The 72,089-nt window shown below is 34.0% G+C and overlaps 5 protein-coding genes and 1 long non-coding RNA gene across 7 annotated transcripts in view; 4 read left to right on the top strand and 2 right to left on the bottom strand.

Moving 5' to 3' along the window:
* Positions 1-2,635, top strand: part of LOC148205033 (uncharacterized) — a 3,562-nt gene extending 927 nt beyond the window's left edge. Inside the window, exons 1-4 of the mRNA XM_088099498.1 lie at positions 1-492; positions 907-1,263; positions 2,326-2,472; positions 2,597-2,635. The exon at positions 1-492 is cut by the window's left edge and continues 927 nt beyond it. Coding sequence (XP_087955624.1) covers positions 1-492; positions 907-1,263; positions 2,326-2,472; positions 2,597-2,635 — 1,035 coding nt within the window. The remainder of the gene's footprint in view (positions 493-906; positions 1,264-2,325; positions 2,473-2,596) is intronic.
* A 15,208-nt stretch (positions 2,636-17,843) lies between these two features.
* Positions 17,844-23,276, top strand: LOC124847270 (filament-like plant protein). The gene is made up of 5 exons (XM_047324724.2): positions 17,844-18,108; positions 18,704-18,908; positions 19,789-20,128; positions 20,541-22,324; positions 22,655-23,276. The coding sequence occupies exons 2-5, from the start codon at positions 18,795-18,797 to the stop codon at positions 23,048-23,050; spliced, it is 2,634 nt and encodes an 877-aa protein (XP_047180680.1). The 5' UTR covers positions 17,844-18,108; positions 18,704-18,794; the 3' UTR covers positions 23,051-23,276.
* A 7,392-nt stretch (positions 23,277-30,668) lies between these two features.
* LOC124847271 (uncharacterized protein At4g08330, chloroplastic-like) lies at positions 30,669-33,353 on the top strand. The gene is made up of 2 exons (XM_047324725.2): positions 30,669-31,142; positions 32,745-33,353. Exons 1-2 carry the CDS (start codon positions 31,054-31,056, stop codon positions 33,139-33,141), a joined length of 486 nt encoding a protein of 161 aa, XP_047180681.1. The 5' UTR covers positions 30,669-31,053; the 3' UTR covers positions 33,142-33,353.
* Positions 33,354-37,981: 4,628 nt separating this feature from the next.
* Positions 37,982-48,386, bottom strand: LOC148205032 (uncharacterized). The gene is made up of 2 exons (XR_015784984.1): positions 48,217-48,386; positions 37,982-38,346 (listed from the first exon to the last, which is right to left on the bottom strand). It is a non-coding gene; the product is annotated as an uncharacterized LOC148205032 (long non-coding RNA).
* Positions 48,387-49,680: 1,294 nt separating this feature from the next.
* LOC148205031 (uncharacterized) lies at positions 49,681-51,624 on the top strand. The gene is made up of 2 exons (XM_088109717.1): positions 49,681-49,836; positions 50,426-51,624. Exons 1-2 carry the CDS (start codon positions 49,752-49,754, stop codon positions 51,496-51,498), a joined length of 1,158 nt encoding a protein of 385 aa, XP_087965843.1. The 5' UTR covers positions 49,681-49,751; the 3' UTR covers positions 51,499-51,624.
* Positions 51,625-52,499: 875 nt separating this feature from the next.
* Positions 52,500-60,162, bottom strand: LOC124847268 (protein RBL-like). 2 transcript variants are annotated; one of them, XM_047324720.2, is made up of 6 exons: positions 60,095-60,162; positions 59,901-59,999; positions 57,126-58,213; positions 56,786-57,044; positions 55,975-56,152; positions 52,500-54,627 (listed from the first exon to the last, which is right to left on the bottom strand). In XM_047324720.2, exons 1-5 carry the CDS (start codon positions 60,114-60,116, stop codon positions 55,977-55,979), a joined length of 1,644 nt encoding a protein of 547 aa, XP_047180676.1. In that variant the 5' UTR covers positions 60,117-60,162; the 3' UTR covers positions 52,500-54,627; positions 55,975-55,976. The 2 variants fall into 2 exon arrangements, with proteins under 2 accessions (XP_047180676.1, XP_047180678.1); XM_047324722.2 differs by lacking the exon at positions 52,500-54,627 and adding an exon at positions 54,930-55,439.
* Between the last annotated feature and the right edge of the window lie 11,927 nt (positions 60,163-72,089).

Here is a 72,089-nt window from a genome sequence, read left to right as displayed (position 1 = left end):
CTGGTGATAGTATCAGGAGAAGAGGATCTTCTTGTGAGTGGACCATCATCCACGCGCTACATCGAGGCGGCTGAAGAAGCTCTCGAGACAGCCTTCCAATCGTTGGAAATTGTGGGAAATGCTTGTGTGGAACCGTTTCCAGTAAATCCTCGCCTATCATGTGCTTCTATTATGATGGCTAAGATTATGATAAAAGAGGGCTATATATATGGGGAAGGTTTGGGCAAATATCGGCAGGGGCAAGCATTCCCTCTAGAAATCGTTGAAAATAAGAACAGATATGGCTTGGGGTACAAACCTACCAAGGAAGACAGGAAAAGGGTGATTGAAGAAAGAAAAGAGCGCAGTCTGGCCCGTGCAGAAAGACGAGGGCCCAGAGAGAGCAAAATTCACATTGTTGACATCAAGGAAAGTTTCCGCAGTGCTGGATGGATCAACACTGACCAGATAGCAGCGGTGGAGGATGAAGAAAGGTCTCAAAGTTTGATCTTTGTGTGGGCTTGCTCCCCTGATACTCAACTCAACAATTGGGAAATACTGGATTTACCTGTGATGCTTAATGTGAACAAAATGTAATAGTTTTAATTAAGCTTATAGTTTCGATTGGGGCTTTAGAACTGAGGTTTTGCGGATTGATTCTTTTTTACTTTTCACTCAGCGTGATAATAAAGTTGCATTTCATCATCATTTGGCATTGTTCTTTGTTTATCTTATTTATTTATACTTTTTCATAAATTTAAATGATGCAGATGTGACAATGATTGTTTTGAAAATAACGATATCAATGTTCCTAATTTTGAGCACCCTATCAATAATACGGAAGATGATTTCGAAGATGATGTGGAACCCTCTCCAGAATTGTTGAGATTAGTGGAACAAGAATCTAAGGAGATAAAACCCCATCAGGAGGAGATTGAAATACTCAACTTGGGAGAGAAGGATGAGATAAAGGAGGTGAAAATCGGTACTAGTATGAAAACGGAAGTGAGGGAAAGTTTGCGTGTCTTGTTGAAGGAGTTTAAAGATGTGTTCGCGTGGTCTTACAATGACATGCCGGGTCTGGATACCGATATTGTGCAGCATAAGCTCCCACTCAAACCAGAATGCCCTCCAGTCAAGCAAAAACTAAGAAGAATGAAGACGGAAATGTCACTAAAAATTAAGGAAGAGGTCCAAAAGCAATTTGACGCAGGATTTTTGGCTGTGGCAAGATACCCACAATGGGTAGCGAATGTGGTACCAGTGCCTAAGAAGGATGGGAAAGTTCGGATGTGTGTTGACTATCGTGATTTGAATCGTGCAAGTCCGAAGGATAATTTCCCGTTACCACACATTGATACTCTGGTTGATAATACGGCCAAATTTTCGTTATTTTCATTCATGGATGGATTCTCGGGATATAATCAAATTAAAATGGCACCGGAAGATATGGAGAAGACGACCTTTATCACGTTGTGGGGAACATTCTGTTATAAGGTGATGTCTTTCGGACTCAAGAATGCTGGGGCAACATACCAAAGGGCAATGGTGACACTTTTTCATGATATGATGCATAAGGAAATTGAAGTTTATGTGGATGACATGATTGCAAAGTCTGAATCAGAAGAGGAGCATATTTTCAATCTAAGGAAATTATTTGAGAGGCTGAGAAAGTACAAACTCAGATTAAATCCTGCCAAATGCACGTTTGGAGTAAATTCTGGAAAATTGTTGGGCTTCATTGTCAGTCAAAGAGGGATAGAAGTTGATCCGGACAAAGTAAGAGCGATAACGGAAATGCCTGCGCCCAGAACAGAAAAGGAGGTTCGAGGTTTTTTGGGAAGATTGAACTACATTGCTAGGTTCATCTCCCAATTAACTGCTACTTGTGAACCAATGTTCAAGCTACTACGGAAAAATTAGGCCGTAGTCCGGAATGAAGATTGTCAAGTTGCTTTTGAAAAGGTCAAACAATACCTGCAAGACCCTCTTGTATTGCGTCCACCTATGCCAGGAAGACCGCTCATTTTGTATTTGACCGTATTGGATAATTCAATGGGTTGTGTATTGGGTCAGCATGATGAAGACGGGAAAAGAGAGCATGCTATATATTACTTGAGCAAAAGATTCACAGATTGCGAACAACGATATTCGTCGTTAGAGCGAACTTGTTGTGCACTGGCGTGGGCTACTCATCGTCTAAGGCAATACATGTTGAGCCACTCTACTTGGTTGATATCCAAGATGGATCCTATCAAGTATATTTTCGAAAAGCCTGCTCTCACTGGAAGGATAGCTCGATGGCAGATGCTATTGTCAGAGTACGACATTGTATATGTTACTCAGAAATCTATCAAGGGTAGCGCTTTAGCGGAATATTCAGCCCATCAACCCATTAGTGATTATCAGCCAATGCAACCTGAATTTCCTGATGAAGATATCATGGTTTTATTTGCTGAGAACAAAGAGGACAAAGATGAAAAAGCCTGGACGGTATTATTCGATGGGGCCTCGAATGTAATGGGGCATGGAATAGGGGCAGTGCTTATCTCTCCTAAGAATCAATACATTCCAATGACGGCAAGGTTGTGTTTTAATTGCACGAATAATATCGCAGAATATGAAGCCTGTGCCATGGGAATTCGAGCAGCTATAGAGTCTAAAGCAAAAATTCTGGATGTATATGGAGATTCAGCTTTGGTCATCCATCAATTGAAGGGAGAATGGGAGACTAGGGATACTAAATTAATTCCATACCAAGCTTATATCAGGGGATTAATTGAGTATTTCGATTCCATCACGTTTAATCATATACCGAGAGAAGATAATCAATTAGCAGACGCATTGGCTACCTTGTCATCGATGTTTGAAGTTGATCAAGATGCAGAATTGCCAATGATTGAAATGAAGAGTCATGCAAAGCCAGCGTATTGTCATTTCATCGAAGAGGAGGTAGATGGTAAACCTTGGTACTTTGATATCAAGCATTATCTTAGGACCCGAGAATATCCAGAGAAGGCATCAGAAAACGACAAAAGGGCGTTAAGGAGGTTGGTTGGCAGTTTCATTTTGAGTGGGGATATTCTATATAAGAGGAATCATGACATGGTTCTCCTTAGATGCGTAGATGCAAAAGAAGCCGAGCTGATACTAAAAGAAGTACACGAGGGTACATTTGGCACGCACATGAATGGGCACTCAATGGCCAGGAAGATACTGAGAGCGGGGTATTTTTGGTTGACTATGGATAATGATTACTGTACACATGTGAGAAAGTGTGAGAAATGCCAGGTATACGCAAGTAATATCAATGTTCCACCCACGACCTTGAACGTGTTGTCTGCACCATGGCCCTTTTCGATGTGGGGAATAGATGTCATCGGAGCTATAGAGCCAAGGGCGTCAAATGGACACCGTTTCATATTAGTCGCAATCGACTACTTCACCAAGTGGGTTGAGGCCGCTTCTTATGCTAATGTGACTAGAAAGGTGGTGACCAAGTTCATAAAAAGGGAGTTGATTTGCAGATACGGACTCCCTAACAGGATCATCACTGATAATGCCACTAACTTGAACAACCAGATGATGACAGAGTTATGTGTGGAGTTCAAAATTCATCATCTTAATTCTTCTCCTTATCGTCCAAAGATGAATGGGGCAGTAGAGGCTGCTAACAAAAATATCAAGAAGATTGTGCAGAAGATGGTGGTCACATATAAGGATTGGCATGAAATGCTTCCTTTTGCTTTACATGGTTATCGCACTTCGGTACGAACATCGACTGGGGCAACACCTTTCTCGCTTGTATATGGAATGGAGGCAGTACTTCCGTTTGAAGTGGAAATTCCGTCCTTACGAGTTTTAATGGAAACCCAATTAGAAGAGGCGGAGTGGGTTCAAGCTCGTTTCGACCAGCTCAATCTCATCGATGAAAAGAGACTAACAGTAGTATGCCATGGACAATTGTATCAAAGAAGAATGAAGAAGGCATTTGACAAAAAGGTACAGCCAAGAGAATTTCATGAAGGTGAGCTGGTGTTGAAGAAGATCCTACCTATACAAAAAGATCATAGAGGCAAATGGACTCCAAATTATGAAGGGCCATTTGTAGTGAAGAAAGCATTTTCTGGTGGGGCACTAATTCTCACAAGAATGGACGGAGAGGAGTTACCATTGCCAGTTAATTCTGATGCAGTAAAAAAGTTTTACGCATGATGATTCCGTGATAGTGGTTGCTATTAAGGGGATGTTGATATTATCGTTAAAGATTATTGTACTCTGTGTTTTTTTTTAATAAATGAAGTTCGCGTAGTTCATTCATATTTTGGTTGTTTGCATTCCATCTGAAATATTGCATGTCACGCTGAGCTGTTAAGTGGTCAAAGGAAAATGAAAATGAAAATAAATAAGCGCTTGTTGATAAAAGCATCACAGGTATATCAGGTTGGTGAGCTCGGTCCTGGAGGATGTCGAAAAAGGAAAACGAAAAAAAAGAAGGTCACATGTTGAGTTTGTTGTTAATAAAGTTGTCAAGGACATAGTATTTTCGAAAAAGGAGTTTTGAAAAAATATCCTTGGTGAGCCTTTTCCTGATTCAAGGTTTTGGGTGTAACCGGTGTTCTTTTCTTAATAAAGCATTTGCATTCACATTACTTGAACCCTAACTTTTTCGTTTCCCACAAGACGAAGGATTTCGCCATATGCCTAATATTGGGGCAGTTTTCATCATGTTACATACCACCGATAATCCATTGATTAGGGAAAAAAAAAAGAAAGAAAAGAAATATTTAAAAAAAAAAGAAACAAAAAAAAAAGGAAAAATGAAGTTGATGTGTCAAGCACTACATAGTTTAGTTTCAGGGTTAAATTCAAGAGAAAGTCAGACAAACAAGATTCGGAGTGACGTGTGGCCGTTTTTCGTTATCCAATCGTCAAAAAACAATTCATCCAATTGCACCCCTTTTGAGCCAAAATGCATAATTGTTTTCATCACCCTAGACAAGAATCATTAACAGGTCGACGTCAATTTAAAAGGGTACATCATAAGCATCCAAAGATGAGAAAAAATGAATGAAAAGGAAAGTATCATAAAGGATCACAACAGGGGCAACAAAAAGAATGATCCAAAAGGAAAGAAAAAAGAAAAAAAAACAACAATAAAGGATGCCTGAAGTTCAAATCTCTAAAGACAATTGACTGGGCACCTTGCAAATGATTCTTGTTTAAAAACTTTAACCGTCAAACACTTATTTGGGCCTTCATTATCCTTTCTTTCAAAACCTTTTGACCTTTGACCACGGTACAAGCTAATAAAAGTCCACGCTGACTGAAAACTGTTTGTCCTAATCTTTCTCACGAATTTAACTTGGAAACAGAATGATGTGGTGAACGACGCATTCAGTTTTTTTTTAAAAAAAAGGGGGTCTCCCTGTCAATCGAAGATCATCCAATTTGGGGGAAATCCTTCATACACAAATCTTTTCACTTTTCCAAAGCATACTTATTGTGCAAAATTGAGGCAATATGGGAGCCCAACATGTTAATAGCACTTTCCCCCAAATAAGGGACACGCATACGTTAATATTTGCTCACAGAAAATCATTATTCATATGCTTTTCATAAACATACTTCCACATCCTACAGGGTTCAAGTTAATTTGGATTGCAAAAAGCGATAAAAAGAATTTTAACTCAGGGTTACGCTTTCTTCCTGCTCATCAAAGGGTTTTATACATATCAACGTTGTTTTTAAGGAATGCGTTTTGAACGTACATCGTGTTTGATGACAATATTAACAATGGATTCCAAGCATGGAACTTTCAAAAAAAAAAAAAAAAAAAAATTGATGATGATGAGAAGCGAGAGTAAAAGAAAAGAACAAAATGAAAGTCTCATGTGTCTATGCATTCATGCACCATCATGACATAACATCATCTCAGAGGAAGAGAGGAGAATTGTTTGCAAAATCTTCATGTTTAACTCGGCATTTATCAACTTTTCAAAGCTACAAATCATGTTTTAATTTTCTGTTATCGGCCCTCTGCATGGCAATGGTCGGATTTAAATTTCTGTTCTGTGAGTTTGGCCCTCTGCGAGGCAATGGTCAAATCCAGGTTTTAGTTTTCTGTTATCGGCCCTCTGCATGGCAATGGTCGGATTTAAATTTCTGTTCTGTGAGTTTGGCCCTCTGCGAGGTAATGGTCAAATCCAGGTTTTAATTTTCTGTTATCGGCCCTCTGCATGGCAATGGTCGGATTTAAATTTCTGTTCTGTGAGTTTGGCCCTCTGCGAGGCAATGGTCAAATCCAGGTTTTAGTTTTCTGTTATCGGCCCTCTGCATGGCAATGGTCGGATTTAAATTTTTGTTCTGTGAGTTTGGCCCTCTGCGAGGCAATGGTCAAATCCAGGTTTTAGTTTTCTGTTATCGGCCCTCTGCATGGCAATGGTCGGATTTAAATTTCTGTTCTGTGAGTTTGGCCCTCTGCGAGGCAATGGTCAAATCCAGGTTTTAATTTTCTGTTATCGGCCCTCTGCATGGAAATGGTCGAATTTAAATTTATGTTCTGCGAGTTTGGCCCTCTGCGAGGCAATGGTCAAATCCAGGTTTTAGTTTTTGTTACTGATACTTTACTTGACATTGGTCGTTTGGCATCGTGACTTGAATCATTTTGTTCGTTTTCTTTCATGATTGAAACCCGCACAAAATTAGTGTTTTTATCTTTACTTAGCTTTACTTAAATAATACGAAAAGATTAAATTTTCATATTATTTAGTAATATCTAAGTAAAGAGGGGCAGCTGTCAACACTCAATTTTGTCCGGGTTGAAAAAATGTGTTTTTATTGGTTTTTTTTTATTATTATTTTACCCTTTTGTTTTATTCTATTTTTATGTATTTAGATTTTTGCTTTTAATTCAATTTCTATTTTTCTTATCTTCAATTTGTTTTAATAGAGTTAATTAATCAAAATAATTAAATAATTGAAAAATAAAATTAAAATTAAAAAATAAAGTAAAAAAAAATAATACAATACAATAAAAAAAAAATTGAAATAAGAAAATAGAAAAAAAAACGTGGGGAGATGATGTATGGGATGCATGTCTGGAGTGGGGGGGACAAGAGGAGAATTTTTTTCCAAGATTTTTGGAAGAAAAAAGAGGGAGGAGGATTTTGGTGGAGAGGGGACAGAGAAAACAGAGGGAAGGTGGTTATGATTCGGTTTTTGGAGGAAGAGAAAAGAGATTTTGGACACAGCTCCGTGCCTTCATCTTGGATCATCCATTGCTGAGGAGTTTTTTCACCATTTTTGGCATCTGAAAGAGAGACACAGGTCAGCCACTCAAGGGAGAAGAGTACTCATTGGAAGCACGAGATTGACCATAGCGGGTGGATCTTCGAAAGGTAAGTAATGTTGCTTAGAGAGTTGTTTGTTTGCCCTTACATATATCTCTCTTGAAATTGCTATTTGCGTATGGTTTGAATACCTTCCACTGTACATGTTCATTGTTGCATCACCCTCCCCACGTCCACTTCTATGGTCTTATTTTTCTATTTCAAGCAAGCTCAAAACGAGGTAGGTTCCATAAGCTGTGCCCCCAAGCCTCTGTTCATCTCCAATCATCAATACTGAAATTGAAATAAAAAACACAAAACACACAACAGAAAAATCATGTAACAGAAACAATGGAACAGTGTCTTCATCCTCATTGAACCATTCCATTCCCCACTGGAACCGCTCTCCCAACCACATCATCAATTTTCGTTTCCGACACCCTCCACCGAGAACTTCCTCGGTGTGTCACCCCCCCACCTGCAGTCAACCAAATTCAGAAACAGAAACAAAAACAAAACCCATTCTTCTCTTCCCCTTTCATGGAACCCTTCAACGTTTATGTTCATCTCCAATCCCCAGCAAAATTGAATCCTCAAGCACCAAATACCACCTCTCCAAACACACGCATAAAGTCGAGCTTCTAACTGTTTTTTTTCACCATCTCCACGCCTTCGTCTTCTTCCTCACCAAACAACACTCACGCACATAACAACCCATCATACAATCAAGGAAATAAATGACAGAAAGAGGGAGATATCGGAGGGTGGCGCACGCCGGCAACGGTGGTAGGGGAGTCACAGCGGCACAGGCGCGAGTAGGGGCAAACCGCGGAGGCATCGGTGGCGGTTGGCTCTGCTCGTAGTGGTGAGGTTTCGTCGTAGAGCAGCAACGTTTCTTCCCTCTCGCGCGAAGAAGAGGAAGAGAGGCGAGAACCTGAAGTTGTGGCCGGCGGCGACGGGCATCGTTGGCGGCGGCGAGGGCGAGTCCAAACTCGCGCGCGACAAGCGGTGGAAGAGGGAGGGCTTTCACCTCGACCAGGGACGGTTCCGGTGACGAACGCCGTCACGGGCGACACCATGGACCGTGGCTGGCGGCTGCCGGTGGTGTGAAGAGTGAGTGGTGATCGTCGTGTGGCAGAGGTGAATGTCCACGGTTTCTGTTTGTTGAGAGGAGGAGGAAAGGGGACCTCTCGGACGCTGATGGCGAAATGGGGGAATTCAACCAAACCCCTAATGGGATTAGGGTTTCTGGATAGAGAGGCTTTGGGCCCAGCAGGACTGATTCTTCTTCATGTCGACGCGCATTTCTCATTCACACCCCCTCCTGTTTGGGTTGAAGCCCATTCCGTTTCTGCAAACCAAAGGAGCCTCAATTCCGTTCTGCAGACCCTGTTTTCTCACCCGCGCACCCCATACCATCCTCGGGCCAGTGCTGAGCTTGGCCCAAGTAAACAAAAATTCCTTTCTACTTCGCGCAACCCCTGTTCTCACTTCCACACCCCTTTTAGCTTGGGTTTAGGCCCAATTTTTTTTATATAAAAGAAAAATGGTTTGGGCACCCCATTTTCTCATTTAGACACTCCCATCTTTTATTTAAACACCATTATATATATATATATATTTTTTATTTTATTTTATTTCATCATTAAGCTTTCCATATTATCTTTATTTTTACCCTTTATTTCTATTTAGTAACTCCCCTACTTTATATTTTTCTATCATTATCTACTTTTAATTAATTAAAAATGAAATAAAAATATTTTGAAAGGGTTTGAGCACACGTGCGACCGCTCGCGTAGGCCTTGTGCTGAAAATCTTTTCTTTTTCTTATAAAATTATTATAAAAATATTTTAAAGGTTTAAGCGCACGTGTGACCGCTCGCGTCGTCCTTGTGCTAAAAACCTCTTCTTCTTTCTTATAAAAAATTATTACAAAAATATTTAAAGGTTTAAGCGCACGTGTGACCGCTCGCGTCGTCCTTATGCTAAAAACCTTTTTCTTCTTTTCTTAAATAAAATTTCAAAAATACGTTTAAAGGTTGAACACTCGTGTGATCGTTCGCATCGTCCTAGTGTTCAATACTTTTCTCTCTTATTTACGTAATATTAAACGAGGGTATGAGTGCTCGTGCGATCGTCCGCATCAGCCTAGCACTCAATACTCTCAAGTTTTCCTAAATAAGTAAATAATGGTATGTGTGCTCGTGCGATCGTCCGCATCAGCCTAGCACTCAATACCCTTAAGTTTTCCTAAATAAGTAGATAACGGTATGAGTGCTCGTGTGATCGTTCGCATCGGCCTAGTGCTTAATATCGTTATCTCTCTTTTCAAAAATAATTAAAAATATTTAAATATCATTTTAAAGGCATGAGTACTCGTGCGACCGTTCGCGTCGGCCTAGTACTCATTACCTTCTTTTTCTCGAAAATATTAAAAACATGAAAATCTCCAAAAATTACAAACATCTGCTTTTCCAAACAACAAACAATCTTTTAGCTAGAACTACGTAACCCTGATTTCTCATTTTGAATGAGAATACGTAGGAGCAAGGTCAATCCTTGTCGGGCCCAAAAAACTAAAAAATATGTTTTGTTTATTTAGAATTTTATTTTAGGGGATAATTAAACATTTTGAAAAACCATATCATATTCGTGCATTTAGTTAAAGGTACTGCCTTAGGGCAGGCGTTGTGGGGTGCTAACACCTTCCCCACGCGTAACCGACTCCCGAACCCAATCTTTGGTTTTCGTGGACCGTGCTTTATCGTTTTGAGGTTTTTCCATAGTTTTCCATAATAAACTATGGTGGCGACTCCAAATCTCTTTTTAAAACCCGTTTCTTATTTGGATCGTTGTCCCGTCGCGATTCCGGTTGCGACAAGTGGATAAACCAAGGGTCTATGTATGAGATGTTAGTGATAAAATCAATGGTTAAAGATCAAGGATCGATGATCGAGGATTGAAGATCGAGTAATTCGTGGTGATTGAATTGTTATGTTAGAGGATTAGGAATTCCTTTTGTAGAAATATTAATGCCAATATCTCAAGCCAAGAGCAGAGTGAATTGGATTTTGCTTTCAAAAATAGTTCTTTTAAAAAGTTTTGCAAAATCTTTAAGTTTTCTTGAAATCAATATGACAAGTATATGAATCAACAATAAAAGAGAAGAAGAAAAAGATCAACACAAAATATTATATTGGTTCGGCCAAGCCTACATCCAGAGATATCCCCTCTTTATGCATTCTCCTTTCCCACTCAATATTACTTATAGTACAAGATGTGAACACCTCACAATCTCACAAACCCATAAAGCAATCCCAACTTTCTGTACACCTTGAGAGTAATCCCAACTCTCAATGCAGAACACTCAGGTTCTTCTCCTGGCTAATAGCAACAGGAACACAATCCTCTTGATTATAATGTGGACACTAATCCTCAAAGAATACACCAGAAGTGCAGAATTGATCATCAATGTATCAACTCAGCTTTCTTGCAAGAATCTTTATGAATTTCCCAAAAGAATGATATTGATTCTCTAAGAAGTCTTAGGACGCTCCCGCAATCAATACTCAACAAACTAGTTAGTTATGAAAGTGTAAGTTCATATAATTTTATTGAATCAGCGCGCAAGACGTCTATTTATAGGATTTTCTAATTCTAACGCAATTTAATTGATTATGCTTTTAATGTAATATGTTAAGTTTTTCTTTCTGCTTTAACAGTTTTACATCTGTTTCAGATTTAGCAAATTAAATGGTGCATGCAATCGATTATATAAATCACACAAGCCAACAACAAACAAATATTACCGTTATAGGCATTTTTGGCTTTTAATGAAAATGATTTTCACAAGACAATCAATTTAACCGATTAAGAAACTTATGTAATCGGTTAAGTTCCATACTAAAGCAATTTATCAAATCATTTTCCATTCCAAACACATCAATGCCATTAGCAAACACATGTTGGCATAACATCATGTTTTAATCAATTATACAAATAATGTAATCAATTATTTCACAGTTGTTTTGCCCCAGTTAAACATATACTAAAATCTCAAGAAATTTAACATATTATATAAACAATTTAATTGATTATTTCTTCCAGATATACAAAGTGCAATATGTTTTAACTTATGATTCATTTAAACATATATTGAAATTTAAAGAAATTTAACATATTATATAAACAGTTTAATTGATTATTTCTTCCAGATATACAAAGTGCAATATGTTTTAACTTATGATTCATTTCCGTATAATGAATTCATATACCAATCATTTCTAGAACAAACACAGTAAAGATCAAACAATTGTTATGCCATTTGTTGTGCAAGAAACTATAAAACATTTCTTTTGTTCATCATAAAAAACACATGTGAGATGGATTTTGCTAGATATAGCTCCCCCTATCAACAATTTTCCCTTTTTTTTATGATACACAAGAAATGTGTTTTCCAGTTACTCTCCCCCTTTGGACATTAGCAAAAAATGGCAGAATAAGTAACATGGAAATAAAGTGCTAAAAGAGACATCAAATTAAATCCTTACAGACCATTGAAGAATGTGATGCTCCCCTATCATTAAGCAATGTAGCACTTAACCAGAATGAACAGTATAAGATTAATCACAGTGTGAGAATCAAAGCTCACTTAATCATATTGAAAACAATATAACATGCTATAACAATATACAAATAAGATTATTTATACTAAATTTCAAATGAATATAACATGTGATATCATGTACAATTGTTAATACTCAATATGATTTATGCAAATGAGATGAAGCATAGAGTATTATAGTAGTATAAATGTATGATATCAGCTAATTCAGCAGCAAAATATATGAACAAATGTTTAAGAATATCTGTAACAATGATGCATTTTTCATAATGAAGCATATTTAATGACTTTCAAAACATTTTTGATCAATATGCAACAAATGACATGTATGAAATGCTCAACATTTATATAAGAACATTTAAAACATGTTTAGCAATGAAAATCAGCAGTTATAAGCATGTAAACCAATTTTGTACCACTTAATCGATTACATTATGTATGTAACAGATTAAGATAACTGTAGTTAGAAATATTTAACAGATTATAAATTCGTTTAATTTATTAAATTACGCAAGTATGAGCATATTCATATCTTTTGATCATTTAACCTGTGACATGATCAACAAGATAAGAACAATAATTGGGTTTTGTTAAGCCACAATAATTGAAGATGAGGACACAACAATACAAACCAAGAAGGGACAATGGAAGATGAGGCGCCACTCTACCAAACGAAAGGGACGAAGGTGCGTGATGAGGAGTGACAACATGATACAAAGGGGACGACAATGCAATTATGTAGACGACGACACTTTACAAAGGGGAGACGATGACATCATTATGGACATCATTATGTTAGAACAAACTGAATGATGAGAACTATGTTAGAAAACTTGAGAATGGAAGACTAAGAGGAAGATTCAACATGGACTGATTGTGAAACGTGAGAGTGCTAAAAATTAGGGATTTAAATATACTATGACAGGTTTAGAACTAACAGTCATGGTAAATTCTTACTATGGCAAGTATTCTTAAAACTAACATAATAAGTTTTCAACATAGTTACATATGTGTCACCGCACTTCAGTTACTATGACAATTACACCTGTCATAATAAGTTTTTCCTCTTCACTTATTATGTCAAATCCCCTTTTACAAGTCATAATAATTGTTATTTTTATTACGAAAATATCATTTATTCACTTATTATGACAGATGGACTACATTAGTCATAATAAGTCGTCAATGATTCCTTTTTCAACTAGTATCCCCTTAGAATCAAATTTAGATCTATTATATGAGAACAAAATCATTTAAATTTCTTAACAAAGTCATCAAAATTTATAAAAGATAAAAATTTAGATGTTGTAAAATATTTTCATACTCATACAACTCATTATGTACAAATATATATAATAACATAAAAAAAGGCAAAGTTTAATTATCCTATCCATTTATAATCCATTTAACTCAAATTATCATAAATAACCAAATGCTAAAACACACCAAATTTGAACTTACCGCTTGAAGACTTATAGATAAAGTTGTAAAGAAAGGGAACCTACACCATAACACCCTAAATTTCAAGGTGTCACGGTTATTCAAAAACCGATAAAATTCAAAATATTATCATAGCGCGAAAATGTATTTTCAAAAACCCTAACCTTTAAACAACATACTGTATTCAAAACATAATAGTTCCAAGAACATTTGTTCAATAGAAATAACGAAGGAAATAAAACAACTTCAATTACATTGTCTTAAAATTCAAATGCAATAACTTTGAATAAAACCCCAAGTTTGTCCCCCGTCATCTCTCAGATTTATCATGCCTCAACACCATTTGCAACATCATCTGCTCACGTATAACGCAATATACGATCATCCCTGATAATTTCATTCACAAACACACAACATAAACACGTATGAGGTAAGTTATCGATAAAACAATCATATATAATAATAATATATAACATATTGATTATATCAACAATAATCAAACACCTCATACATAGTAGTAATAACAAAGGTGTTGAAAAGGGGAGCTATATCTAGCAAAACCCATCTCACATATGTGTTTGTGCTTGAAATGATTGGTATATGAATTCATTATATGGAAATGAATCATAAGTTGAAACATATTGCACTTTGTATATTTGGAAGAAATAATCGATTAAACTGTTTATATAATATGTTAGATTTCTTCATATTTCAGTATCTGTTTTATCAAGGGCAAAACAATTGTGAAATAATTGATTACATTAGTTGTATAATAGATTAAAACACGATGTTTGCCAACATGTGTTTGCTAAGTGCATTGATGTGTGTCCTTGTTGATTGCCAACTTGCAATAATTCAAAGAAAAATGTCCATGTTACTGAGACAAATAACCTAATTCGTCGAAACTCTTCATTTCAATATACAATAGTGCACCTTTCCAAGTTCTTAACCACAATGAACAATCAGAATCATAACTTATTGAGACGGTTATGACTTCCTTTGTTCACACCCATTACATACAAGATGTGTTATATGCATGTTTTCATAATAGGTTTAATCATTTTGGAGGTCCCTATTTGTGCAGATTCGTCTCAAATAGGTCCTCATATTTTAATTGATCTCAATTAGGTCCCTCTTTTTGTAAAATGACTCAATTAAAACCTTGTCGTTAATTGGATTGGATGGCGTTAAAATTTATGTGTCTTGGCTTGCTTACTGTGCAACTTTTAATGACGTGGTACAATGTGGCTTACTGACTGGACGACGTCAAAAAAGGGCACGACGTCGTTTTCTCTTTCTTCACCTCCAATTCCAATTGAGCCTCTGGCGTGCTACCTTCCCCTCGTTGCCTCCAAACCCCCACAATGCTAGCCCCTTACCCCGATCTCCAACCTGTCCTCAATTTTTCCCGTCACTAATAGGAGAAGTTTAATCACAGCACAAAAGCATACTCTATTTTCGTTTGCATGGGAAACACTTTCTATATTTAACAATGTTTAAGTTTAGTTCGATAAATAAAATTTGAGAGAGGGAGATAAAATAAAGTAGTCTTATACTGGGAAAATTTCTGATTTCTCTCCATGCACACAATATTTAGGTCAATGAGGGAAATAATAATTAAATGAGTCTAATGGGAGAAATAAAAGCCGAAAATGTGGCCCACTACTTCTGGAAAATTTTTGAGTTTGAATGTGATTATGTGAAAGACAATTATAGGAGGATATGGCAAAAGACTTTCTATCCATGACCTATACATCAAATAAGAAGAAGCAGGTTTGTGTGAGATTCAAGGCATATTTGTTTGAACCCAAAAACATAATTTTTGAAATTAGGCAAAACCCAAGAATCAAAACTGAAACTTTTGAGCACCCATTTGCACATACTTCTATCATGGCTTGGACCCAGACACGACAATTGATTGCATTAACATCAGGGTAAATATGTTTGCATATTTAACACCCCCTTTAACTCGTGGCGGCACACCGTTCATCTCAATTTGCATGAACTGCTCGAGTAGGCGGTCGAAGCCTACCCGAGGAGGAACTCCGACATGGTGGGCAGGAGCGGACGGCTAGTGTCATCGTCGTCGATATAAAAGAGCTCAAAGGTGATGGAGCCTTCTTGTTTGATGGCGGAGTCATCGATGGATCCCCGGAGAACGATGACGGGGTTAAAGGGGGAGTGGTTGCCAGCGACGGCGAAATCCCTGTCGGTGGAGCAAAAGATGGTGGTCGGGGAAAGGGCTGAGACGGTGGCGCGACGAGGCATCGACGCGAATCTCTTCGACGAAAATAAATTAATTCCATGTAATGAGCCATCAACGTGCCACATGTTTAATAGTTGCTAGCTCAACATGCCATCAGACACTAAATTTAATGTCGTCCACCGTAATTAACGGCAATGTCAAAATTGACTCAATTTTACAGAAAATGGGACCTAATTGAGATAAAAAAATACGAAGACCTATTTGAGACGAATATAGACAAATATGGACCTTCGAAATGATTAAACCTTCATAATATTTTTTAAATAGGTTACTTCCTTATTTGAATGAGCTATCTTAAATTATATTATGTATTTTGTTGTACGTTACCATAATATGTTTTAATATTATCATTTGACTTTAAGATATGGGTTAAAAAAGTTAACTTTGTTTCTTAAATGTGATGTTCTTATGTTCACAATTTTATTGAAACATTATTTTGATTATTATTTTTCAAAGTTTTATTTAATTTAATCGTAATAATAATGATTAATAATCATTAATAATACTATTTTTCTTGAATTCGTGGATGTAATGCTGATCAAATCTGTGTTTTTTATTATTATGCACTTATAACCATTAATAATAATAATAATAATAATAATAATAATGAAATACATAACTTTTATAATTATTATTAAAAGAAAAATTAATACCATAATAATATTTAATATATAAAAATATTTATAATATATTTTTATACCAAATACATTGTATTTTTTATTTATTACATTTTTTTAAAACTATTTATAAACATTTTTTTAAATTAATTTAAAATAATTTTATATTACAGAACAGATTTTTTTTCTTACATCTATTAAAAAATTTTCTTATAAATTATTCATAAATTTTATTCGATTTTTACCTTCAAATACTTAAAAAAAAACAACACAAACTTTATCTTTAAATTAATAAAATTCATCTAGTCATTCTTTTTCAAATCCTTAATAATAACATAACATAAATGTTTGATAGAACAATACCAACCAAAATATAAAATGTTAAAATTTTATGTTATTTTCATTTCTGTTTCAGGTGTGGAGTCGAGAATCACGGTCAAAATACTCCTTCATTCAACGTCGTCTTAGGTATCTGTTACAAGATTATCTTCGGTCCTTAGTGTTCGAACTCCAAGTTATATGGGTGAGTATCTACCAAAGGTATTCTGACGCTCAAGTCAACTTTGTGGCCGATCGATTATCACAGTAAAGTCTTAAATTCACAATAAATATAATCACCTACCTCTTAACTTTACCTATGTAGTTATAATTTTTGAAATGAGTTTTTAATTAAGATTGACCTAATCACGATCCAAAAGCTGATAAATGTGTTTTACTTATAAATATGGTAAATTTGTAATGTGGGTACCTAATGAATACCTGACCAAACAGTTTGTTGAATCGTTGTTCTGTTTGTAAAAATCGAGATTGGAAATTATACTTAAATAATGTTCTTCTAGAAATGTTGACCATTGAGTTAATGAGAGACAGGTTGATCATACGATACAATTTCAATTTAATTGTTATTTTATCACAACAAATTATTCTCCAAGAAACATTTTTCATTTCTAATAATTTCAGTTAAACTAACATTTCTTTTTAAATTACTAGTATAATTATCATCTCTCACTGTGACTTAGTATGATAAATAAAAAGAAAGTATTGAAAATAGAAGGCACCGTAGTAATTGGAGAATAATATCATTAAATAAAATGGAATTAGTCAGGTTTAGTTATGTTTAAATTTACCATATATAGAGTTTTGTTTATATTTAAGTTCAAAGATAAAATAAAAATACTAGAATGAATTGGAAAAAAGAGTGAGAATAATGGGTGAGTAAAAAAATCCTTGATGTTAGAGTAGTTATTTTTCTTAATATATGAAACAAAAGCCTTAAACATGGATTATGTGAAGAATGTATTGGTAAAGGTGCACGGGCGGGAACAAGAACAACTCAAGTTCAAATCAGTAGTACATTAAAAAGGAAACAAAAAACCTTTTCCATAGAAAGCTGAAAAAGTTGTTTGTAGTCTAACACAAACACACCCCCACTATCACACACCCCCACTCACACTAGTAGTACACACCTTTGAATTTCACAACTCTGACGCATTTACAATCACGTGGCCCTCACGTGGCCCTCAAACTTTAATATTCCAAAATAAACGTAAAAGGTAAGTAATAATAAAACAAGAAGAAGGACCTCCATTCATTACCTGTTACTTCCCCCACAGTGGTAGCTATGTGAAATTGTTAACGCTTACTGTTTCTGACACTCTACAGAGTGTTTGCCTACCCTTTTTCTTTATTGTTCCTAAACTTTCTTATTGGTTTCATTTAACACCTTTGTTCCTTGCTTCTGCACTCTTTAATCCCCACTCTGAACTCCCAGCCATTCTTTTGCCTCCATTTATTGTTTGCTTCCAGCTGTTTCTGCAGTTGGGTTGGTTCACTTGGCCTCTCGGGTCAAAGGTATTTGATCTTTTTTTTTCTTGTTTGAAGTCTTTTTTTTTTTATCTTGTTTGAAGTCTTTTTTTTTTTATATTAATTTTTTTCAGTGACTTTTGGGAGTGTTTGGGGCATTTTTAGTTCAATGGCTGAAATGGGTAGCCTATGTTTCTGGATTTTGATTTTTTTTTTCATCTGGGAATTGGGTTATATCCTTTGTGTCTTTTAACCGGTTTTGTGCTTCCGGTTACTGTTTTATCATCACGGGATAGTAAATGTGCTGCAGAATGTTCTGTAGTTGTTGGATTTTAAATTTCAATAGTGTCGGCGAAAAAAGAGTCTCAAAGATGTTCCTAGAATTGTGTGGGATTTAGCTTATGATATAGGAGCTAAAAGATTTCATCTTTTAGTTTGAGTTTTTGTGTTTATGGGCAACATCGAGGAGAATATTTTGCAAAGTTTTTTCTCATATCAATTTTTTTTTAAAGATTAGTTACTTATCAAAGTGGAAGCTTCTTTTCTTAGTTTCTGCTTTCTGAATGTTGGCCCCACAACGTTGGAGCATGTTTGTTCATGTTGTTTCGTCATCACAAAATTGACAATTTGAACTGGATTTTAGGTGGGTTTTGAACCAGGTTCTGAACATTTGGGTTATTTTGGGAAGATGAATGCGCTGCATTTTTTAAGCTAATATTGGATTGTTAGACCCAATGATGGATAAGAAGAGATGGCTGTGGAAGAGAAAGTCTTCTGAGAAGAGCCCGGGTGAAAATGAAAGTTCAGGATCTGTTTCTTCTCATTCCGAGAGGTATTCAGATGAACAGGTATGATGAACAATCTGGAATAGTACCCAAATGGGGTACCTAATCTGAGACGCTTTTAGCATTTGGTTGTCTCAAAATATTTGGATTCACTTTATCATCTCACATACACTAGTCAGAATATTTGAATTAGAATTTTACTCCCCTTTTTGGTGATGAACTATAAGATTCCTTACTTGTTATTGTATAAAGTTTGTTATTCACTTAGTGTCAAGCTAAGATTGTTTCGCTGGTTGTGCTCTTTCTTCTCTTCTGTTGTTCCGCTCAGACGAATATACATAATAGAATTGTTCTTATAATCACTAAATATAAATATTTACGCTTCATACGCTTCATTTTTAATCTTGTGTTTTTGGAAATTGTGACAAAAGACTGAAAAAGTCATCTTGAGTTGACAGGTTCTTTTAATAAAAGTAGGTTCCTCAACTAATTATTCACCCTAGATTCTTAAGGCAGAATCTACCTGTCCCTCCTTTTGGTTTGTCTCCTATGTGAAAAAATAGTTAGATTTCTGGTTATGTTTAGGCATAATTTATTTGAATAAACGATCTGAATACATAACTCATTGATTATTCAAGTTTTATATAGTATTACAAAATTAAGTTCACATTTTTGCAGCCTGTATTTAGTAGTATCTGTTCCGAAAATGAATCCAATTCGGTCTATGTTTAGTGCATTCGAGAATGTATTTGATAGCTCTTCTGCTAGTCGTTGGTCTAATTCAACCTTGAATATCATATTTTTTGTGCCTTCTCCTGGAAATTGGCTTCTGATCCTGGTAGTTTTAGCATAATGTCCATGTCTGAATGAAGTTTACCATCAATTTTCATCCTTTCTTTTCTGACAAGTCTAGTACTTTTGTATCTTTGAAACTTTAAAATAGGAGGGACTGAAGGAATCTCCTAGTAGAAGCAATAATTCACCTGATGTCACATCAAAAGCTACTGTCTATGCAGAAGCAGTTGACTATAGTTCATTTATCAATGAACAATTGCCGGAAGAAGTCACCCCTAAAATTGTACCAGCTACAGGCATTGCAAGTGATGGTTCATCAGAGAAAGACAAAACTGGAGAAAATGAAAACATAAAAGATGTAAAGGAAGATATTCTAAATGATGGGTTGAGTAACATGTCGGAGAAGCTATCTGCTGCACTAGTGAATGTCAATGCCAAAGAAGACTTGGTTAAGCAGCATGCCAAAGTTGCTGAAGAAGCTATTGCAGGTGCATTCCTCTATTTCTTCCTGTGATTTTTCAGAAAAACACTGTTGATTATACCTTATTTCTTGATTATACATACTGTCTTCAATATGCATTGATCTTGTCCAGCTGTGCTTACAAAACAATACATCATCTGAATGTTGAACTAGACAACCACCCCGTAAGTTCCTCATCATAATGGAGGGGTTAGGACTTAGGTAGGGTTTATAGAAATTGAAAGTTAATTGCACCTGAATCACCTTAACAGTACTTTAGATCAATAGGCTTACATGTGACCTATCAGAACATTTACATGCTGACATTGGCATGACAGTTATCTCCTGGTATGATTCTTTGGTATAGGTATTTTCCATCTTTTTCTCTTTCTATCCCTTTTGGGTTGTCTACTAATTGGACCACATTTTCACTAATTTAGGCTGGGAAAAGGCTGAAAAAGAAGTGGCAGTTTTGAAGAAGCAACTTGACACAGTCATTCTCAGGAATTCAGTTTTGGAAGATCGAGTCACCCATCTAGACGGAGCACTTAAGGAGTGTGTTAGGCAGCTAAGACAGACGAGAGAAGAGCATGAAGAGAGTATTTGTGATGCTGTTGCAAAAAAGACACAAGAATTGGAATCAGCCAAAATTAAACTTCAGAGCAAACTCGCAGAGCTTAAAAAGAAATTAGATGATTCAGAGACCAGGTCTTCAATTGACTTTGATATGTATAGAAAGGTAGAATGTTTGGAGAAAGAGAACATGACTCTCAAGCATGAGATTCTTGTTCAATCAGAAGAGCTGGAAATCAGGACAATTGAGAGGGATCTAAGCACTCAAGCTGCTGAGACAGCTAGCAAGCAGCATTTGGAAAGCATCAAGAAAGTAGCCAAGCTTGAAGCCGAATGCCGGAGATTGAGGAGTGTGGCTTCTAAAGCTTCCTTAGTTAATGATCATAAATCCGTTGTTCAGTCCTCATTCAGTGTTGAATCTCTAACAGATGGTCAATCAGACAGTGCAGAGCGGCATACTGCAGTGGAAATTGAAGCTCACAAGATGAATGGATCAGAACCAATCAAGTTTGAGCCAAGTTGTTCTGACTCGTGGGCATCTGCACTAATTGCTGAGCTTGATCAGTTCAAGAATGAAAAGTGCAGACAAACTCCATCCCGTTCTGTTAAACTTGATCTCATGGACGATTTTCTTGAAATGGAAAGACTTGTTGCATTGCCTGAAACTAAGAAGGAAAGCTTGGTCCAAGAGTCAGTTGTTACCAATCAATCCATAAACAAAGAAAGCTCTCTCAGCGTAGACTTTGAGATCATGAATCAGCACATGGATGAGTTAAAAGAGAAATTAGAGAAGGTGGAAACTGATAAAGCTGAACTAGAGATAGCTTTGATGAAAAGTGAAGAATGTATTGAGGAGTCACAACTTCAGTTGAAGGAAGCAGGAGAGAAATTGGAGGAGTTGCAGAGAGAGCTAGAAAATGCCTACAACTCAAAGCAAAGGGTAGAAGATCATCTACTGGACATAGTGGCTGAGGCTCAGACATTATCTGTGAAGGTTGAATTCTTAGAATCTGAGGTTGATAAGGAGAGGGCCGTCTCCAGTGAGATTGCAATGAAGTTTAGGGACTTGGAGGAAGAGTTAGAAAGAAAATCTGCAGAGGTTGACACATTAGAAGCAGAGCTTGATAAGAAGAAGGTTGTGTCAAATAAAATTTCCATGAAGTGTAAGGACCTGGAGAAAGAGCTAGAAAGTAAATCCGACAAGGTTGACTTGTTAGAAGCAGAGGTTGCTAAGGAAAGGGAGGAGTCAGATAAAATTGCAAAAAGGTTGAAGGACATGGAGGAAGTGCTAGACAGCAAATCTGCAAAGGTTGAAGTATTAGAAGCAGAAGTTGCTAAGGAGAGGGATGTGTCTGATAAAATTGCGAAAAAGTGTAAGGACCTGGAGGAAGTGCTAGAGAGCAAATCTGAAAAGGTTGAGTTATTAGAAGCAGAAGTTGATAAAGAGAGGACTGTGTCAGATAAAATTTCATTGAGGTGTAAGGACCTGGAGGAGAAGCTGGAAAGCAAATCTGCAAAGGTTGATTTGTTAGAAGAAGAGTTTCATAAGGAGAGGACTACTTCAAAAGAAATTGCAATGAAGTGTAGGAAATTGGAGGAAGAATTGCTCAGGTCAACTGCTAGCTCATATGGAGAAAAGAAGATTAAGCAGGTTGGTCATCATTGACATCTATATTAAATGTTTTATCATTCATCTTTTTACAAACTGGGAAGGACAAAATTTAGACAGTTCCACAGGTCTTTTGGTGTGTTTGTCCAATTAGAATTACGTTTCATTTTGGTAATATATGTAAAGAGGCTTCTATTAAATGCCAACAAAGATATTGAAGTAAAACTTGAATTAGAAAAGGAGAAATCACTAAAATATCTTACATAGAAATGTATATAACTTTTGTCTAAGGAATTGGTTATATATATATATATATATATATATATATACTTTTTCCAACTCATGTAATGGATGTGGTCTTGTCTATGCCAGGAGGACCTAGCACTGGCAGCTGGAAAGCTTGCTGAGTGCCAGAAAACCATAGCATCATTGGGAAATCAGTTGAAATCTCTGGCTACACTAGAAGATTTCCTTATTGACACTGCAAGCATTCCTGCAAGTCCATCACTCATTGCTCAGGCTGGTGGGGAGATGTGGAAGTTGCATTCCAATGGCACATTTTCACCCAAAAGAGATTCCATTTCTTCAAGGTTGGCTGATGGTAGCTCTTGTCCTCCCTTGAACAAAAATGAGGAGACCTCACCACTTTCATCATCTTCATCAACATCATCACCAGCTATGCCAAATCATGTCAGTTCTGAGAGGAGTAGAAATGGCTTTGCAAAATTTTTCTCTAGAACCAAGAGTGGAATCCGGCTAGAAATTTAGTGAGGATATAGTAAATTAACCTTGGCAGAAGTCATTCTTTTCACTAGCTTTAAAACAGGCCTATGTTGTCATTCAAACAAAAGATTTGACAACATTCAATTGGCATCTATTGTATCATTTCTTTTACCAATCTTGTGCAGGGTTTATGTCTTCTGACCTTTGATTAAAAAGAATCATTTTTTGCTAAGCCGAGTCATAAGTTAGAATAAAGAGTTCTTGACCGATATTCCCTTCTATCTATAAAATCTAAGTTGAAATGATAAAAACTTAGAATCTTAATTTTTGCATAAATTAAAAGTTATCGTTTTAAAGAAACTAAATATGATAAACTTTCACAACATCATGTCTACATAAAGTAATTTTAGCTTATAAAAAACATTTTAAAGTTTTTTTCCCATATAAATGTTAGTAGATAGGTTAGATTGACCTACACTTCAGTGGCAAGGTCCATTATTTGTTTAACAAAACATTAATGGAGTGAGGGAGATTAGGACTCTCGACATCAGGATGGCGTTGGCTGAGCCAACTATGCCACCACCTACTAATTAAATTTCTCTTGAAAAAAATACATAATATAAATAAAATAACTAGAATGTTCAAATTTAATAAATTCTTAAAATAATCTGTCATTGTAAAGTTAAGATTTTGAAATTTATGATTTTTGACATTGATATTATTTCAACTTCATTCATACGCTTTTAACACAAAAAAAACTCATTATTTTTATTACATCTATGTTTTTTTAAGAAAATTTGACAAAATCATTAATTTCCATTACCAATAAGAATTTATTATTAAAGTAATTTAACTTTTACTATCTCAAACTATAAATATTAACATAATCAAATTTTAAGAATATTGTTGCTAGAAAATTGTTTGTACAATAAATGTTCATCAAAGAATTTTGAATGTTCATCTAATAACTCTCGATGTTCATCATCTGATGATAAGATAGACTTTACTGATTTACATTCTAGCATTGATGCATATCATGTATTGTTATTAAACTCTTCCAAGTTGTTAGAAGCTTTTCAACTTACAAGAAAACAAAATAGAAGAATGTCAAAAGAAAATGAAGATTTGAAAAGTAAATTAACATTGTCTCGTAATAATGTTAAGAATTTGCAACAAAAAAAAAATTACCAATATGGAAAGGCAACTAAATGTTTTGAAAAGAGAAAATGAAAAACTCATTTTGAAAAATAAAAAGTTTGAAGAAAATACAGTCATTGTTGGAGACGCTAGACGTATCGAGCTCCTCAAACACAAAAATCATAACTTTCATAAAGTATTAAACAAAACGTTTAAAGAAAATGAACGTCTAGGACTTCTAGTCAGACGATGTAGACATTCGTCGAACAAACGAGGTTTAGGGTTTAATGACAATGACTCTTATAGTACATTCGAAGTTAAAACTGATCATTGCTCTAAAGCTAAGAAGGACAACTATAACAAAGCTCTAGCATTTGGAAGAAGAAAAATGAATCAAACTAACAAAACATGACCCAATGAAATATGGGTACCTAAAACCAAAATCATCTTTCTTACAAATTTGCTTGATGACAGCAAAGAAACCCCAATCATGGTACCTAAATAGTGGATGCTCGCAACACATGACAAGTCAAAAGTCTATGTTCCAAGACCTCAAGAGAAAAAAGGGAGGAATTGTCACATTTGGTGGAAATCGGCAACGCAAAATAATAGGCATTGAAAAGATAGGTATAAACACTTCCCTCTCTATTGATAATGTTCTTTTAGTAGATGGCCTAAAACATAATCTGTTGAGCATAAGTCAATTATGTGACAGCAGGTATAATGTTACTTTTGATGAAAGCCAATAATCAGGGTCTACTAGTATTTACTACAAATAGACAAAGTAACTTGTACAAAATAGATCTAGATGAATTACATGCTCAAATCGTCTCATGCCTGATGTCAATAAAAGACAATGCAATTTTATGGCATAACAAATGTGCACATGCAAATATGAGATTAATCTCTAAACTACAACGTTATGACCTCGTAAGAGGATTGCCTAAAGTATAATGCAAGGATACACAATCTTTGTTATGCCTGCATGAGAGGTAAATAGGTCAAAAAGTCTTTTAAAAGCAAAAAAGTTGTTTCAAAAAGACCTCTTGAGTTGACTCCCAACACAAGATTCAGCTTCATCAACCACTACATCTCTACTAATTGCAACTTGTCTAGACTCAGGATCATACAATTTATACCCTCCAATAGAATGATATCCAACAAAAATTAGAGGCACCCCTTTATCATCTAATTTTTTTCTCAACTGATCTGATACATGTTTATAACACACGGAATCAAAAATTTTCGGGTAACACTTGGTTTTACCTCAGACCATGCTCCCTCTAGTGTAATACCTTTTAGCCTTTTTGTTGGAGATCTGTTGAGGATATAAGTGGTTGTCAATATTTAAAATGGTTTTATTCTTTTAGCCTCTCCCCATAGAAAATTTAGGAGACCCTTTTTCTTTAGCATACATCTGACCATATTTAAAATGGTTTTATTCTTCCTCTCTATTATACCATTGTATTGTAGGGTATAAGGAGGGGTAATCTCATGATCTATACCCTCTTCTTCACAAAACTTCTTGAATTCCATTGAGGTATAATCTCCTCCTCCATCTGTCCTCAGGATTTTTATCTTTTTCTCACCCTACATTTCCACCATATTATTGAATTTTATGAGAACTTGAAGTACCTTACTTTTCCTTGATAGCAAGTATGTCCAACTTTTCCTGGTCCAATCATCAACAAACAGCAAGAAATACATGTTGCCTCTAGGTCTTTTAGTTTGAAAAGGACCACAAACATCTAAATATACCATACTCAACTTCTCTATTGTCCTTTGAGGCAAGAACTTCTGAAAGTTTCCCCTAGTTTGCTTGCATTGAGCACATTCTTTACACATTGCTTCAAGAATTTCAACCATTGGCAAGCCTTTAACCATCTCTCGTTGACTCAGTTGAGATAAATCTCTAAAGTTTAGATGTCCAAACCTCAAATGTCATAGCCACTCTTTTTTGTTTTCAGAAACAACAAAGCATTGATGTTTGACAACATTCATCATCGCACGAAATGTCCTATTTTGGGACAAATGTGCTTGAATGATAAATCTTTTATTCTGACCAAAAATACTGAGACAATTATCCTCCCTTTTCATCATAAATCCCTTTTGGAGCAGCTGACCTAGACTTAGCAAATTTGTTTCCAGCCCTGGCACATATAACACTTCATCAATCACAACTTCTCTACCATCACTAGCTCTCAAAACAACTCTACCAGATTCCTCTACTGTAAGACTCCTATCATCAGCAAACTTAATCCTCCCTTGCATGGTTTCCTTCATTTTTACAAACCACTCCTTCTTCCTAGTCTTATGTGTTGAGCACCCTAAATCCAAGTACCAAACTTCATCATCTGACTGTTCTTCATTTTTGTTGGCCATTAACATTACAGTCTCTGAATATGAAGTGTCATCTTATGCAAGATGCACTCTTTCTTTTGGTTTGTTCTTTGCTCCATCCTCTTTCCAACATTCTTTTGGAAAATGACCAAATTTCTGACAGTTATAGTACCTTACCTTCTTTTTATCAAACTTCAATTCTTTATCTTCATCAGAGTTGGTGTAAGATTTATTCTTTTTTCCTTTTACAGGATCACTGGATTCTTCACTCTATTGTTCCTGTGATTCCTTGTAATTAATGCTACTTTTGTCACCCTTTTTGAACCCTTTCTTACCTTTGTATTGAGATCGAGCTTGAAGCACTTGTTCTTGACAGTGTCTTCACCCATTAATATGGTATTCATGTGCCTCCAATGAATGTTGGAGTTCTTCAATCTCCAAGATCTCCAAGTCACGTATTTCCTCATAGCCACAACAACATGATCAAATCTTGGAATTAGGGTTCTCCGAATTTTGTCCACCACATACTGATATGTAATGCAATCTTTACATGCCCTCGTAGCATTAACAAGCTCCTATACCTTATCAAAATATGTTGCCATAGTTCCACTTTCATCAATGGTTAATATTTCAAACTGCCTTTTCAACGTTTACAATCTCACCATCTTGTTCTTGTCACCATCCCCATAGGTTTTCACCAATATCTCCCAGATTTCTTTAGCAGTAACAACCTTTGAGATCTTATTAAAGATCTTTGTACTAACACAATGATAAAGCAAAATTCATGCCCTACTGTCAAGTTTCTGATGAATTTTGTGGTTTTGTGGTTTCTTTTATCTTTATTAGTAGTTTTTGAGCTCAATTCAGGCATACATTCACTTATTACATCTACAACATCTTGGAAACTAAATATGACTTCCATCTTGATGCGCCAATCATCAAACAACTTGTCATCAAACACTGGAAGTGGCCCCTGTATTCCTCCAAACCCTGCAATATCTTTCTTGATCAAATCTTGAAGCTTCTTAGATCTCCTCACCTCTAGGATTTTTCACTTTCAAAAAACACTTCTTACTTGGATACACACTCCAGCATACCTTGATCTCACTCACACTCCACAAAAATCTTTTTGTTAAGCTCTTAGTATCATCTAGAGTTTCAAAGAGAAAAAAGAGAGAAGTTGTAGAAGAGAGGGAGAAAGTAGAAGGAAAAAGAATAAGATAAATGTATAATGCTTTTTTGATTTTCATTACTAAAAGTGAATACAATTTTACAATGAAAACCTATAACTGATGTTTTGATTTACAACAACAATTTTATCGTCCTAAGTTAACCTACCAACGAATTGGAACTAAAGAATTTTCTATTAGTATTTTTCGTAACAACTTAATCTACATTAGTCTTATATGTCTGAAAATAATTAGGGTTGATTTATATTTTTTATTTATTTTAGATTTGTGGAATGACGTAACATAAAAATTGTAGGATGAACTATTCTGGTATCTTTTTTTGAACATTTGTTATTAAGTTCACATTGAATTATTGGGTTTTGGTGACTTATTAGGTTTTGGTGACTTATTAATATAGGGCTTTTCGTGAAATCTATTAGGATAAATTTACAAATATTATATTAGGTTCGTAATTTTGATAGGTTAATAATGTGAATCCAACCTAATGTAACTAAAAGTCGATAAATATGATACAAACTTATGCGAACTAACTTGTTGATGTAATATATTAATATTAATATTATAAATAATTAAATTATGGAATTAAAGATATATAATTATAAATAAAATAGGTTGAAAGATAAATAATATCAATATAATTATAATATTTAATTGAAGAATCACTAGTATATGTAGTTTTTTATATTATTATATTTTTATAACTTTTTGTTTGTGATTGGAATTTTACTGTTGCGATACAGAAAACATTATCGTTTAAAAGTAAAGTATTTCTCTTGTAACCGTTCCACATAGTCCTAAAGCCATAATCAATAGGTTAAACTCCTTTAGTAGTTTTTATTAATGTTCGGTTTTTCTAATTAGATTCCTTTATTAATTTTTTTCTCAATAAAGTTTTTAAAAGTGAAAAATTGACTCAATTGGGGTTCTTACCGTTAAATTGAGTTAACGGGTTAAGTTTTTGATGACTTGCAGGTTGATGTGGTTAATTTTTAATACGTGGCATAAGCACAGGTTGTTACGTAAAATATATGATTAAAAAGAAATTCTAAGAATTAAAACACAAATTAGGGTTCATCATCTTCAACCACTTCTTTCATCTCTTCAGTGTTTATGATGTCTCTAGGTTTGCAGGTTGGTGATTTGTGAAAAAAAGGACTCACGGAGATGAAGGATGCACTGATTCTCGCAATTGTCGAGGAAGAAGAAACGAAGGCGCTAGAGCTCTCACGGCATGGTCTCACGACGACGCAAGGAGTTCGCAATTCTCGCAAAGACGCTAACCAGCCTGGAACACTCTCTGGGACAATTTCAATCAACCCCATATCATCAAGGTCCGCTCAGTTACCAATAGACAAAGAGTAAAGTCCATGGCAGAGGAAAACTCTCTCAACCTTAGATCCAAGGTGCTCCTTCAATCAGGAGATAAATTTGAGAGTACTGATATGAAATTGTGGTTCTCATTGTTTATTTATTATTTTTCTCCCCTCTTCTTTTTCTTAATTACCTCTAATTTATTTATTATTTGCTTTCTTCTTGAATATTCATAGAAGTAGTTGAAAAACTAAATTCATTTTAGCTTTTAATTTTCTTGTCTTACATTATTTATTGGAAGGATTATCCAAACAAAATTTTTGATGCCCTTTTAAAAGCACCAATAAACTATAGAATACAAATATGTTGTCTTTACAAATTGAATCTCCTTTTAAAGCTACAAGTTATGTAAAAAGTTATACAGAATGTGACATCTCCTTTTAAATGAATCATAACATAAAATAATTGGATGGTTATTATATTATAGGTCTGGAATTTTCTATTCAAAAGCTAGCAAATAATCAACCCACCACTCATTCCGATATATGACATAATTTACGGATAAAGTTGGTAGAATCAGATAAATAAAATTTACAGAAGAAAAATTATTCATTTTAGGAACACTATACTGGAACATGTGCTTGTATTTCTGCAACAGAAGCAAGTGGTCAATGTTTTCAATAAAAATTGTACATGGTTTCAAAATGTATGCTGATAAAAGACCTCCAAAATCATAATTTTATTGAATAAATTCCATAATAGAATTTTATTAAAACATGTGAACAAACCACTGGCCAGAGAACTAACACCTCCAAACAAAATATCTGCATCATCAAAAAGAATATGTGATTAGACCTAAATTATACTAAAATTGTGAATCAGAAAAATTAGGTATAGCTAGTGAGAGAGGAACCCAACACTTCCAGCACCATACTACTATCCCTCAAATTTTTACTAACATCTAACACCAACTCTTCCAAAAGAGAAGTTCGGAGAACAAAGTCACTAGAGTAGCACGGCTAACCCTACCATCTTCTCCGCCGAAACCCCGTCCTCTTTGTGATTAAAAAATAACTATGTATCGACCAAGTGAAGGAGCTTGAGCTTCGGGCAATTAGACATGTCATCCTCAATGAAACCTATATATCTCAGATCGAAGGTGCACGTCACAAGAAAGGACTCCAAATTAGGACACAATGTGGTGATGGATTCAATTTCATGAAACTTTTGTGCTCGAAGAACACTCTCATTTTCAATTTTTATCAAACACGAAAGCCCTGAACAAATACTCTTTCCAGTAACGATTTCGCATAACGAATAAGACTCTCCTTCAAATTTTTAATCCTAATTTCATTGAACCCTAGTTCATAATCACATTATACATTTCAGAAAACCTAATTTTAAAATGTATAATGTAATGAAATTCCACATAACAACATCTGCTTATGTCACGTGTTAAAAATTAATCACGTCAACCTGTCACGTCATAAAAAACTTAACTTTGTTAATACAATTTAACAGCAAATCCAATTAAATCAATTTTTCACTTTTAAAAACTCTATTAAAAAAAATTAATAAATAGATCTAGTTGAAAGAATCCAACATAAATAGAGATTACACAAAGATTACACAGGGATTACTTAAAGGGATTTAACCTAAACTCTGAAGCACAGTACGAAACGCTAGGCAGGCACACACAACAGATCAAATCCTTTAACTTACCCCACGCGGTTTAAAAAACAAAATCAACTTACACAGTAATAAATAACTAATATTTTAAAAAAATAAATAATAAAAAATTAAAACTTCCAAATCCATTTTCATTCACTCAAGCTTCATCTCCCTCGTCGTCATCATCATCTTCTTCGTCTTTCATTCCCTGACAAAACGGTATCGTATCGATCGCGTTCGGTTGGTTTGGTTAATATCGCGCTCCAAATTCTCCGTACCACGCTGCTCACCGAACGAAACCAAATTTCCAACAATTGGCTTCTCTTTCGCTGGCCCCTCGCCGCCACGGTGGCTCTTCCGCATTCCGCCTCCACCGCCGCCGGGAAACTCTAAGAGGTGATGGATGATTCCGTATTCAAGCGAGACGGTCACTTTAACCGAACTTACTCCTACCAATCTTGCTCCTCACAAAGAGATGTCCGTTATAGGTTCGCTTTCTAACTCGTCGTCATCGCACTTTCCTTAAATTCGTTAATTCTTTTTTTAGGGTAAATTTTCTTTTTGGTGAATCGCAATCGAATTGTTCGGGAAATAGTTCTGCACCGTCGATCGTGATATGTATTTTATTTGTTATTATATTATTTTAATTTGTAAAATTTCATTGTTAATTTTTAGCCCATGTAGTGTGATCATTAAAGTAACTTGATTTTAAGGAACATTTTCATTCTATTAATTTCAAGAGGAGAATTCAGATTGGTGATAGATGATTAAATTGGGTACTCTCAGTCACTTTCACGAGCAGGATTTACATGATCACTGTAGAGAGATTGAGAGTTATCAGTCTTTTTCCTCTTCTCAAGAAAAAAGACATTTCTATTTGTTTTCTTCCATATTAAGCAAAGTTTTAAAAACGGTATGTGATTGCAAGGTTTTGAGGCTTCTGGGAACGCGATTTTGGCTACATTTGGTGCAATTGTCTATTATCTTTTATAATATTAAGGATTGCGACCATACTGAAACTATAATTTTAAATCTGAATTGTTAGATTTTCTGCATCTTCTAAGAAATTCAGCTTGAATAGTAGTGTTCATGACATATTACTCTTGAAAGTGGTTGGAATTAGAGTTGTTTGCTTGTGTCTCTATTATCAAGTTTTGCTATCTTGTGGAGTGTTTTGATAATTGGATATGTTAAGCGTTTAAGATCGTATTTGATTGAAATGATGATCTGCTTTACGTGGGAAAGGAAAGGCTTGCTTACTCTCAATCTCATGAAATATTGATTAGCTTTTGTAAAGTTGTGAGTAATAAATTAACATTGAGCACTTTGAAAAGAAAAGGGTATATTTTGTATGCTTTTTTATATTATATGGATACTACTAACATGTACGTAGCATATGCTTGATTCCTCTTCAAACAAGTTCTTTTATATGGAAAAAATCCTTGTTCTGAGAGTTAAATTTATCATGCTGTGAATTTTTCTAGCTCAAAAAAGATTGGTTTCAGAGCATACAAAAATAATGAAGTTTGAATGATGAAAAATGATTGTAATGTGATTTTTTGTGGAATATATGTTTATAAAGAGTTATAAGAACTTGGATGTTTAAAACATGATTATATTTCCACGTTCGGCTTACTCAAGTTCTGGTAAACACTTAGATTGCCAATCACTGCAATGGAACACCTTAAATAGAAAAGGAGTTGGTTAGCTTCCATTTTGTAAGTTCTAAGTATTTTTAGTCATTTGTTAAATTTCTTTACAATTTTTCCAAGGCTTGATTGATGGGTGTCTTTTGGATTGTTTAGATGGCATGTAAGAGCTGTAGTTTGAGCTTGCAAAAGTTCCAGTCCCGTTTCCTTTAGTTGTAAGCAAATGGTAGTCTTATTAGATGCAAATACGTATATTTTTAACATGATTAGTTGTGATGACAATCTTGTATTCTTCGAAATGTATTCTTAACTTGTTCATTATAATTGTTGAAGTCACATTGAAGACCAAGCTTAATATTGCCGATGATTTACCTGCTATTAATCTGGGTTGTTTATTTTTGTTGTTAAAATTACAATACCTTTTCGTTATATATTTGGCAGCTGTGGTACTTGTGGTTATGAATTGAATCTATCCTCCTCTAACCGAAACACCTCATCCATCGGATCAAAATATGGGAAGTCCATAAAGCGAGGTATTATATCATTCTTCAATATTGATCTTAGCAGATTTACCCAGGTTGATGAAATTCAGTGTGTGCCGCATTTTGATAAGCACTCATGGGGTTTGTTTCGCCGAAGAACCAAGCTTCTTTGTCGCAAGTGTGGCAACCATATTGGAAACGCATACAATGGCTACACTACATCCTTTCCTCTTGTGTCAGACGGAGCAGAATCATCTCCTAGCTCCAAAGTGGACAATCATACAAAATATGACATTCGCATTCGAGCCTTGCAGCCCTCATCTTCTGAAGGAACTGGAACCCCTGTGTTTGCTTGAACTACCTGGTATAAAATAACAGTACTTCCTACTCAATCTAATCCGGTGGAAGGGAGGTTAGAATTTCATTAATTAATACATGCAGATGGTGTGGCAAAGTGTTTGTGCTTTCCCTGATGAAAATGGGACTAATAACCTTATGAAAGAGTGAGTTGTAAGAATTAAATTAAATTAAATTATTCCATGTGTGAGATTTTATGAAGTTCAATAAACTGTCAAAACTTACAAGGTAAAAAATATTATATTTCTGGGGGAAAAACAGAAAGTACGGGGAAAAGTAAATAAAAAATATAATTTTACATCAATTGTTTGGTTAAGCGATGCTTCTTAACATCAGATTTGCCTTTTGTGATATTGATTTAATTGAAAATAAATAATAGTTAGTTATGAATGTTGATAGTACATGCACTCTTTTAGACTGGGGAATACGAATAGAAGTTAAGTGTCGATGTACATTACTTGTAACAAGAGTTACAGATAAACTAGTAGAGTCTTAAAATGTTAGTCTAGCACGGATAAGAACAATCTTATGCGCATGTTTTGTTCGAATGTTTAGCTTTAGTTTTTGCCTTTTGTTTTTGTTCTTTTTGGGAAAAAGAGGTGTCAAGTGGGGTTGTTTTGAAATCTCATACCCCAATATGTCAAGCAATGTTCAATTTTCGTTTGACCAAACGCTTATATTTCTACCTTCTAATACAATTTTAATTAAGAATTCAAATAATCTGACGTTGATATTTAAGAATCACTAATGTCACTATGGTCAGTCCTTTTTAGTGATTATAATGTTTTGTTCTTGATAACGTTTATCATTATCATTTGTGATTCTTAAGCAGCAATGATTTGGCTTTGATATTGTGAGATTAACTAAGGTCCTGGGTTTTCCCTTTTTCAACTTCGTTTGTAAATTAGTCTCCTTTTTGTTTGTTCTTGATAATATGGACTCTTAATCAAATCATTATCTTAAGTATGATCTTACGTATATGTTTTAAATTATCATAAATAAAAAAATAGTAAACTAAAAAAAGCCTAAAACATGCTACTACTTGCACTTGGTTGTCTTTCTCCTAATTATCCCTCACACTCGACCTTGAGCACTACCTAGAATTAACCAAACCTTAGCTAAATTAAATAGCAACCTTATTGTCTTGTGTTCATGAATGGTTTAAGAAAATGATGGTCCCATTAGTTTTCTCATAAAGAGTTTAGGTAAACCGATGGAATTTGTTCTTCGTGTCAAGTTTGCTTAGCAAAAATGAATGTTTCCATGGATAAGTTAAAATTACCATGTGATCAGGATTATATCACACTTTGTTTGCGTGTATGAAAAAAAAAGTAGGAGAGAAATGAAAATTCGACAAGTAAACTTTTTAAGGTTTGCTACTTTGAGAAAAACAACATAGAACTAGAAATTAGTTTAGTAGAAAGAATACGGAAACATTTTATCTTAATATAATAATAAAAAATGTATACCTATGATGCATGTCATTGTTAGCCCTATACCTATGGGATGATCAACGACGGAAATAGGAAAATGATAGTTGGGTCCAAAATTCAATATATATCTATAAAAAAATCCTAATTAATGAACATAGACATCGGAATTATTCAACATTTTTTAAGGATTAAAAATTATAAACCGTAATCACCAACTTTACATGTCACTAGAAATTTTAATGATTCACAATAAAATAGTACATGTGTTAATTATTTAGCTTTAAAAATAAAATATTGTTATTATCTTCTAAAACTAAAAAGAATTAAATAAATTATGTTATTCTCTAAATTATCATTTAGGAAAATAGTATTCAATATTAATCGAACAATAATTTGTTTCTATTTCAATAAATGCTACCAATCATAATCATAAAAGAATGTAATATCTAAAATTTAGAATCTCACAAATAAATATAAAGCAACATTAATAAAATAATTTATTGCAAAATATTTTCATTTATATATTTGAGATATCAATAGTATATGGTAAAAGAAAAAAATATTAGAAAATAAAATTGATTTTACCGGGATCTTGAGTGTAGATTTATAAATAGGTAGCGAAATCCTACAAGTGACTTAAATGTTTTTTGAAAGTCAGAATGAAATTTTTTGTTTCACAAAGCAGAAAAAAGGACATGCAAAGACTCTTCAAGAAGTTAATAAGAAAGTTTAGGATCTATGAATATGAGAATGAGATACTGAGTGAGTATTCCTTGGAGAATATTAATTGTTTTAATAGGATCAACATGACTTGTGGACCTATGTTTCCATTGGAATAATAGTTAACTCAAGTACATAATAACATAGTAGTAGTTAATACTAACAAAATGATACCTCATCATGATTAATAACCATAATATCAAACTATTGAGATTAGTTATGATATGTGAATATTGCCCAATAGAAGTATGTTTGGGTTGTTCCAAAGTTGAAAGACTTAATGGGCCTTGTTGGGCCGTGTTCTTTAGTATGTCTATTGGGCTAGATAGGAACATAAGTCCTCTAGTCTTGGGAGTTTGGTTTGACATACATGATCATGTTTGATCTCTTGGTCAAGCATTGGCCGATTTGTATAGTTTATTGTTGGATTGACCATTCAACCAAGCTTGTTGTGCATTGGTCCTTTGGTCGAGCTTTGCAAGGGAATTGCCCTCTAGGCAACCTTATTTTTGGATTGGCCTTTTAGTTGAGTTTGTATGTGAATTGGCCCTTTGGTAAAGCTTCACAAGTAGATTGGCCCTTTGGTTGAGCTTCTCAGGTGGATTAGTCCTTCGATCAAGCTTTATAAGTGGATTAGTCCTTAATCGATCTCGTTCGAAAGTCGTTGTGTAAGAATAGTCCTTCCGACTTGTGTTGCAAACTTTAGGAAAGCTTTATGCAAAGTAGTCATCTTGGGAAGCTTTGTTAAGTAGTGTCAACTTTAGGTAGCCTTTGCTTAATGCTGCCAACTTTAGGTATTCTCTGCTTAGTGTTGTTGACTTTAGGCAAGCTTTGTTTTGATGTTGTCGGCTTTAGACGAGCTTCGCTTTGATGTTGTCGACTTCAAGCAGGCTCCACTTTGGCATTGCCGACTTTGGGTAGGTTTCACTTTGATGTTAGCGTCTTCGAGCTGGTTTCATTTTGATGTTGTCGTCTTCGGACAGGCTTCACTTTGGCGCTACTGACTTTGGGCAAGTTTCACTTCGATGTTGCTATCTTTGGGAAGGTTTCGCTTTGATATTGTCGACTTCAAGTAGGCTTCGCTTTGGCACTGCTGACTTTGGGCAGGTTTCACTTTCATTTTTCCTTCTTTGAGCTGGTTTCATTTTGATGCTCTCGTCTTTGGGAAAGCTTCATTTTGGAACTGCCTACTTTAGGTAGATTTCACTTCGATGCTACCGTATTCGGACAGACTTCACTTTGATACTGCCGACTTCATTCTTCCTCCTCTTTGTCATCCCTTGAGTCTTCTTCGTGCTATTCTTCAAGCATTTTTTGCACTATTCTTCGAGTTTTATCCTCGTGTTTCTTGTTTTCTCTTTTGAGGCTCTTCGAATGAAGGCGATCAAGGTGAAAATGGCAATCTAGTCGGCTTGTGTACTAAATTTGATCGAGATTTGTGTCTTCTCTTTTTAGGCTATATGAATGAAGGATGTGTAGATATTAACATGGTTGACTTGTGTACTGAATTCAATCGAGAGCTATCAAACAGAGACCTGGAATTGTTACAAAATTCCAATTGTGTTGTTCAAATTTGCTAGCCTTGAGGTTGATATTGCTTGTTTGGGTTGAAGAGAGTGTCAACTTCCTGACTAGCGAGCTGGCGGTGAATGCTGAGAGTTTGGAGAAAGAGGCAGGCCGCCTTCTTTAGTCCCAATTTGGACTTAGAGCAGCAAACAACTCCTCCACTTTGGTATTGGATTGTTCATTTGCTCTTACTTTTGCATTTGGGCATTGTCATGCCGAGTTGTTATTTGTTCTTGTACTCTTATTGAGTTACCTATATACTAGAGGGTCAAGTTGCTCCTATACTTGGTCACTGGAAATCCTGAACTGCTTTTTGTGCTCGGGCATTGCGATGTTGAGTTGTTCCTATAATCGGGCGCTAAATGGCTTTTTTGTGCTCGAACACTAGGATGTCAAGCTACTCCTATACTAGGGCACTAGAATACAAAGCTTCTCTCGTACTCAGGTATTGGGAGGCCAAACATATTTTCTACGTGGTATAATGCTTTCAGTTGTTTGGTTTTGCTCGAATAGCTCGGTGTTTCTTCTATTTTATTTGAGTGACTTAATGCCTAGCCTTGTTTGGAGGGACTTTATATTATTGGACTACAACCAACATCTAGCTTCATCCTATCTTGTTAACAAATTATCCTTTTCTTTATCAATAAGTCTTTCATAAACTTGGATAGGTAGGAATTTGATCCATAATTTTTGTGAATGGAATGTTGATCTTTAGCTTGTAATTTACCAATTAACTTAAATAAAACATAAACTTTGATATCATCACATAGCAATGAAATTTAACAAAACCTTATTTGTTTAGCATAAAGTAATGTTAAAACCAAACCAAAACCCAAAGTTAGAAAGATTTTCACTTATTACAACTTAAAAACATTTTTCCAAATGTTTTCCAAAATCTTCCAAAAGTTCCCCAACATATCTCTTCACCGTCATGTGTCTCCAATAATGTCTATATCAACATCTACTTCCATATAACAATAAGAGTTATACAATCATCGCAATATACACAAACAAGTAAGAGTGAGCTAATTAGAAACAACCCATGATAATACACCAATCATATTAGTTACTTATAGAATTCAAACCAACAATTTCAATCCATAAACCATAACCACAGTCATGAGAATAACCAATTTACATTACCATGATGTAATAACCAATCAGTATGTCTTTTCCATGTAACTTACAGTCACCTTGCCTACTCACCAAAACCTTATAGTCATATTCGTTTCCCTTACTTTCCAAAAGAATTACGAGTAAAAGAATTGTCTACTAACCAAAGCCTTAACGTTAGAGCATTATACTTAGCTCAAGTCAAAGCCTTATGAGTGAAACAAAGCTTCTTCTTTCCCTTGCTTTTCAAAATTTATGAGTAAAAACTTTGTCTGCTCACTAAAGCCTTATGGTCAAAGCATTGTACTCAACTCAAGCCGAAGCCTTATGGGCAAACAAATTTCCCCATTTTTTCCTGTTCACCAAAGCCTTCTGGGCGAAAATGAAACAACTTCAACTTACAGTTACAAGAGAAGACATACACACAACCACATCATCCAATACTCAACATTTAATACATTAAATAATACAACATCCAATATCTGCACCAAATACTGTAAAAACCAGAAAATACTCTGATGCACAAAGCAACACAACAAACGAAAACTGAAAACTACACCAATAATATAGTAATCAACAACAAGAAATTGCACCAATAATAAAATATCTAGAAAATAGAACTGCTACAACTCAAGCAAAGACAAAAATAGTTCGACCAATGATGGAAACAGGTCAGCCAACAACGAGAACAACTCAGCCAACAACGAAAATAGTTCAACCAACAACGAAAACAACTCGATAAAAGACGAAAACAACTCCACCAACAAGCTAACCCAACTCGGTCAAAATTAACATAGCTCAGCAAAAGACTAACAACAAGAAAAAGACTAACATAGTTTGGTTCAAATTAGAACAACTTAATTTTGACTTAAAATAGCTCAATTTCAACTTACAACTCGGTTCAACCTAAAAAAGATTAGTTTAACTTAAAACATCTCGGTCCAAAATCCTAAACAACTCAACCCCAAATATTTTCTTTTAAATAACAATTATGCAGAGTTGCCTACATAATTCACCATTTATCTTGTCCATATTTTAGAATTTTTCCATACCTATGTAAACCCATAAATCAATGACTAAGAGTGGTGAAAATCAACTAGTCAAGGTGACAAGGGTTATTAGTTTACTAGGGATACTAGGAGTAGTGAGAATACTCAATTGTAATCTTGTTGAAGATTATAGTGGAATCCTCTAAGGTGTTAAAGGAGTCTGGACGTAGTTGATGGTGTGAACCAGTATAAAACTGACTGTGTGCTTATTGCTTTGTTCTTTTCAATGCTTCTCTTACAAAATGTGCAGTTTCACTTACTTTTAATATAAATACTTCCTCCATTAAAGAATTAGTTATTGAAAAGGAAGTTTTATTAAAAACGCTGCAATATAAATATTTTAACAACTGAGACGCACTTGAAAAGATTTTACTGTTCCCAAAGTTGAGCAACTAACTATTTGCGTAAAGTCTTTCAATTCTCGACTAAAGTCCTATTACATTGTTTGTGAAAAGTTTTACATTAACACTATTCAACCTCCCCCCCCCCCCCTCCTCTAGTGTTTTCCAGGTAATTTATAATAAAAAACTCTTGTATGATTATTGGAACCATATAACAAACAGTTTTCCAGAGATCATTCAATGTACTTTAATATACGGATGGATGACTGCATTCCAATTGAGAAATATACTTTATATAAGATCTTCACATGGGGAATTGAAAAATTGGCTCACCGCACTTATTGCAAAGGAAATGTAAGGATGTAAGGACGAGTAACTGAAAGATTATTCAATTTTCTAAATAATCTTAAATATTGCTCAATATATGAAATAGCCTTCACCTGATTTAGTATGATTTTAATGTTAGGATCCATAGGTGTATCAACAAATTTTGAATTCATAAACCCATTTTCTCCAAAATATTCAATGCATACTTTCTTTGAGATATAACAATACCATTGTTGGATTGTGTTACCTCAATAACCAAGAAATATTTGAGTTTGCCAATATCTTTGGTTTGAAAATGGTTAAAAAGATGTTTCATCTGGGAGATGTGATGGTGGTCATTGCCTTTAAGAACAATGTCATCAACATGCTCTATCAAATAGATGTATCCAGCACTTGAGTGATGGTAAAAGACTGAATGATCTGCCTTACTTCAAGTCATTCCAAATTGTTGAACAATGTTTCTAAATTTTCTAAACTAGGTCCTAAGAGACTATTTTAGGCCATATAAAGATTTGGGAAGATGACATACTAATCCAGAAGACTCCGCTTGTGATGGAATACTGCCTGACAAACATTCCTCTATGTCCTCTTTTTGTATTTTTATGTTTTATTGTATACGTTTCTTAGCTTGCAAGGATCATTGGTTACTATAAATACACAACTCCACTCTTGTAAGAGACACTTTTTAGATTAATGAGAATTGAGTTTTCAAATACTAGAAACAATTATCTCTTGAGAGTTAAGGCTAGAGAGTCAAAGGACCTCCTCTAGCCTCCTTCCAGCACACCTCCTTCATTTTTCATTTTTTTCCACTAATGTCCATTGTGCTTCTCTCTCCATTAATGTCCATTAATATCACGCGTGGCTGAGGATATGTTGATGTGTGCGCGAATGAGGCTGAAGATGTGGCTGCTGAGGAGTGGTGCAGCGTGGAGGAGAGAGAAGCACAGAGGACACTAATGGAGAACAATGAAAAATGAAGGAGGTATGTTGGAAGGTGGCTAGAGGAGGTCCTTGGACTCTCTAGCCTTGACTCTCAAGCGAGAATTATTTCTGGTTTCAGAAAACTCAATTCTCATTGATCTCAAAAGTGTCTCTTAGAAAAGTGGAGCTAGTTATTTATAGTAACTCATGCTCCTTGCAAGCTAAGAAACATATACAATAAAACGTAAAAATAGAAAAAGAGAACACAGAAGAATGTTTGTTAGGCAGTATTCCATCACCTTGAGAAACAAATCCAAAAGATTCCTACAAATCTTCAATGAAGAAAATATTTTTGACATCCAGTTGATAAAGAGGTTGAAGAACAATTATGGCAATAAATAAATAAACCAAAGTCATTTGTACCACTGGAGAAACAATATCACCCTAATCCAACCCCAATATTTATATGTATCTAATGAGAAACACCCTAGCCATGGTCAAGTGCATAGATGAGGATGAGCTTCATATGTGGAAGGTGGGCCTAAGCCCTATCTTTTGGGCCTATCTTTGTTCTTAGTAGAGTATGTTTATTTGGGGCCTTGTATTATGGGTCAAGTAGTCTAGGATTTTTTTTGGGCCTTGTATTTGGGTCTTGGGGTTGTAGTGTAGGGCTTTTGGCCTATAGAAGATGGGCCTTAAGGAGACGTATGAGTTTAAGGATTTTACTCTAACTTGGTGCGTAAGGTTGCTCCCACAAGGAAAATCTTTCTAAAAGCTTGTGGGGCCCTTAGGAAGAGTGGTCTATAAGTTTCTCTTTCTTCTCTTTTTGTGAGATGCATGCTTTTGCCACTTGGCAAGACATCATTGGCAGATGTATAGCTTTTACGGGTGTAGCCTTCTAATTTACAGCAAGTTAGGTAAATATGGTGAGAGCATCAATCTTACTCTTTAACTTTTTCATTTTTCTCTTATGCTTCTACATCATGAACTCCTCTAACAATTATGGCATCACTTCTTACACTAAGTTGTTGGGAGTTAGAAGCCATCTTCTCAATCAAATGTCCAGCCTCTACAAGAGTCATGTCACCTAGTACACCAGCACTTGCAACATCAATCATGCTCCTCTCCATGTTGTGTAAGCCTTCATAAAAATATTGAAGGGGTAGTTATTTAGAAATCTGATGATGGGACAACTTGCACATAATTTGTTGAATCTCTCCTAGTATTCATAGAAACTCTCCCCAACTAATTGCTTCATTCCTGAGATATCATTTCTTATGGTAATTTTCCTAGAGGCAAGAAAGAAGTTATCTAGAAACATCTTCTTCATATCATCCCAATTCGTTATGGACTTGGGGGCTAAGTCATACAACCAATCTTTGAAATTCAAAATGCTCATAATGCTCAAGGTTAGGACTATTAGGGAATGTAACAGAATACTCGGATTTTAAAGATGGAATTCTACCATGTTTAACTAATTTATGGAATGTCTTATCTATTTCATCATCAAATGGTTGTAAATTGCCTGGACTTCACCTAGTCATGCACCATATGCAACAAAATGTTGTAATTCATGCAGTATCCAAATAAATTGGGATAAAACTACAAGTGCACTTAAAGGAACTCCAAATGACCTTTAACATTTTGGGAAGCACCTTAAAATCATGAAAAACTACCACACAAAATTTGAGTTCTAAATTCAAAGTCTAACTATATGAACATGTAAAGTTTGAAAAAAAAAACAAAATAAAAATATAAAGAAAAAATAAAAAATAGCTTTTTTTTCTTCTTCAAAATATAAAAAACATAGCTAGAAGAGTGGGCTACAAGTGCATATATAATATGTTTAATTTTGATGGTTGTTTGACATTTTACTGAAAATGAATTCTAATTTTTTTTAACTTTCAATCAAAATCAAACTAAGTGCTTTAGGGAATTTTCACACAAAATATGGCATGAAAGAAGTGAGCACACAAAATTTGAAGTAAAAATAACAAGTCTAGCTATAAAAACCAAAAATTCAAATTAATTAGACAAAAATTAACAATATTTATGCAACTAGAACACTCTCACACTACAATACTATGAATTACACTTAAACATCAAACTAACTACACATAAACATACTAACTAACACATTGAATAACCATAGAACAACAAAGAACAATAAATAATAATAATAATAATAATAACAATGCCTTTGTCGAAAATCAATGGTCCCTGATAATGGCACCAAATTTGATTGGTATAGTAGCCAAACAAAAAAACAATTTAAATGCATTACTAGGAAGTGATCCTAGGTTGTCTCTAAATGGCCATTCCTTTCTATTAAAGATTCCAACACATAAAGGTGGGGTTTGAAATATTTTGAAAAAACGTGATTGGAACCGTGATTAAAGAAATGTATCTCTCAATTTGAATGCAATTCACTTATCATAGGTTGTGAAATAATGTTGTATTTATTCTCATCCCACAAAAATTAACCAATTAAGTGAATATCAAAATGATTTTTAACCATTTATCAATTTTCTGTCATGAGTGGTGCTTAGTGTCGAGAATAGTGCTCAGCACGAGCGTATGCATCTTATATGTCCTACACACATTAATTGTGGTTAGTATAAAATTTTGATGCAATGAATTCATGTGCGATAAATGTGGAGGGTTATAGAATTAATCATTATTTTGGTCAAGAAATATAAAGTAAAGCAAGTATGTTAAATTTAAGTGATTACTTTTAAATTTTAATTTTCATGTTATGACATGGAGTTTAAATTATCATGTTTTTATATTAATCCTTTCATAATGCTCGTGCTTGATCATTAAAAAAATTCAACTCACCATAATGAATCAAATGATTTTGTCAAGGTTATTAAAATTCATATTCTTTACTACTCTTATTAAAATTCTTCCGTAATAATTTAGGATAAAAAAAACTAACCTTTTTTAATATTGTTGTGTGAAAATAACTTTGTCGAATTTATGAATGATGATGACATTGACTAGTTTATAGATTTTTTTAGGAATTATAAGGTTAGAGATAACGCTCTATAGATTTGTTTAGGAATTATAAGGTTAGAGATAGAGCTCTTCTCCCTACATCTCACCTATATCATCCTGCACCTCCAACTTTTTTGAAATTTCCATCTTTGCCCCTATCAGAAGCTCATCTTTGAACAGAAGACGATATTCGTTTGTCTTGTACGTGGTATCCATTAAAGGAACTCAACAAGTGCATTGAATCGAGATGTGTTCATAACAGGTCACTTACTACGTTAGAATCGTCCAAACATCTACTCCATTGGATGTATTTAGCTTTATCTAACATCATCATCAAATGTTGCATTTCAGTTCTCGACCCTCTCCAGATCGTTTGTATGTGTACCTCGCGTTATATATTTGCTTTATAGAGGTCACATATATGTTCTTTGAGATTCAAAAGAATATTTAAGGGTTTTACTTGACTCTTAGTCATTCAACAAGAATTGACTGTTCAACAGCATTTAACCTCCCCATGAAAGGATGACCAACCAAAGTCTGTATTAATTCATGGTTGTGATAGTCACACATAACCTTTAACACCCAACCTTGTCCTTTAGGTTTACCCCTCAACCTAAACAGACACTCACATTTTCTTGTGTCAGATACACTAGGTTGAACATCTGACTTATACTTCCTATACTTTTCACTCCTTTCACAGCCTAACAAAATGAATGTCTTTCTTCCCGCTTCACCAGTTGTTATGTCAGATCTTATAATCATGACAACAAATCCAAGGTCGAATGCAATTTATGGAACCTATTCAATTAAATCGTCGCGTGAGGGAAAGATTTGATCAATGGAAAACTTATCTATGTAATTACCTTCGGCCGCTTCATTTACAAAAGAAGAAAATTCAAACATCAAACTCGAATTTACTTGAGAATCAACTCATTCAAATAGATAGTTATTTATCCTTCAATTTTAAATACAATTTACAATAAACATCAACAAATTAAAATTTAACTACTAAAATAACAACATAACATATTAAACTTTATATAATAAATCAAAAAACATATATTATAAACATTACGAAAAATTAAAAATTAAATAAAAAACAACAAAAATTAAGATCAATGATATTATAATTACAAAAATTCAACATATTATCAATTAAATTAAATTCTAAAAATATTATTACATATTACAAATTAAGTAATAATTAACAAATAACAAATAATAAAATATTTCAAAATTTAAATAAAAATTACCAAATATAAACATATTATAAATTAAATCAAAAGTTAAAAAAATTAACACATAAAAAAAATTATATAATAAATATAAAATAACAAAAAAATATTATAAACTAAATACTAAATAAAAAAAAAACCTATTCAAAATTAAATAAAGCTTAAAATTATTAACACGTATAAAACATTAAAAACTTAATCATAAGTAAAAAAATTAATAACAAAAAACTCACTGCTACATAAAAAATAACACCTACAAAATTAACTAATACAACATAAATAACAAAAAATATTAAAAACGAAATAATATAAAAAAAGTAACAACACATATTGATTAATACATAAATATTACAATTTAAATAATGTATATAGTAAGAACCTGAAAAATAGAGTAATAGAGTAGATAAATGAATTAAAATAATGAGACGAGCTTCTTAGTTTTAAAATAATCGTATAATATAGATATAACTTACTAAAGCTGAGTTCATTATCTAAATCACTTCATCTCTCTAAAACCTTCGTTCTCTACTCGTTCTCTGCCTTCTCTCTAGAATTCCTTCTCGCTGAGCTGTTGGATTGACGATCATGAGGTGCCCAGACGTCCACGGCATAGAGCGCTTCATAACTGATCGATCAATTTCTCGATTCTAGCGGGTAAGTTGTTCTTCTCTTTCTCTCTGTTGTTTTCAAACCTGGACTAGGAAATATCTACTGATTGCATGTGTTTTGGGTGTTCTCCTGTCCATTCTCTGTCAAATTTTAGCTCTAAGAGTTGTTCTTGGTTACCAATTGGTGATTTGTAGGGTTTTGTTGAGTTCCCTTGCGGTGCAAGGTACTGTAGAGGTAATCCGGCGAGCTGAGCTGTGAATCTCTGAGGTAAGGGGAGTTAGATTTCTAATTGAATTGATGGTTTGATAGGTGTGTGTATTGATTTCTGCATATAGTTGTTGTTTGAGCTTAAATGTGGTAATTATGTAAGTTGAATCATGTAGGTTTGGAGTGATTAATGTGAATCTGATAAATGTGCTTTGTGAGCTGATTGGGATGAATTACGCATCTGTAATTTGATACATTATAAACTAGTATTTTGTGATAGTAGCTGTTGGATAGAAAGTTAGGGAATTGGAAGTGTTTTAGTGTATTCTAGAGGAAGTGAGATGGTGAAATTGGGAATTAGAGGTCAGTGGCTCTTTTGGTCTGTTTAGGCATTATAGGTAAGTCATTTGTGACTTGTATGAGTCTTCTAAATGGTCAGAAACATGTGCAAAGTGATATATTTTGATTTAGGTCCTTAAGTGGTGAAATTGAGTGTTTTAGAGTAGAAATTGGTTCATAATCTCTTTAGATTGGTGGTAGGCATGTTTAGAATCACTTAGAGAAGTCTAATTAGGTGTATAATACAATGTAGGAGTGTTCGAAGTTGAGGAAAATAGTTAGAATAGGTATTTGGTGTTTGAGTTGCATAAATCTGCAGAATTACGTTCTGCAGATTGTGCAGACTCGTTGTGTGAGTAGTTTCGCATAGCGAGTCGCTATGATAAGGTGCTCTCTGCCAAGGGCATTCGCACAGCGAGTTGGTGCGCTGTGCGGATGACGTGAGAGGTTGCTCTCTGTTTGTTTATTCGAATAGCGAATTTGGGCGTTGTGCGAATGGTTGGAGTGGGTTGCTCTCTGTCTAGTGATTCGCATGAGGAATCAAGGCGCTATGCGCCTGGTAGTGTTCTGGGGTTAATTCTAATTTTATTCGAATGGCGAAAAGGATAACATAGCGAGTGGTTTAGGAAGGTTGGTCTCTGTTTGGGGTTCTCGCATAGCGACCTGGGTTCGCTATGCGAGAGGTTGAGGTCTGGTACCTCTGCGAGTTAATTTGCATAGCGAGACAAATCGTTATGCGAGTGACTCCTGGTCTCGCCTTGCGAATTGGATGCGCAGAGCGAATGATGGTAAGCAAATTTCTCTCTTTTGCTATTATATAGGATGAAATTTTATTAAATGTTGATATATCTTGTGAAGTGTGTTTAAGGTGTATGGCAGTATATAAATATGTATGATTATGATTGAAATTTCAAGTAAAAGTATGTGATTCAAGGGGATGAATGTAAGATCAGTATAGAATCTCTTGGTGAGATTCCAGTTTGTTTAGAATAATTGCAGGGAGCTTAATCTTGGGAGTTTTCCTGAAACTCCAATGGTCTTTCATTCTCAAGTAGAGCGGATTGAACCATGTGGTGAGGAGTAGCAGGAGGTCTTAGTCTTGAGGGCTTCCAGTATGCCTCAAGACCCGGAATAGACTAACCTCGTGAGGGTGGCAGGGTGAAACCCTTTGGCAATGGCTTTGCAAAGCAGTAGAGACCACCACGAGTGCATAATCCGCCATAGCTCGGCAATTATTCTAAGTCCGGATGAGTCAAGTTTAGAATTTAACATGTTAGGATGTGTGACTAGTATAATGTGTTTGATTGAGCTTTACATGTCTTATGTTATTATTATTATATGATCTTTGTTTACCTAGCTCACCCTTACGCTTGTGTTTGTATGTTGTACGTGTGATGTTTTCCTTTTGCAATGATCATCCATTTGGATGTGAGAAGAGCTGGATGAGATTCCTCTGGAGCAGGCACTGGAGGGCGATGACGCTGTTGTCTAGTTTTAGATATAATCTGTTAGTTGTTGTTATCTTTTTGGAATGCTCTATTGTAGATAAAGTTTTAAATTTTATAGTCATTTTGGATGACTATAAGATTAACTCCTTATCTACAAGTCTTTAACTATTCTATCATATTATTATGTTGACTACTATTTATATAGTTTATGGTTGTTACATATATAAAACATTAATATATTATAAATTAAATAAAAATACTTAAAACATATTTTTTTTCATTGAAAAACAAGAAATATAAAAATCATATAATAAATAAAACATAAAAAATGAAATATAACAAAAGTTATTACAAATTAAATAATGTACTTAAAACATTAACATATTATAATTTAAATACAAAATATTTTAAACATATATATATATATATATATATATATATATATATATATAAAGTAAAACAGCATAATATATATAAAAAAACATAAGAAGTACTAAACAAATAAAAAAACATTACCGAAACTCAAAATGCGCTAAAAAACATAACAAATATTAAATAAATAAAAAACATATAAAATCATATAACCAAATTTTGAAGTGCGTTCACTCTTAATTGGTGTTAGAACTGCGATTAAGAACGTGTCATTGAATTTTAGTTGAGATTTGTCGAATTTCGAATTGCGGTAAGTCTTAACCAATATTCAAAAGGTGCGTCATTAATCGCAGTTCGAATGTCGGTTAAGCATGTTTACATAATCACTACTAACCTCGAATGTCTTTCACCACCTTCAATGTATTTCACTACCTTTCTCTTCCACGAACCACACCACAAAACATGACCACCATCAACCTCCGGATCACTACCAATATAATCGCCACCACTATAACACTGTACCACGATGACCACAACTTCAGAAGTCAAGCTCACACACAAACAAAGAAGAATTGAACAACAAAAAAATATAAAGTGCACAATTTATAGAAACAACATTTATTATTGATTGTTGGTTGTTGGTGGTTAGTTGTTGGTTGTTGGAATTAAACCAGCATCGTTAAATCATGATGATAGTTGCATGAGTTTAATAGATTAAGGGTATAAAAATCTAATGAAAAGTGCAGGATTACAGGTGTAAGGAGAAAAACTCTTAGAGATATTGTTTCCATTTCTCAATCAAAAGATATTAATATGTCGAAAAATAAAATTAAGAAGACTAAAATTATATTATATTAATAAGTTTTAAAATATCATATTTTAAAGTTTTAATTCATAATATTTTTTTAAAATATCTGAATCTAATTTATTCTTTCAACTTCCTTTCTGAGTTACACTATTAAGTGTAACACATTTTCTGAGTTAATTTCTAAATGTATCACATGATGTTTATTATTTAATGTGACGTGTAACTATCATAATGTTACTATGAATTTATATAAAAAGATCATATTTTTTTGTTATTTGAAAAACAAGATAAAATAATAAAGTAAAAAAATAATAGACGAAATTAAAAAAAAAATCCTAATAATCAAATGAAAATCCTATTAAATAAATAAACATTTAAATTGATCATTTTTCCTTGATTTTCTGTCTGATTGAAAGTTAAACTAAACTTATATTTAAAAATAACATGGGTTCATTTATTTTTACAAATTCTTCTATTTTACTTTTTCTTCCATTAATTTAAAGTAAATAGAGTAAAATATTATATTTCCTTTCTCTATTTCCATTTGTGTTTATCTGAGGTGTAGAGTGCAACCGCGGACTGAAGTAAAATATGTGTGGAAAATTAAAAATGCCTATAATTAATTAATTAATTTCTCTTATTAAACACATGTTTGGATGGAAACTTAGTGTGTGTGTGTGTCTATATATATATTTCTGATAACAAAATCTCTTAAGTCTCTTCTAAGAAGTTCTAACTCCATTTCTTAAGATTTTAGTTGAAGCATTCAATAATGAGTGAAACTGTAAAGTAATGATGCTAAAAACAAAACGTTTGCCCCCTCTTGCTGAAATTTGAGGTGTATGAGCCAAACAAAGAACTTTTCACTTTATTTATTGAAGAAGTTATACCTCACAAATGAGAAGAGGATATTCACGAAGTTCAATCTCGCAGGGAAATCATACCAACCAAAAAGGAATGGTTTCGTTTCTAAGAAAACTCAACATCTCAACTATTCACTATAAAACGAGACCAGTCATCAACAAATATTCATTCTTCCATTGCATTTGCTACTCAATTTGCTGAAATTGAAGGCAAACAAAATATAAAGAGAAATTGAACCAAAGAGAAAGGGTTAGAACATGTCCATCTACCAAGATGTGGAAGCCAAATCTGATACAGAGGAAACGCAGGAATCAATCATCCTGCGCGTTCATCTTCCTGATGGTTCGTTTCCTTTATTAATTCTTATAGTTCCTTTGCTTCATTTACTAAATTTATCAATTATTGATTTTTCTGTTAAATTAATCATTTAAAAAGGAATCAATTAATGCATAAGAATAGTATATTTATGTTTTAGTCATCATTTACTATTTATGTGCATAAAATATTTATTCTTGTCTACTATTTTAAGGAAAAAAAAATATATATATATATATATATATATATATATATATATATATATATATATAGTTACATAGAGAAATGTAATCTTGAGTTTTAAAAAAGTTTCGGAGTGAGTAAAATGAATAATATATAAATATAAACAAAAAAGTTATAAACGAATAGATTTAAGATTTTCGGATATTTTAGTCTTTTTATGTGTATTAGTTTATATAGTTCATTAGAGTTGGATTTCTATGGTACTTATATAGGAATTGCTATTTTGTTAAAGCAGTAGAAAAAAAAATATTTATGTGGGAGATCATTTATTATATCTATATATAATTTTGATTTCTTTTCTCTTCATTGTTGGAGTTTGAGTTGAAGATTTTCCATTTTTGTAACCTTGTGCATGTGGTGTCCCATGATACAGGTTTTGCACGTGAGCATGTGGGTGCTAAGGTTGAATACGGTTTTGCAAGGGTTAGAGTTCATGGTGAACGATCTCTTGGAAACAATATAAGGGTCCGTTTCAATACATTGTATCAAGTTCCAGAATATTGTGACATGAACAAGATTAAGGGAAAGGTTGATGGAAAAACTGTCATCATAATAATACCAACTATTCCAGATAAAGTCCCTAAAAAGGAGACAGAAGAACCTCCTAAAGAACCACCACAAGAAACAGAAGCAAACAACACTGTGGATGAAAACCAAGATGCTTCTACTCCTGCAGATGATAACCAGGAGAAAACCAAATCAACAAATGAGAATGAAGAAGAGGTTGATCATGAGACTTCAACTCCACCAAATGCCACACAAGAAGAGGCTATGCATCAAAAGGGTCAAGGGGAAGTTGAAGAAAAATCTGCAACAACCCAAGTTAAAAGTGAAAAACCAGTTGATCAAGAGAAATCAACCCCAACAAAGGACACAGAAGAGTCTAAATCTCAAGAGGGTCAAGAAGAAACCCCCCCAAAAGATGATAGTACAAAAGTTGATCATGATGGATCAACTTCAACCCCAGAAGAACATACAAAGGAATCTATGCCTCAAAAGGGTCAAGAGGAAACTCCCCAAGAAGCTACCTGTTCAACCAATGACAAGCTTCAGGGAGAGGAAAAAATTGCTGAGGAAAAGCAAAAGGCTATTGGAAAGGAAGAAAGTGAAGAAGAGCATTCCAGGAAGGGATTGGAATCAGGAAAGGCACATGAAAAGGATGAGGAAATCAAAGAAGAAAGAAAAGGGTTGAGAACATTTGAAGGAGAGAAAATGAATGGTAAAATTGGCAATGATGTTGGAGACAAGGGTGATGAAAAGAACATGCCTGAATCAACAAGGTCTAGAATTAAGGAAGTGGCTGCTTCTGCTTCTCAAGCTGTGACTGGTCTAGCTAAGAGGTTCAATGAAGAGGATAAACAAAAGATGATATACATGGGTGCAGCAGTTCTTGTGGTGGCCCTAGGAGTTTATGCTACCTACAAGCTTCGCTTACGTAGACAGTAGAGAAATCAATGGCATCATATTAATTTCCTTTCACATGGTTTCTTGTTAAAAACACTTTCCTCTATAAATAAGGACTTGCAAAGGAACATTACCATATAATTAATTTGTGTATACTGTTAACTGCTGTATGGGGTGTCTGCTAAAAACATATGCTTAGCAGTGATAATTGTTTGTGCTACTTGTAATAATATAAAGAAATTGAGTAACCCCACAATTTTAACTCATCTCCGTGCGTATGCATGAAAATAACCGATATTTAATTTGTAAATCCTATAATAAATAGTACACATCAAAACACACAACTAATAGTCTTTTAAAAGTTACATAACATTTAACCATTTATGTATATTATATGGTATTAGTATAAAAAAAGCATGCCATGATTTTAAATTTTTTATATGTTTTCTTACTTTTAAAGAAAATAAATTAATAATGCTGGTTCCCACAAAAATAAAGTAATAAATTACTCATAGTATATTATGTTTTTGAAATATACAAATAAGTAATAGTTATTTTTAGTATTTGAATAGTTTATCTCTATTTTTTAATTTTAACATAAAACTAAAGATAAAATAAAAATATTAATGGAAGTCCTTTTATAGAGGTATAAATGACAGCTACTTTACAGTGCCTATAAAATTTTTTAATATCAATGTTATTTTGCATAAACCCTCAAAAGACCTCAATTTCAATGTAATATAGAATCTTGTTACACAATATCTTGTACGAGAACACCAACCTTTATGCATCAAAGGAATCGTTGAACCACTAAAATAAACTCCAAAGTAGTTATAATCAAAATCCTTCTAAAAAAGAGAAAAAAATTACAAACATAATTTAAATACCTGGTGGATTGCACGGTTTATCATTCTAGTATTTGTAACACAAATGTTAAATTCTTCACTAAAATATAAAATTGGATGTAAACGCAGTGATTCAAATAACTTTAAAATGTCTTCCAACATATCTATGTAAACAATGAAAATGCATAAAAGCTCACATACAAATTGAAAGACTCATTCTAATAAATTAAGCTAAAATTACAAGTGTTATAGCTAGTAAAAAGTACTAAAAACAAAAACAAACTATCCAACTCTAGATCATTACTATAATAAGATAAAATAATAATAATAATAATAGCCTTCCACACTATCTTTGTTCCCTTCATTATACTTGGCACCTCTCCATCTTCTTTCTAGGTATTCTTTATCAATAATCCAATTATCATCTAACTGCATAGAATTAAAGTTATACACAAGTTCTCCTAGGCTGCTTCTTGGTTAATTCATAACAAAACCAAATCATCAATACACTTTTGTTTCAAATGGGTTCATTTCTTTGTATGGACCTAAAAAGATACAAATACAAAAAATCAATTGCATATATATGAAAGAAAAAAATGAAATATGGTTTATTATTATTAAACTTTCCAATCTAAAATGCACTCAAAATATACTTACATCCATATGGATTGCATGTCAACTTTATATTTGAAAAGAAAACTTCTAGAATTCCACATTCACACATGATTCACGCCATTATGGTGACTGAATACAAAACTTAAAGTATATTTTCAGAACTTCTCTATTAAAAAAAATATGCATATTTCAAGTAGTGAAAGATTTCAAAAATACTTCTAACTTATATTCAAATAAACTCAGCATAGTTTTAGTATTAACTACAATTGTTGTCATCAAAACACCTTCTTCAAGCCTTCAATCTAAGCATCAATCTTAGTTATTTTTACAATACTTACGACAATTTCTTTTATTATCAACTTTTAACTTCAAAATTAACTTTAAATCTACAACTAGCTATTATAACTGAGATAAGATAGTTTGGTCAAAAAGTACAATGGCAATCAGAATGGATTTGTTTATTTAATGCTTCATTAATGAAATACTTAAGATGCATATATCTGAAAACTGAAATTACATTTTAAACAAAGACTTATCAAAAATTAAACTGAATTGGTAACTTGTTTACCTTTCATAGACACCCTTCAAGGCATTTTGCATTATCTCGTTATCAATCCATTTCCTCATACATCATGGTTTCCCTCTCTAATCCAAATCAACCAAAAAAGCCCCTTCGTTTGGATAAGTCCCCTCAAATAAATCAGAATGTTTTCTTAAAACTAAGGTTATGTTAAAAAGCTAAACTTATACCAAACTAAACTACATTTGAAAAAACTCACGTTTTGAAAAAGAAAAAAAATTAAACGCCCCTATACTAAATTGTGTAAACTGCATTGAATTATAACTAATGAAATTGAAAAATATGATTTAAGATCATGCACATATTGAGAATAGTTCAAACATTTTAAATAATTTAAATCATTCAGATTAGTCTATTTGCTTTGTTTCACATTATGCAATTCTATACAAGATAATCATTTCAATTCAGTCACACTACTTATAAAAGTTTAGTTCAATTATATACTAGATAAGTTCAATTTATGCAATTTGTCCACCTCAAAATCAACCAAACATTTTCGTTCAGATAATATATACTGTGTTTATAAACACGTTGGACTTTTAAGTGTAGTAAACTGTCCTTTTAAAGTCAGTCTAACTAATTTTTTTTTAAACAAAGTTTTTAAGAAATCAAAACTTAACCTTTTTGATAAATAGATCAAGCTCTTTGACTTATTTCCACCAACTATTTCAAATGTGATAACCATCAATGAAGGTTAAAAAATTGTTCTATCAATAACAATAGACTTAGTTGAAACCAATGAGTGGTAAGGGAGAATTTTCTTTGTTCTAATTTTATCTCGTTAGCTCAAACATTCAGCGAAGAGAGAATATGGAAACTAAGGACGCTAAAATCTCTCCCTAATAACATTAGAGGGATTTTGTATTTTAAGGGAAGTGAAAATAGGTTATGATTTTAAGAGGTACTAACAAAGTTATTCTTGAAATTTTATTTTCCTTTAGTAATACTTAAGAGTAAAATAATACATTACAAATATTCTTCAATACCCTCCATAATCATACATCACCCCTAACCACATGAATTACATGGCATCCAAGCCTTGGTAAGCTAAAGAACCTGATTCATAATTAAAACATCTGACCTATTTCCTCGTCGAAGGCAATCTGTTCGAAAAGCTAACCTAGCCTGAACCTGGTTCAGAAAAACTTATAAACAAGCTAATAGGCCTTTAAAAATTATTATTAGTTATATTTTTAAGTTATCATTAGATGTAAATTGTAATATATGTATTACGTATTATATATTATTTACATAAATATAATATACAATTTTATATATTTAAACAGACGTGTCCATCAAGCATAAAAGACATGTCTACCAAGGGAAGATGAAGACAAATCACAAACCAGAACAGAAAAAGGAGAAGTGGAGGTGTTAGGTTTCTTGGTGAAGAGGAACCTATATTCTATCTCAAAATAAACAATCTCAACAGATAAATGAATCCTCACAGTGAGGAAAACAGTTTTATTGAAGGGAAAACACTGAAAACAATCAACTGCAGTCAAGGGAAAACATTCCCTGTTTTTCTAATAAAACACTCAACAACCAGCCAAATACATGCCCCCTCCTTAAAAGACATAAACAAAACAAAGCATCAAAGGAAACCATCAACAACCAAAGGAAACTACCACTAACTGCTATTAAACTCCTCCTAACTCCCCTAACCACCACTTACTAACTTCTAAGTTTATTTTTCCTAACGTAAAAATTCCAAGACCTATCAGGAGGGAAGGAAGAGGTAGGACAAATAAGTTTGAAAATCTTGACTAAATGGAAAAAGGGTGGTCTCAAATAATTGATTTTCTGGATGGCAGGATCAGTGTGCTAGAGATTTTATGCTCAATACCACGTTATCCGACCAATCATCATCCCAAAACATATTTAAAGAGCAGTGTAAGATTGTTGGGTGCTAGAAAAATCATTGGATCATGCCACTTCCATAACTGTATATTAAACAAAATAGGGGGCAGTACATTAGACCACAGACAATTTAAACAATGTGGCACACATCATAAAAAAATGCAGAATGCAATTTATAAATGATACAAAAGAAGATCATAAAGCAAAACATTGCACATGACAAAAGGGGCGTGGATTTTGCTTTAACCTCAAAAAACTGCTCCCCGAACTAGTTAAATATTGCTAGAAAAATTACATTGTGCTAGAAAAATCAAACTAGTTGAGAAATTTATTTAGTATAGCTATCCCAAAGGTTCAACAAGTTAACATTGGTCATTCAAACAAGTTCATATAAACTCAAACCTATACGAAAAAAATTGTTACCAATGAGGATGGCCACAAAAAAAGATGAACTAAAGGAAGCACCAGCCTTTCACTAGCCACCATAGGTCAAGAAAGAGAAGGAGGGAAGTTTAAATAAAGCTATGCAAACGTAAAAATTTTAAGAAATGAAAACCAAACAAAAACAAAAATTGATAAAAGAATTGTGCTTTTGTAAACAAGAATTTCGTAACCTACAATCATTCATCAGAAATCCCATCACCATGAAAACTGTTACCATTATCTTGATCAACCAAAGATTTGCTCTTGGGTTTTGCCAATTTGCTTGATTTTGAAGATTTCTTAACTTTTTCTGCTTGCAATTCCAACACCTTCTCTGAAGGTTTTCTCTTTCTTTTAAAGCGCCCAGCATCGTCTTCATAAAATTGAAAAATAAAACACTATTATTGAAGGCAGCATTAGAGTCAAAAGGTACATACCAGAAAAATGCATACACAATACATTGGCATTTCAACCACACCAGGAATAAAAAGGGAAATTTCTAAGCCAGTACACTGGAAAAAGTTTGGGGACCTTGAAATTTATTAGAACCATAATCACCAAGCTAATTGGTCCTATTCTAATTAACATGTTAAACCTACCATTATACTTGGCTAAGAAGAAATAGAGCAAAAGAAAGCGAAAGAACACAAACAGTCATGCATTTTCCTTCTATTTGATTGAACAGAAATGTTGACTAAAAGAAAAAAAAAATAGAATCTTTTTCTCCTCAATTCTCTTCAACTCAAATATCAGTTTTTTCACCCGTCATCATGTCTCCATTGTAGTAAACATAGACATGTAGTTATCCAATTTCTTCAAGTAATAGACTTAATCAAGTGAAGTTTCAAACTGCAAAGTTAAGCCTACGACATAAATTTACCGGCAAAGTTACAAGATCATGATTCTATAACTTTTATTTTTTGGATTGGGGATTAGAATTAGAATTTGTGAGTTTTAAGAATCAAAATATTTTGCTACAATCATATAATGCAAAGCATGTTATTACCTTCAAGAAGACTGGATGCGTGATTCATCATAAGTCCATTTGGTCCAGCTTCTTCTGAAGGGGATCCAGTGTTATTGCTGTCCAACAACTTTGAAGAACTTTCTGCACACTTGTCTTGCTGTTCCAGAGGATCACGACTAGGGGTTGCTGGCAAGAAACATAGCTCTTCTTGAGACATATCAGAATCACTGAAAGTGGCATCTTTCTCCACTGATACGATGTCAACTTCCTCATCTTCATTTACATCAGGACCTTTCACCTGTGCAAGCATATTACACAAAAATAAATGGGTAAAAAGAAATAAAGATATCCATGACCAATCCAACAAAATAACATTTACCTTCTCAGTGTCAGGAATCAGATCAAATTCATCTTCACGCTCTACATACTCTTCATTTTCCTCAAGCTCCTTGAAGTCAGGAGCAAATGCACTCCAATTCTCGGTATAATCTTTTGCCCATATATAAACAAAGCCATTCAAGGAAACAGATACAACAAAAGGATGTACAGGATGCCATGCTAGATCGATAAGAGCTTCCTTTGGTCCTTCAAGGATTTTCACAAGATGCCCAGCTCTATCCCATATGTAAATCTTGTGCTCACCTTTGCAAGCAGAACCACCGACTACCCACTCACCATCACCACTGAAACAAGGGGCTTTCCAGTGTACCTTTGTGATGGCATCTTGAAATTCCCGGAACAAAATTAAACATTTTGACCCAATGGCCTTCAACTTCTCACTGTTATTTACATCACCACAGTTCTCATTCAGTTCATCAAGGGTTCTGACCTCGTCTTTCAGAGGCAGAAGGTTTTCATAGATCCTTATTACTCGATCATTGGAGTTCGTGAGTAGATACTGCCCATTCCTGCTGAACACAATGTTCTTTACAACAGAACCACCAGTGATTGGGACTACAGCACGCACTTCACCAATTTTGTAATCAATAACAAGAATTTCACCTTTTGAGTTTCCCAAATAAACCAGAGTCCCGTACTTGTTAAAACAAGCAGCGGTTGGTGTAAAGGAGGTGATTCCATCAGAAGACTTATTGCGTGAGGGAGGGATTAGTCCATTGCTTGTCTCTGACACAGAAACCTTAAGCAAAGTTGTGTTTCCTGTATTCAGGTCAACAATCATAGGAGCACATGAAAGAGGACATGCTAAGCAAAGAGATGGTGTTGAAGATCCTGGATGAAGACGCGCTTGTAGAGGGGTTTGTTGCAAAACTATTCGTGTTATCTTCTTACCACTCATAACATCCCACAAAATTAATGATTTGTCAGCAGCAGATACCAGAATTCGATGACCATACTTTGACCAACAGATGCTGGTTATGGGGGAAGAACATTCATTATCATGAAGAATCTTAGAGATGCCTCTTGTTTCGAAATCCCAAATAACACAACTTCCATCATTGCACCCAGCTAGTTCAATTGTGCAAATCATGATCAAAATGAGAAAATTGATATCATACAATAACTCCAATAACTTTTGAACAAATAGCACACATCATGGAAATAAGTCCATGCTTCAGAAAATGAAGTACCACAATTTTCAAAGAAAATCTACCAATATTTTTTCTTGAAATTTAATCAGAAAAATAGAAATATGTCAATCAAATCAAATCAGAATGCTTTTTCAAAATTCTTGAACTTAACGAGATTGTCCGTGATCCATTATGATAAACTAAATATAAAATTAGAATAACTATCAGATTGGCATAATCCATAACAGGAATGGATACTTCAAAATATAAACCCACAAAAGTTGCTCCCCAGGGAGAAAAAATTCAGATGAAAGACAAATCAGAGATGGTTCAGAAAGCATTTGACACAACTGTCCGATCAACATAAACTGAGACTCAAAGTAACTGATGAATAGCTATTTCTCGCCTGCAATCATATTGCCTTTGGTTCATTGATCTTAAATTGTTCATACCATTAACTTTAAAGTGCATGCAATAATTACAAATGTTTAATAGTCAACTCTGTTGGTAGATTGAGTGGTTCATGAGTCAAATGCTAAAATGCATGTATAGTTCATCAGTATCAATGTGTAGCAGTAGACTTTAAACTCAATTGGTTTGTAAGGTGAGACCCTCTCGCGATGATAGAAAGGGTATTTATGGGTGATTTGATATATGATAGGTCCAATAAACCTAGTTAGGGTAGACTAAGAAAACCTGGCAAGGATAGGATCTTAGAGAGTATACTTCAAATTTAACTTGAGGGTAAGGTCCTTATGCCATGGTGGGAATAGTATAAGTATATATTGTGGTGATTTGATAAACATAGGTTCAACAGCCCTAGTTAGATTAGACTAAAAAACCATAATTAGAGTAGGATCTGATAGTAACTTAGGAAATGAATTTTTAAGTTCAACTCAATTTTACAGAACCGGTTTGCAAAGAGAAGTTTGCACCTACTTATGTACTATCATTTGACCCTATCTATTTCAGATAATAAAAAAATAAAAACACTTCTATTAGTTCTCTCAACAAATTTCGATTCAGTCATGTTCTGTTTTTTCTCTTTCTTCCCCTCTAAATTCAATAAATCATACAATGAACAGGACTTGCATATAAATTTAGCATATTTTTCTATAGAAGACTAAGCTTAGAAATTAACATGAATAAACAAACAACCACATCATGCATATCATGTTTATACCGTGCATTGACATCAATTGCATGATTACTACATCAGGCGAGGATGTATGAGTAGATATTAATATTTTTCCATCAACAGGCCAAAGCAAAAAATAAAAATAAAAAATTAAACACAGAACTCCACTCTGAGCTTAATGCTAAAATCTCAAATTCAACATAATCCCATAAGCAAAACTATCAAACAAAAAACACCTGAACAAAAATAATGTTCTTGTCTTACCTGGGTCATCAGGGAAAAGAAATATACTAAGCAAAGTTGGTTACTTTAACCTTGAAATCGCCATTTAAAACATAAAAAAGAATTTTAACCACAATCCATCTTTAAAATCAAAAGACAAAAACATTGTACAGGAATACATCAAGGATAATACCCAAAAACAACCATATCATAAAACACTGAAGAGAAAGGGAAAGAGACATAGAGAAAAGAACAGAGAGGCTACCCGCGAGAAGGGTACCACGGCGATTAAAGGCAATGCATTTCATACAGCCATGTTCCAAATACTCCTCTATGACTTCTGGGAAATCACCCTGCAACGGATCTACAACATGGTGCACACGCAGACAATAAGAAAAAATAAGAGGCAAAAAAAAACATAAAGTGACATAGAGTAAAAACGAAAAGAGAAAGCCGAACCAATGATGGAGGCGTTCATCATAGAGACGGTCAAGGTGTGCGCGGGTACAGGAAGAAGCAAAATTGAAATAGAGAAATAGAGAGGTTTTTATTGCATAGTATATTGGTAAAAGGTAAATTAACAAAAGATATAATAAAATAGAAATTATTTGATTAAAGAAAAATATAAAAAAAAAGGGAAAAAAATGAATAATTTTATTTATATATAATTTGTGTGATAATATGTTAAATATCATGTTATTTCGTTTTAGTCATATTTATCATTAACTATCTCTTATAATTATTATTTCTTTTATAATTACTTTCTATAAATATCTTTTAATAAAATGTAGACTATTTATTTTCACAACTAAAGAATATATAGAGATTATTAATTTAAAATTTTCACAATAAACTATATATTATATTACTAAATTATATATATATATATATATATATATATATATATATATATATATATATATATATATATATAAATGATGATGAATAATTTTGTAATTAGAAGAGAAAAGATTGGAAAGAGTGAATTTTTTTTATTTAAATTAGTCTTAAACTTTTATTTGTTATTATATGTTTTTCGAGTACTTTTTATGTCAAGTAAATTTGTATTATAATAAAAGAGATTTATAACTTGTTTAAGGAAATTAAAAAATGAGGTGGTTTGACAGTTTAGTTTAGTATGAGGTTTAGAATTTAAATGAAATTTTTAAATTCACATTTTAATTGTTTGACAGTTTTTACGAAGATCATTTATTATAAGTTTATTTGATGTTAAAGACTCAAATTGTTTCTTGGAATGTGTCTTACAAGATCACTATAGTAAAAGGAGAGAATATGTCTTTTTATAAGGACACTCTTAAGATCATTTCAATATTGGACTTAGAGAACATTGTTGATTCTCCCCTCCCATTTTAGGGATGTCCACCAATATATGGTATACCCTTGAAAGCTTAGGATAGTCAAAGGTGTTGCAAGTGTCATTAATTGTTCCTTGAAGAGGCCAACTAGGTCGAATCACAATCAAATTGTGGCGCTTAAGTTGTTACACTCTTAAGTTGAAAGTGTTATACCTTGCCTAATAGCTATAACTTTTGGCATAATGGTAAGTGCTTAATCCATCAATTAGTATCTGATCCAAGGTCACGAGTTTGATTCAAGTGGACAATTGTTCAGGGGGAGATTATTGCAGGTTTCACAATTATCCAATGACGTAGGTCAAGTGGGTCGAGTCACAATCGAAGAGTGTGATTCCCAGTAAGACAATTTTTGAGGGAGAAATTGTTACAGGTGGCATCAATTGTCCCGTAATAGAGGCTAAGTGGGTCGAATCATAATTGAATCGTGGTGTTCGAGTTATCACGCTCTTAAGTAAAAAGAGTTGTGCTCTGATTAATAACTATAGCTTTTGACCTAGTGTTAAGCGCTCAATCTAACAAAAGGTATCTTCCTCTCCTCACTTACTTGGTGGCAAGCAAAGAAGTTGTCCACATTCATCTCTCAATCAACATATGTTTACATATCATCCTTCTCATGGAAATTAGGGCGATCTACACTTGTCTCTCTTAAGATATGTTCCCTTTTATGTCTCTTAGGTGAAGGTGGAAAAGGTTGATAAAATTGATTCACTATTTTACTATCCACCTCATAATGTGTGATGAGTGTTGGAGCTTGGAGCTTATTGAGTTGCTCCTACTTTTTATTTTCCCTTGCAACCTTTCATCCTTTTGCCCTTAAAATTATAAGTTTTTCCCTTAGAATGACAAGTTTGGCCTCTCTTTCAAATTTATCCTTTTCTCTTTGGATGACCTTTTACTTTCTTCAAATTTTTATGGTAACTTTAGCTCTTGAGAAAATTCTTGTCAAACTTTATGAAGCTTATTCACTATAGTCACTACCAATTTGGTAAGAAAGATCCCTAAACAAGCTTATGATTTTGGTTTTAGGTTTTTACTTTTGTTTTTCAAAGAAATTTCAAAGTAGATAACAAGTTTCTTAAGTTTACTTCCAAAAAAGAGTGAATTACTTAGATTGCTTAAGTACCAAGTCTTTCCTATTAGAAGTTTACCTTGATATTTCTTACACAAAACTTCTTAACTGGAGTTAAGTGAAAGATAAAGTTGACACACATTAAACTATAACGCAAAAGCAAACAAGCAATTCAAATAATTAAAGCACCTAATTTGTGAACCTTCAAAACATACTCATTGTCTAAGCATTTTTATTACTTGAATAAAGTTCTAATTAGGAAATGAGAACACCAAAGATTCTCACAAGATACCTAAATAGGCCGAATTACGCATGGTTTCAAACTAGATGCTCAACTTCCTAAGATGCCACCTTAGAAAAGTTAGTTCACCTCAAAGTAGGAAATAACACTAATATAGGATAGTCAAACCAAGAGGTCAAGGAAATAAAGCAAGAAAGGCACAAATTAAAACATGTTAAACTCAAATAGAAAGAAGTCGAGACATACTCAAAACATTTTAATCAAGACAAGCAAAAAATTAAAGGTTAGAATAAAAAGGAAACACACAAAGGAAATTAACCTAGGAATGGTACTAGAATGGATTCAAAAACCAAAGGCAACTAGAATGAAATGTATACTACTAAATATCATCAAAGGCCAAATCAAACAAGCTCTGTGTAGCATGAAATGAAGTAAAGGTTAGGAGTATAAGGTGCTGAAAATTCAATGATATAAAGCTTAAATGATAAAGATTTTAAAACACAAACTCAATTAGATGTAGTGGTTATCACACACATGATTTTCAATCCTTTTCTTTTTAATTATATTTTTTATCTTTTCTCAATCTTTTGTATCTATTTTTTAAACACTTTTTTTCACTATTTTTCTTCAAATTATTTGGCCAACCACTACACCACACATATTTTCATCAAAGAGGTTTTCATTCTGTTAGAATCGCTGCAGCGGAATTGTTAGCGTGGAATAACAAACCAAGAGGGTTTTTAATACAAACGTGTGCCTTTTAATTTCTACTCAATTAAACTTACCAAGCAAATAATAAAGACAAATAAAGAGAGTAAGGTTGAGAGAAATTTGCACAGATGATTTTATCCTGGTTCGGATCTTACCAATCCTACGTCCAGTCGCTTATCTCAAACAAGATAAACCTTTTTCACTAACACAAAACAATTACAAATTAGAATCACAAAGAAACACAATTTGTAAAAGTTTAGAAACCACCTCTCTTGATACCACAAGAGATGAACCTACACCTCCTTTGAGTCTTCACAAAGGATGACCACCTCCTCCGAATACTTCACGAAGGATGATTCTCTTCCGAACACCTCCTTAGACACACCAAGGATGAACCGGCTATTTCCTCTGTCACCGTAGCAGCACTTCACCAGCTCCACAGACACGAGTTTCACAAGCCGAACAAGAACACACAAGTCTCAATGATTTCTGAGTACTAGAGCACAAGGGAAGAGTTATTTTTGAGATAAACAGAGAGCCAATTTATAGACTCAGCCAAATACTCTTCCATTCTTCGAAAACGGGCCATCTAACGCATTTAATCGATTAACATAAGTATTAATCGATTAAAATGAGTACAACGGCTAGTTTTTCAAATCTGAAAACCCCAACGGTCAGTGTTAATCGATTATTCTCAAGATTAATCGATTAGCTAATCGATTATTATACACTTTAATCGATTATTCTAGTGGCGCTTGGGTTTTCAGGGCCAGCCTCTGTTTTAATCGATTAATACTTGTTTTAATCGATTAATACAGTGCGATTTTGACTCTGGACATTAATTATATAATATAAAATTACATGGAATCAAAACCACTAAAAATCTAAGTCCTAGACACTAAACTACAATTATTACAAAAGCTTTCCATAGCAATACAAGTCTTCATAACATCTTGAATCTTGATTTCTCTTGACTTGATTTTGGACATCATCAAAACTTCATCTTCATCATTTTGCTAACATTCTCCCCCTTTTTGATGATGATCAAAAACTCCTTTGATTTAAAGCTTTTAGTAATAATCTGGATAAAACACAACTTACGGAAGAAAAAGTGCATTAGTGAATAAGCACAAATAGCACAAATAGGCAAATAAGCTTTAAACATTTTCTCCCCCTTTTTGATCATAATTAAAAAGTTGTGTTTGATGTTCTCCTCCTAAGATAATACTCCCCCTTAATAAAAGCAAGTATGCATATGAGCTAAAAATATTTTAAATTTAAAGATTCATTCAAACATGCACAAAAGGATATATAAAGCAAATATTTTTAGGATAAAGAACTTATAAAACATTGTTTAATCATATATTGAATTATATAAGATAGGAATTTTTTTTTTTTTTTTTTAAAAAAAACAATCCTAAGATATTTCTAAAAAATTCCTAGATCTCTTCTAATGTTTACCCCTGTAGATATGCCTCCAACTTCGTAATGATAATCCTCTAGGTTGTTTCCACATTTTGTTTAGATCTTCATTTTGAGGATTGTCATCATTCTTTGCTTCATTTGTTGTCTTCTACAAATTTTCATCATTGCCTGCATGTAATTCAACTGACTCAAGAGGTTTTGCCTCAAGGTCTACAATTTCATCAAAGACAACATGCACACATAAAAATTTTTCCGATTGAAAACTATATATGCTTTGTATATTAGAAGATATCCAAAAAAAAAAAATAGTTTCATCGGCCTTGGAATAAAATTTTCTTTGTTTTAAAGAAATTCTAAATATTAAATAATAGGTACCCAACTACTTGTATGGGTCCTTTGGGTTAGATTTAGAAAAAAGAAATCATTTTACAACCCAAACATATCTACCACTTGGAACACCATAATGCTTAATTTTACATTTATTTGAAGTATGACCCTTTTTCATACAATAAAAGCATGATACAAAGTTTGTGTTCCTATAAGTTGTTCCTTTTTCTACCCATGTTCTACGGGTTCTATTATTATGTTTATTTTTAATTTTAGGAACATACTTATTTTTAACAACCTTATTTTCGTTATTTTTACTACATTCTCCTAAGGTTGTGTGTTCTAGTAGTTTCTTAAAATTTTCACAAGAAGCACATTCATCACTACTAGTAAATTTACCCTTTTTAAAAAATAAAACTTTATTTTTCAAATCTTTATTTTCTTCACAAATATTTTCAAAATTTAATTTTAAATTTTTATTTTCTTCAAGAATATTTTCAAAGTCTGATTTCAAATTTTTATTTTCTTCAGAAATATTTTCAAAATTTAATTTTAAATTTTTATTTTCTTCAAGAATATTTTCAAAGTCTGATTTCAAATTTTTATTTTCTTCAGAAATATTTTCAAAATTTAATTTTAAATTTTTGAAATCCTTTTTCAATTTCTTATGAGCTTTATCTAATTTTTCAGATTCTACTATTAAAGCAGCATAAGTTTCATGCAATTCATCTTCACTAATTTGACTATAATTATCAGAATCGCTAGATGTACTTACTTGGCTTCCAGCGTCGTCGTTCACCACTAAACAGATGTTTGCTTCTTCATCAGATTCGCTCAAATCGGAAATTGTTTCGTTGTCATCGTCCCATGCGATGTAGGCTTTCTTTTTCTTGAAGTTTTTCTTTTCCTTTATTTCTTCATTCTTCTTTTGATTTGGGCAGTCTGCTTTTAAGTGCCCCATTTCTCCGCAACCATAACATTTATAGTGTGAGGAAGATCCTTGATTTTCTTTCTTTTCGAATTTTAATCTTCCTTTGTCTTTTGATTTCATGAACCTGTTGAGCCTTTTTATCATGAGTCTCAAATTTTCTTCATCTTCTGAATCTTCATCTTCCATTTTGCTCTTGCTCCTTTCCACCTCAGATTTCAAGGCTAGACTCTTTTTCTTAGTTTTTGCTTTTGCTTCTTCTTCATCTAGTCTTCCGAGGTCAAGTTCATGCTCTCTCAACTTTCCAAATAATGCCGCCATAGTCATGGTGTTGAGGTTTTGTGACTCCGAGATTGCAGTCACCTTAGGTTGCCACGACCTGTCTAAAGACTTCAAGATTTTAATGTTTAATTCATCAGTATCAAATGACTTACCTAGTCCAATGAGATGATTGACAATGTTGGTGAAGCGTTTTTGAACGTCGGAAATTGTTTCTCCTTGCTTCATCCGGAACATTTCATACTCTTGAATTAGGGAGTTCTTTCTTGCCCTCTTTACGTCATCCGTTCCTTCATGTGTCACTCTGAGCACGTCCCACATTTCTTGAGCAGTTTTGCAGACAGAAACCCTGTAGAACTCATCAACAGTCAATGCTGATGCAATGATATTCCGAGCTTTTACGTCATTATGAAATCTTTTCTTTTCTTCAATGGTCCATTGACCACGGGGCTTTGGTTCCTGTGTATTGTTAGTAGGAACAGAAGAACCAGACGCAATAACATCCCAAATTTCACAATCAATAGATTCAATAAATATTTGCATCCTTACCTTCCAGAATGCATAGTTCTCACCTGTGAATAGTGGGGGTCTATTGATTGAAGCACCCTCTGCAAAGGTTTGATGTGATCCTGCCATTTGAATGACTATCAAAGCGAGCTCTGATGCCAATTGTTAGAATCGCTGCAGCGGAATTGTTAGCGTGGAATAACAAACCAAGAGGGTTTTTAATACAAACGTGTGCCTTTTAATTTCTACTCAATTAAACTTACCAAGCAAATAATAAAGACAAATAAAGAGAGTAAGGTTGAGAGAAATTTGCACAGATGATTTTATCCTGGTTCGGATCTTACCAATCCTACGTCCAGTCGCTTATCTCAAACAAGATAAACCTTTTTCACTAACACAAAACAATTACAAATTAGAATCACAAAGAAACACAATTTGTAAAAGTTTAGAAACCACCTCTCTTGATACCACAAGAGATGAACCTACACCTCCTTTGAGTCTTCACAAAGGATGACCACCTCCTCCGAATACTTCACGAAGGATGATTCTCTTCCGAACACCTCCTTAGACACACCAAGGATGAACCGGCTATTTCCTCTGTCACCGTAGCAGCACTTCACCAGCTCCACAGACACGAGTTTCACAAGCCGAACAAGAACACACAAGTCTCAATGATTTCTGAGTACTAGAGCACAAGGGAAGAGTTATTTTTGAGATAAACAGAGAGCCAATTTATAGACTCAGCCAAATACTCTTCCATTCTTCGAAAACGGGCCATCTAACGCATTTAATCGATTAACATAAGTATTAATCGATTAAAATGAGTACAACGGCTAGTTTTTCAAATCTGAAAACCCCAACGGTCAGTGTTAATCGATTATTCTCAAGATTAATCGATTAGCTAATCGATTATTATACACTTTAATCGATTATTCTAGTGGCGCTTGGGTTTTCAGGGCCAGCCTCTGTTTTAATCGATTAATACTTGTTTTAATCGATTAATACAGTGCGATTTTGACTCTGGACATTAATTATATAATATAAAATTACATGGAATCAAAACCACTAAAAATCTAAGTCCTAGACACTAAACTACAATTATTACAAAAGCTTTCCATAGCAATACAAGTCTTCATAACATCTTGAATCTTGATTTCTCTTGACTTGATTTTGGACATCATCAAAACTTCATCTTCATCATTTTGCTAACACATTCAACCAAGACAACACTAGTATCAAAATGTCTAATGAAATTACCTAAGGAATCAACAACTTGATGCACAAACTCAAACAAGACACAATGGAAACCTAACTCTAAAAACTTACTAATGATGAACTTAAATTTGAAAAACAAAAAACACTCAAAAGAACATATATAATGTGATTTTCACTATAAATACAAAACATCATGTTTCTACAAAATCAATTTGTCAAACTAAGAAGTAATGACAAAATAAAGACTACACATGACTCTAAACAAAATATATGGATCTCAAAATGAAAATGACTCAAAAATAAACCAAATACACAAAAACAAAATTAACAAAAACTCAAGAAAATGCACAAACATACACAGCCATACTTATAAGAACCGAGAGGATTCAAGAAGCTTGGAGCAAACAGGTGTAAGCAAAGGATAGGACCGAACGGTTTAGATTAAAATAAGAATGATATATAAATGAAAAGTTTCAAAAGTCTCGTCCCATTCTCTGATTACAACTATATCTCTCCAAATTCTTCTACTTTCTTCTCTTCTCCTCCTTCTCTCTAGATTCTTTCAATCTCACTTCATTTGTTTAACAATCAGACCGTGTCTAAGCAATCTGGGAGCCAAGAGCTTTCTATTTCACCCATCGGTTTCGTGTGTAGAGCTAGTAAGTTTCGTTTCCTTGAGTCTTGTGCAATTCTAAAACTATTTGGCACATGCAAGAAACAATTTGGGTTGCATGTGTTTATCAGTTTTCTTTTCTCAATTCTGACTTCGTTCTTGGTCCTTTGGTTGGTCTCTTCTCACAAATCAGTGAGTTATAGGTGTTCTTAGGATTTTCTGGAGGTGTGAGCAAATTTCTGAAAGGGTAGAAGCTTTTTTTTCGGTTAAGAGGTAAGGGAAGCTAGTTAATTTAATTGAATGGTTGATGATGTATGAAAATGTTGTTTGATGGTTTTGCATGTATATGAAATTGGATTTTTGTGTGATCGGTATTGTCTGTATGGACTGTCAAAATTTTGTGATCATGTTGATTTCTTCTACAAAGTTCTTTGTTACGGTGTCGAGTGAATTATGAGGAAGTGGAGTAGTGAAATGGGAATTTGGGGTGAGAAGTTAAACTGGACGGTTGGGAGAAGAGAAAGTTGATGACCGTTCGGCCTTACTCTTATGTCCGGTCTTAGCTGTGCTCAGCTTTTGCGGAACATTACAGTTAAGGAACGTTCGGTCTTAACAAAGTTCGGTTTTGTATTAGTGTTCGGTCTTAGCAGTGTTTGGTTTTGTATTAGCATTCGGTCTTAGCAACATTCGGTTTTGTATTAGCATTCGGTCTTAGCAACATTCGATTTTGTATTAGCATTTGGTCTTAGTAATGTTCGATTTTGTATTAGGGTTCGATTTTAGTAGTGTTTGGTTTTGTATTAATATTCGGTCTTAGCAACGTTCAGTTTTGTACTAGTGTTCAGTCTTAGTATTGCTAGGTTTCAAATTAGCGTTCGGTCTTAGTAGTGTTCGGTTCTGTATTAGCGTTCGACTTTATTAGTACTTGATTTCGTACTAACGTTCGGTTTAGTAGTGTTTGGTTTTGTACTAGCGGTCGGTCTTAATATTATTCGGTTAGCATTGGTGTTCAGTCTTAACTACGTTCGACCTCCTATGGTTCTTATCAGTTAATGACCATTCAGTTGTACTTTAGTGATCGATCTTACCAAAGTATTCAGTCTAAGTTCTTAAGTTTCCGGTCTAAGTTACAAGTGTTCGGTTTAGCTCTGGTAATTCGATTATTCTAGTGTTCAGTCTCACCATAGTATTTGGCCTTACATTAGAGTTAGATCCTTAATGGTGTTCGGTCTTTTCTTCAGCCTTACCTATTATGGACCGTTCGGTCCTGTTCTTTGGATAGTGAGAAACCGTTTGGTATCCAAGGTCCACAGCGTGTTCGGTATTGCGTGTGGTTTTCTATTGTTGTTTGATCACTTGTTTAAATTCAATTATATGAGCATGTACGAATAATGGAGTCGATGTTGTTATAAGATATGATGTTCCAATTGGTATGAAAGAAAATTCCAAGGAGGAATGTCTCAATGATTGGTTATCAATGTGGTGGTAAAGTATGAATATGGACATCGAAATCCACGACGTTCATCCTGACATTCTAATGATTACCATGTCTCAAGTAGAGATGGGTAAGTCATGTCGTGAGAATAGCAAGAGGCCCTAGCCGAGGGGGGGAGGGTCGTACGGTGAGTGATAACGGGTTAACCTCGTGTGGCAGCTGATGGGTTTCCAGTTACTACACCCACGAGTGCACGAATGGCCAAAACTACATATTCATACTAGTCTGGACGGTCGAGTTAAAGTGGACGGTCATTATGTGTTTGTGTTATACATGTGTATGATTATCTGATCTGTTTATTTGAATCGTATGCTCACATGACTATTAAATTACACTAGCTTACCCTTCCTTTTTGTCTTGTATATGTTGCCCGTTCGGTATTTCTTCCTTGCAATGATCATCCTATGGGTGTGAGCAGAGGATGGCGAGTGTTCGGTGGAGCAGGCACTGGATGGAGAAGACCCAGTTCCTTAGACTATGACCGATCGATTACATGGATGATTTTGTAGGGACCGATTGGTCATGTCTATAGTTTTGTATTAGGGTAGAATTTTTGTAAAGTTTAAAATTTATGGTTATTTTAGGATAATTGTAAGTTAACTTTATTCTCAGTATCTGTTTTGTCATATTATTTTGTGAATACTATAATATGGTTTATGATTATATTTTGGGGATGTTATAATACTCATATAACACCTAAAGCATATATAGATGGTTCAAAATGAAGCAAATGAGTTTGAACTAAAGCAATAAGACATAAAACAAAAATTCAGTCGATGGAAACACATCAAAACAAGTAAAACATCATGTAAACAACACAGAAGCACAAAAACTAAAATGATAAGACTTATCTCTTAAAGAAACGGTAAGCAACCTTGGCTTTAGATACTTATGGCCTTCCTCCTAGCTCTTTCAAGACCTGCATGAAGATGAATGCCTTCATGGAGATGTAATGGTGCATAAGCTATGGTTTGTGAAAGGTAAGGTGTATGGTTTGGTTATGGAGAGTTTCTAAAGAGGCGAGACTAACTCACATGGAAGGAAGCCTAAAGTAGTTTAGAATAGGCAGTTACTCTAGAAAGAACTCAAAGTTTAGTGAATGACATGATTTGGGAGGATTTCATTACCAAACTCAAGTTAAATTTACAAGAGGTGAGTCCCCTTTATCGATAGGCCAAGAAACCCTAGAGTGGTCTTTAAAAAGCAAAGCCAAAATTCAAAATTCAAATGTTTAAAAATTGGAGCCAAAGATTACATGCATCTAATGTGACTTGTTATGTGGCAAGGTCATGCTTTCTATGCTTATGGAGAAGCTTGCTCTACAAGCTAGCACATATCTAGGATAGAAAACTCTAATTCTATGTGTCTCACACAAGGTCCATCTCTTAGCCCAAAACTACACTATTAAGCCCAAGACCAAATCAAGGCCCAAATATAAGTCCAAGAAAATTCTATATTACTTGGCCTAAAATATTAGGCCCAAAAGAAACCTATTTTACTTATTTACCATCAACATTGACCTAAGAAAATAAGAGTTTAAGGTCATCCATTGCAGATGAGGCCCACCTTTCTTGTAAGCGCTTGTCCATAACTTTTGTAGTTGGTCCATTGACTAAGATTTTTCCATTAATGCCACAAGAAAAAAGGAGCCCATGTTATCCCAAAACTTCATGCGTGTATCCAATTTGCTCCTCTTAGGAGCTCCTAGGCTATTCAGTATAATTTTGGTCTTACTCCCACAATAGACAACACCAATTGTTGTGGTATATGGTTAAGCTAAACAGAGAACTGAGTTTTAGGGTATAATGTTCATGTTTGTGCTTACCTTTTCCTCATGGAGATTCTCCCAATTGTTCACTGTAAAGTTAAGTATTAGAAAACAACTGTCAGAACCTCAAAATAACAGAAAACTAATTTCTATTTATGAGTATGTTAATCCCTGTATCAAGGTAATTGATTACGGAACACCAATAGCCCAACTATTATTCTTGACCTTATATCCACAAAAGCATAAAGTTGGAGAATCCAACTGACAACTTTTTGCCACCAACTTCCATGTTAGCCAGGAAATCCTATTGGGTTTTTCACACTTAACCACCCCACCTAACCCCTTCTTACCATTCGTCTCTCTTGCTCTGCATATCTTGTCTTCAAATTGGACACCCCATCAAGATAATAATTTGGACATATGTAACCTCGGTTGGGTTCAATTGACTTGATGCTTATCATCTCACCAACTCTAAAATCTCTCAACCTCTTGTCCACAAA

Source organism: Vigna umbellata, chromosome 1, assembly GCF_029865625.1.
Source record: "Vigna umbellata cultivar VRB3 chromosome 1, Vumbellata_1.0, whole genome shotgun sequence".
Lineage (NCBI taxonomy): Eukaryota > Viridiplantae > Streptophyta > Magnoliopsida > Fabales > Fabaceae > Vigna > Vigna umbellata.
Note: the sequence above shows the minus strand (reverse complement) of the source record. Positions and strands in the feature narration are given on the sequence as shown.

Bases quoted from the DNA above. Each gene is read 5' to 3' on its own strand.
- LOC124847270 (XM_047324724.2), top strand. From the start codon at position 18,795: ATGATGGATAAGAAGAGATGGCTGTGGAAGAGAAAGTCTTCTGAGAAG. The intron at 18,909-19,788 runs GTATGATGAACA...ACTTTAAAATAG, and splicing joins AGAGGTATTCAGATGAACAG to GAGGGACTGAAGGAATCTCC. The intron at 20,129-20,540 runs GTGCATTCCTCT...TCACTAATTTAG, and splicing joins TGCTGAAGAAGCTATTGCAG to GCTGGGAAAAGGCTGAAAAA.
- LOC124847271 (XM_047324725.2), top strand. From the start codon at position 31,054: ATGGATGATTCCGTATTCAAGCGAGACGGTCACTTTAACCGAACTTAC. The intron at 31,143-32,744 runs GTTCGCTTTCTA...TATATTTGGCAG, and splicing joins CAAAGAGATGTCCGTTATAG to CTGTGGTACTTGTGGTTATG.
- LOC148205031 (XM_088109717.1), top strand. From the start codon at position 49,752: ATGTCCATCTACCAAGATGTGGAAGCCAAATCTGATACAGAGGAAACG. The intron at 49,837-50,425 runs GTTCGTTTCCTT...CCCATGATACAG, and splicing joins GCGCGTTCATCTTCCTGATG to GTTTTGCACGTGAGCATGTG.
- LOC124847268 (XM_047324720.2), bottom strand. From the start codon at position 60,116: ATGATGAACGCCTCCATCATTG. The intron at 57,045-57,125 runs GTAAATGTTATT...ATGCTTGCACAG, and splicing joins TGATTCCTGACACTGAGAAG to GTGAAAGGTCCTGATGTAAA. The intron at 56,153-56,785 runs GTAATAACATGC...AATTTTATGAAG, and splicing joins CGCATCCAGTCTTCTTGAAG to ACGATGCTGGGCGCTTTAAA.